We start from the raw sequence: 71,904 nt of genomic DNA, 5'->3' as shown, positions 1-71,904 counted from the left end.
ACCACCTAACCGTGGTTTTTTTTTCATTCTTTATACCGTCGTCATAGTGTCATACTAGTTGTTACGAGTATACTACTATCTCTTTATCAACCAGTGTACAGTGCGGTAGTTCACGGCTGTGGCTACCTCTGTGTCGGCAGTCGGCAGGCAGTCCGTCCATCCATAATTGTATTATTATTATAATATATACCACCTAACCGTGGTTTTTTTTTCATTCTTTATACCGTCGTCATAGTGTCATACTAGTTGTTACGAGTATACTACTATCTCTTTATCAACCAGTGTACAGTGCGGTAGTTCACGGCTGTGGCTACCTCTGTGTCGGCAGTCGGCAGGCAGTCCGTCCATCCATAATTGTATTATTATTATAATATATACCACCTAACCGTGGTTTTTTTTTCATTCTTTATACCGTCGTCATAGTGTCATACTAGTTGTTACGAGTATACTACTATCTCTTTATCAACCAGTGTACAGTGCGGTAGTTCACGGCTGTGGCTACCTCTGTGTCGGCAGTCGGCAGGCAGTCCGTCCATCCATAATTGTATTATTATTATTATAATATATACCACCTAACCGTGGTTTTTTTTTCATTCTTTATACCGTCGTCATAGTGTCATACTAGTTGTTACGAGTATACTACTATCTCTTTATCAACCAGTGTACAGTGCGGTAGTTCACGGCTGTGGCTACCTCTGTGTCGGCAGTCGGCAGGCAGTCCGTCCATCCATAATTGTATTATTATTATAATATATACCACCTAACCGTGGGTTTTTTTTCATTCTTTATACCGTCGTCATAGTGTCATACTAGTTGTTACGAGTATACTACTATCTCTTTATCAACCAGTGTACAGTGCGGTAGTTCACGGCTGTGGCTACCTCTGTGTCGGCAGTCGGCAGGCAGTCCGTCCATCCATAATTGTATTATTATTATAATATATACCACCTAACCGTGGTTTTTTTTTCATTCTTTATACCGTCGTCATAGTGTCATACTAGTTGTTACGAGTATACTACTATCTCTTTATCAACCAGTGTACAGTGCGGTAGTTCACGGCTGTGGCTACCTCTGTGTCGGCAGTCGGCAGGCAGTCCGTCCATCCATAATTGTATTATTATTATAATATATACCACCTAACCGTGGTTTTTTTTTCATTCTTTATACCGTCGTCATAGTGTCATACTAGTTGTTACGAGTATACTACTATCTCTTTATCAACCAGTGTACAGTGCGGTAGTTCACGGCTGTGGCTACCTCTGTGTCGGCAGTCGGCAGGCAGTCCGTCCATCCATAATTGTATTATTATTATAATATATACCACCTAACCGTGGTTTTTTTTTCATTCTTTATACCGTCGTCATAGTGTCATACTAGTTGTTACGAGTATACTACTATCTCTTTATCAACCAGTGTACAGTGCGGTAGTTCACGGCTGTGGCTACCTCTGTGTCGGCAGTCGGCAGGCAGTCCGTCCATCCATAATTGTATTATTATTATAATATATACCACCTAACCGTGGTTTTTTTTTCATTCTTTATACCGTCATAGTGTCATACTAGTTGTTACGAGTATACTACTATCTCTTTATCAACCAGTGTACAGTGCGGTAGTTCACGGCTGTGGCTACCTCTGTGTCGGCAGTCGGCAGGCAGTCCGTCCATCCATAATTGTATTATTATTATAATATATACCACCTAACCGTGGTTTTTTTTTCATTCTTTATACCGTCGTCATAGTGTCATACTAGTTGTTACGAGTATACTACTATCTCTTTATCAACCAGTGTACAGTGCGGTAGTTCACGGCTGTGGCTACCTCTGTGTCGGCAGTCGGCAGGTATCCAATACTAGTATCCAATCCATCCATCTCCATTGTTTACCTGAGGTGCCTTTTAGTTCTGCCTATAAAATATGGAGAACAAAAAAGTTGAGGTTCCAAAATTAGGGAAAGATCAAGATCCACTTCCACCTCGTGCTGAAGCTGCTGCCACTAGTCATGGCCGAGACGATGAAATGCCAGCAACGTCGTCTGCCAAGGCCGATGCCCAATGTCATAGTACAGAGCATGTCAAATCCAAAACACCAAATATCAGAAAAAAAAGGACTCCAAAACCTAAAATAAAATTGTCGGAGGAGAAGCGTAAACTTGCCAATATGCCATTTACCACACGGAGTGGCAAGGAACGGCTGAGGCCCTGGCCTATGTTCATGGCTAGTGGTTCAGCTTCACATGAGGATGGAAGCACTCAGCCTCTCGCTAGAAAACTGAAAAGACTCAAGCTGGCAAAAGCACCGCAAAGAACTGTGCGTTCTTTGAAATCCCAAATCCACAAGGAGAGTCCAATTGTGTCGTTTGCGATGCCTGACCTTCCCAACACTGGACGTGAAGAGCATGCGCCTTCCACCATTTGCACGCCCCCTGCAAGTGCTGGAAGGAGCACCCGCAGTCCAGTTCCTGATAGTCAGATTGAAGATGTCAGTGTTGAAGTACACCAGGATGAGGAGGATATGGGTGTTGCTGGCGCTGGGGAGGAAATTGACCAGGAGGATTCTGATGGTGAGGTGGTTTGTTTAAGTCAGGCACCCGGGGAGACACCTGTTGTCCGTGGGAGGAATATGGCCGTTGACATGCCAGGTGAAAATACCAAAAAAATCAGCTCTTCGGTGTGGAGGTATTTCACCAGAAATGCGGACAACAGGTGTCAAGCCGTGTGTTCCCTTTGTCAAGCTGTAATAAGTAGGGGTAAGGACGTTAACCACCTCGGAACATCCTCCCTTATACGTCACCTGCAGCGCATTCATAATAAGTCAGTGACAAGTTCAAAAACTTTGGGTGACAGCGGAAGCAGTCCACTGACCAGTAAATCCCTTCCTCTTGTAACCAAGCTCACGCAAACCACCCCACCAACTCCCTCAGTGTCAATTTCCTCCTTCCCCAGGAATGCCAATAGTCCTGCAGGCCATGTCACTGGCAAGTCTGACGAGTCCTCTCCTGCCTGGGATTCCTCCGATGCATCCTTGCGTGTAACGCCTACTGCTGCTGGCGCTGCTGTTGTTGCCGCTGGGAGTCGATGGTCATCCCAGAGGGGAAGTCGTAAGCCCACTTGTACTACTTCCAGTAAGCAATTGACTGTTCAACAGTCCTTTGCGAGGAAGATGAAATATCACAGCAGTCATCCTACTGCAAAGCGGATAACTGAGGCCTTGGCATCCTGGGTGGTGAGAAACGTGGTTCCGGTATCCATCATTACTGCAGAGCCAACTAGAGACTTGTTGGAGGTACTGTGTCCCCGGTACCAAATACCATCTAGGTTCCATTTCTCTAGGCAGGCGATACCGAAAATGTACACAGACCTCAGAAAAAGAGTCACCAGTGTCCTAAAAAATGCAGCTGTACCCAATGTCCACTTAACCACGGACATGTGGACAAGTGGAGCAGGGCAGGGTCAGGACTATATGACTGTGACAGCCCACTGGGTAGATGTATGGACTCCCGCCGCAAGAACAGCAGCGGCGGCACCAGTAGCAGCATCTCGCAAACGCCAACTCTTTCCTAGGCAGGCTACGCTTTGTATCACCGCTTTCCAGAATACGCACACAGCTGAAAACCTCTTACGGCAACTGAGGAAGATCATCGCGGAATGGCTTACCCCAATTGGACTCTCCTGTGGATTTGTGGCATCGGACAACGCCAGCAATATTGTGTGTGCATTAAATCTGGGCCAATTCCAGCACGTCCCATGTTTTGCACATACCTTGAATTTGGTGGTGCAGAATTTTTTAAAAAACGACAGGGGCGTGCAAGAGATGCTGTCGGTGGCCAGAAGAATTGCGGGACACTTTCGGCGTACAGGCACCACGTACAGAAAACTGGAGCACCACCAAAAACTACTGAACCTGCCCTGCCATCATCTGAAGCAAGAAGTGGTAACGAGGTGGAATTCAACCCTCTATATGCTTCAGAGGTTGGAGGAGCAGCAAAAGGCCATTCAAGCCTATACAATTGAGCACGATATAGTAGGTGGAATGCACCTGTCTCAAGTGCAGTGGAGAATGATTTCAACGTTGTGCAAGGTTCTGATGCCCTTTGAACTTGCCACACGTGAAGTCAGTTCAGACACTGCCAGCCTGAGTCAGGTCATTCCCCTCATCAGGCTTTTGCAGAAGAAGCTGGAGGCATTGAAGAAGGAGCTAACACGGAGCGATTCCGCTAGGCATGTGGGACTTGTGGATGCAGCCCTTAATTCGCTTAACAAGGATTCACGGGTGGTCAATCTGTTGAAATCAGAGCACTACATTTTGGCCACCGTGCTCGATCCTAGATTTAAAGCCTACCTTGGATCTCTCTTTCCGGCAGACACAGGTCTGCTGGGGTTGAAAGACCTGCTGGTGACAAAATTGTCAAGTCAAGCGGAACGCGACCTGTCAACATCTCCTCCTTCACATTCTCCCGCAACTGGGGGTGCGAGGAAAAGGCTCAGAATTCCGAGCCCACCCGCTGGCGGTGATGCAGGGCAGTCTGGAGCGACTGCTGATGCTGACATCTGGTCCGGACTGAAGGACCTGACAACGATTACGGACATGTCGTCTACTGTCACTGCATATGATTCTCTCAACATTGATAGAATGGTGGAGGATTATATGAGTGACCGCATCCAAGTAGGCACGTCACACAGTCCGTACTTATACTGGCAGGAAAAAGAGGCAATTTGGAGGCCCTTGCACAAACTGGCTTTATTCTACCTAAGTTGCCCTCCCACAAGTGTGTACTCCGAAAGAGTGTTTAGTGCCGCCGCTCACCTTGTCAGCAATCGGCGTACGAGGTTACATCCAGAAAATGTGGAGAAGATGATGTTCATTAAAATGAATTATAATCAATTCCTCCGCGGAGACATTGACCAGCAGCAATTGCCTCCACAAAGTACACAGGGAGCTGAGATGGTGGATTCCAGTGGGGACGAATTGATAATCTGTGAGGAGGGGGATGTACACGGTGATATATCGGAGGGTGAAGATGAGGTGGACATCTTGCCTCTGTAGAGCCAGTTTGTGCAAGGAGAGATTAATTGCTTCTTTTTTGGGGGGGGTCCAAACCAACCCGTCATATCAGTCACAGTCGTGTGGCAGACCCTGTCACTGAAATGATGGGTTGGTTAAAGTGTGCATGTCCTGTTTTGTTTATACAACATAAGGGTGGGTGGGAGGGCCCAAGGATAATTCCATCTTGCACCTCTTTTTTCTTTTCTTTTTCTTTGCATCATGTGCTGATTGGGGAGGGTTTTTTGGAAGGGACATCCTGCGTGACACTGCAGTGCCACTCCTAGATGGGCCCGGTGTTTGTGTCGGCCACTAGGGTCGCTAATCTTACTCACACAGCTACCTCATTGCGCCTCTTTTTTTCTTTGCGTCATGTGCTGTTTGGGGAGGGTTTTTTGGAAGGGACATCCTGCGTGACACTGCAGTGCCACTCCTAGATGTGCCCGGTGTTTGTGTCGGCCACTAGGGTCGCTAATCTTACTCACACAGTCAGCTACCTCATTGCGCCTCTTTTTTTCTTTGCGTCATGTGCTGTTTGGGGAGGGTTTTTTGGAAGGGCCATCCTGCGTGACACTGCAGTGCCACTCCTAGATGGGCCCGGTGTTTGTGTCGGCCACTAGGGTCGCTTATCTTTCTCACACAGTCAGCTACCTCATTGCGCCTCTTTTTTTCTTTGCGTCATGTGCTGTTTGGGGAGGGTTTTTTGGAAGGGACATCCTGCGTGACACTGCAGTGCCACTCCTAGATGGGCCCGGTGTTTGTGTCGGCCACTAGGGTCGCTAATCTTACTCACACAGCTACCTCATTGCGCCTCTTTTTTTCTTTGCGTCATGTGCTGTTTGGGGAGGGTTTTTTGGAAGGGACATCCTGCGTGACACTGCAGTGCCACTCCTAGATGGGCCCGGTGTTTATGTCGGCCACTAGGGTCGCTTATCTTACTCACACAGCGACCTCGGTGCAAATTTTAGGACTAAAAATAATATTGTGAGGTGTGATGTGTTCAGAATAGGCTGAAAATGAGTGTAAATTATGTTTTTTGAGGTTAATAATACTTTGGGATCAAAATGACCCCCAAATTCTATGATTTAAGCTGTTTTTTAGGGTTTTTTGAAAAAAACACCCGAATCCAAAACACACCCGAATCCGACAAAAAAAATTCGGTGAGGTTTTGCCAAAACGCGGTCGAACCCAAAACACGGCCGCGGAACCGAACCCAAAACCAAAACACAAAACCCGAAAAATTTCAGGCGCTCATCTCTAATTTTCTCCCTAAGGTGGTGTCAGCATTTCATCTGAACCAGCCTATTGTAGTGCCTGCGGCTACAAGTGACTTGGAGGACTCCAAGTTACTGGACGTTGTCAGAGCATTAAAAATATATATTGCAAGGACAGCTGGAGTCAGAAAATCTGACTCGTTGTTTATATTGTATGCACCCAACAAGATGGGTGCTCCTGCGTCTAAGCAGACGATTGCTCGTTGGATCTGTAGCACAATCCAACTTGCACATTCTGTGGCAGGCCTGCCACAGCCTAAATCTGTAAAGGCCCACTCCACAAGGAAGGTGGGCTCATCTTGGGCGGCTGCCCGAGGGGTCTCGGCATTACAACTTTGCCGAGCAGCTACGTGGTCAGGGGAGAACACGTTTGTAAAATTTTACAAATTTGATACTCTGGCTAAGGAGGACCTGGAGTTCTCTCATTCGGTGCTGCAGAGTCATCCGCACTCTCCCGCCCGTTTGGGAGCTTTGGTATAATCCCCATGGTCCTTTCAGGAACCCCAGCATCCACTAGGACGATAGAGAAAATAAGATTTTACTTACCGATAAATCTATTTCTCGGAGTCCGTAGTGGATGCTGGGCGCCCATCCCAAGTGCGGATTATCTGCAATAATTGTACATAGTTATTGTTAACAAATTCGGGTTATTGTTGAAGGAAGCCATCTTTCAGAGGCTCCGCTGTTATCATACTGTTAACTGGGTTTAGATCACAAGTTGTACGGTGTGATTGGTGTGGCTGGTATGAGTCTTACCCGGGATTCAAAATCCTCCCTTATTGTGTACGCTCGTCCGGGCACAGTACCTAACTGGAGTCTGGAGGAGGGTCATAGGGGGAGGAGCCAGTGCACACCACCTGATCTGGAAAAGCTTTACTTTTTGTGCCCTGTCTCCTGCGGAGCCGCTATTCCCCATGGTCCTTTCAGGAACCCCAGCATCCACTACGGACTCCGAGAAATAGATTTATCGGTAAGTAAAATCTTATTTTTACACAGTAGGCAGGCAAGAGTCCCCAATCACACAGTGCAGCAGGCAAGTGTCCCCAATTACACAGTGCAGCAGGCAAGTGTCCCCAATTACACAGTGCAGCAGGCAAGTGTCCCCAATTACACAGTGCAGCAGGCAAGTGTCCCCAATTACACAGTGCAGCAGGCAAGTGTCCCCAATTACACAGTGCAGCAGGCAAGTGTCCCCAATTACACAGTGCAGCAGGCAAGTGTCCCCAATTACACAGTGCAGCAGGCAAGTGTCCCCAATTACACAGTGCAGCAGGCAAGTGTCCCCAATTACACAGTGCAGCAGACAAGTGTCCCCAATTACACAGTGCAGCAGACAAGTGTCCCCAATTACAAAGTTCAGCAGGCAAGAGTCCAAATTTTACACAGTGTGGCAGCTGGCAGGCAAGTGTCAAGTGGGGGGGGGGGGAAGGGAGAGAGACAACTTACATATGAAGGATCTTCCCGCTCTTCGGGTTGGCCGTCTCTCCTTCCTCGCGTCTACTCCTTCCAGCTTCATCGCGCCTCCTCCGTCTTCTCGAGTACTCCTGCTCGGGGGGCGGAGTTTCGCGGAATGACGCGATTGCGTCGTGACGTCACGACGCAACCGCGTCATTCCACGAAACTCCGCCCCCCGAGCAAGAGTACTCGGAAAGACGGAGAACAGGGAAACCGGGACCTGCAAAGTGCCACGGCGGGCGCCCCGTGCGGTTGCACGGCTCGCCCGCCGCAAGAAACGGCACTGCATGGACCCATCTGTATGCATGATTATACTTTTCAGAGGGCCAACATTTCTGTATGTAAAATCCTTTTTTTATTGATTTTATGTAATATTCTAATTTTCTGAGATTTGGGATTTGGGGTTTTCTTAAACTGTAATCCATAATCATAAAAATTATAACAAAGGCTTGAAATGTCTCACTTTGCTTGTAATGAGTCTGTATAATATATTAGTTTCACCTTTTAAGTTGAAATACTGAAATAAATGAACTTTTGCCAATATTCTAATTTTCTGAGTTCCACCTGTAAATGAACAAAACATTTTACACCAGAAACCAGAGATTTCATAACCAAAAGTCCTTCTTCTTATCTTAAACTGTTATCTCATGCATCCTGACCATTATGAAATGTTTTTTTATCTTAAACCTGACAGGGGTGGTTAGAGAAGCAACTTGTGCAATCCATAAGCTCTTAGAAGGCATGCATTCTGCACAAACTATGCGGTTGTTTCAGACCTGATCGCTGGGCTGCAAATTTTGCCGTCCTGCGTTCAGATAGACGCCGCTTCCAGGGTGAGTGTAAATTCGCTGTGCAAGTGTGCAATCCCATGCGTACGTCGAGCTGCAAAAATCCACTGTGTGCAGTCTGCGCAGCCCAGGACTTACTCCTCCAGTGCAATGAGAAGAGGCTGATCGGGGCCGGAGCTGACGTCAGCCCTTTAAGCCAAAGAAAAGCACAGTATAGCTATACTACTGTACCTCTGCACAGTATAGATCTATAGCTATAACCAAATGAACAGTATAGCTGCACCACTGTAACTCTACACAGCATAGATCTATAACCAAAAGTACACTATATAGAGTCCTGTGCAAAAGTTTTAGGCAGGTGTGGAAAAATGCTGCACAGTGAGAATGCTTTAAAAAATAGATGTGTTAATAGTTTATTTTTATAAATTAACAAAATGCAAAGTGAATGAACAGAAGAGAAATCTAAATCATATCAATATTTGCTGTGACCACCCTTTGCCTTCAAAACATCATCAGTTCTTCTAGGTACACTTGCACACAGGTTTTGAAGGAACTCGGCAAGGAGGTTGTTCCAAGCCTTTTTTGAGGACTAACCACAGTTCTTCTGTGGATGTAGGCTTGCTACAATCCTTCTGTCTCTTTATGTAATCCCAGACAGGCTCGATGATGGTGAGATCAGGGCTCTATAGGGGCCGTATCATCACTTTCAGGACTCCTTGTTCTTCTTTATGATGAAGATAGTTCTTAATGACATTGGCTGTATGTTTGGGGTCGTTGTCCTGCTGCAGAATACATTTTGAGCCAATCAGACGCCTCCCTGATGGTACTGCATGATGGATAAGCAGCTGCCTGTATTTCTCACTGTGTAAACGTCGGCCATCCCAGTTTGCATGCTCACTGTGTAACTGTCGGCAATCTTACTTTGCATGCTCACTATGTAACCGTCGGCAATCGTAGTTTGCATGCTCACTGTGCAACTGTCGCCATCTTAGTTTGCATGCTCACTGTGTAACCGTCGTCCATCTTACTTTACATACTCATTGTGTAACCGTCGGCCATGGCCGTAATTAGGGGGGACTAGGGGGGCACACGCCCCGGGCACCAGATTTAAGGGGATGCAAGCTGTTCACCCTCCCCACTCCTAACACTGCCGCATCCTCTCCTCTCCCGTTCACCGGCATACATGTGTTCCTCACTCCCAGCATTGCTACTGCTGCCTGTGTGGATGTCGGTACTCAGTCTCTCCCGGGCTGGGGAAACCTTGGGAACGTTTTGCAGTGTCCCAGCCAGTCAGCGGGCTGGGACTTCTATGCCGTGCTGTGCATGGCCCCGCCCTCCACGTCTCTCCTCCAATCACATGCCAGGACAGGAGCTGTGAGTGTACACAGAGGCACAGACACCGGAGGCAGCAGCAGCTGAGTTCCAGCACTGACCACACACCCTGCTCCTCTGAGGATCATCCAAGCAGCCCCCTGCCCTCACACACCGGCCCCAGTGCGGCCACCTCTGTGCATGGGAGATCACAGCCACTACAGTGAGTGAGAGCATCTATAGTGAGGCCATCCATAGGGATTGCATTTATAGGAAATGTATATATATCAGGAGTAAATCTAGAAGAAATACACCTTTGCAGAGTACCTTTAAAGAGTGCATCTAGTGGGAGCATATATAGAGGGAAAGTATCTACAGGGGGTACAACTATAGGGAGCGCATCTATATAGAATATGTCCCAGAGTAAATAGATCTGTGTTTGCTGGGGGGGGGGGAGAGAAGAATCCCCGGGTGAGAAGAATCCTAGATTTCGGCCCTGCCGTCGGCCATTTTAGTTTGTAAGCTCACTGTGTAACCATCGGCCATCTTAGTTTGCATGCTCACTGTGTAACTGTCGGCCATCATAGTTTGCATGCTCACTGTGTAAACGTCGGCTATCTGAGTTTGCATGCTCACTGTGTAACTGTCGGCCATCTTAGTTTGCATGCTCACTGTGTAAACGTCGGCTATCTGAGTTTGCATGCTCACTGTGTAACTGTCGGCCATCTTAGTTTGCATGCTCACTGTGTAAACGTCGGCTATCTGAGTTTGCATGCTCACTGTGTAAACGTAGGCTATCTGAGTTTGCATGCTCACTGTGTAAACGTCACCCATCTTAGTTCGCATGCTCACTGTGTAACTGTCAGCCATCTTAGTTTGCATGCTCACTGTGTAACCGTCGCCATCTTAGTTTGCATGCTCACTGTGTAACCATCAGCTATCTTACTTTACATACTCACTGTGTAACCGTCGGCCATCGTAGTTTGCATGCTCACTGTGTAGCCGTCGGCCATCTTAGTTTGCTTGCTCACTGTGTAACCGTCGGCCATCTTAGTTTGCATGCTCACTGTGTAACCGCCGGCCATCTTACTTTGCACGCTCAATGTGTAACCGTCGGCCATCTTAGTTTGCACACTCACTGTGTAACCATCGGCCATCTTAGTTCGCATGCTCATTATGTAACTGTCGGCCATCTTAGTTTGCATGCTCACTGTGTAACCATCGTCCATCTTAGTTTGCATGCTCACTGTGAAACCGTCAGCCATCTTAGTTTGCATGCTCACTGTGTAACCATCGGCCATCTTTGTTTGCACACTCACTGTGTAACCATCGGTCATCTTAGTTTGCATGCTCACTGTGTAACCATCGGCCATCTTTGTTTGCACACTCACTGTGTAACCATCGGCCATCTTAGTTTGCACGCTCACTGTGTAACCATTGGCCATCTTAGTTCGCACGCTCACTGTGAAACCGTCATCCATCTTAGTGTGCATGATCACTGTGTAACCATCGTCCATCTTAGTTTGCATGCTCACTGTGAAACCGTCATCCATCTTAGTGTGCATTCTCACTGTGTAACCATCGCCCATCTTCGTTTGCACGCTCACTGAATAACCATCGGCCATCTTAGTTTGCACGCTCACTGTGAAACCGTCATCCATCTTAGTGTGCACGATCACTGTGTAATCTTCGGCCATCTTAGTTTGCATGCTCACTGTGTAACTGTCGGCCATCTTAGTTTGCATGCTCACTGTGTAAACGTTGGTAATCTTAGTTTGCATGCTCACTGTGTAACCGTCGGCCATCTTAGTTTGCATGTTCACTGTGTAACTGTCGTCCATCTTAGTTTGCCTGCTCACTGTGTAAATGTCAGCCATCTTAGTTCGCATGCTCACTGTGTAACTGTCGGCCATCTTAGTTTGCATGCTCACTGTGTAACCGTCAGCCATCTTAGTTTGCATGCTCACTGAGTAACCATCGGCCATCTTAGTTTGCATGCTCACTGTGTAACCGTCGTCCATCTTAGTTTGCATGCTCACTGTGTAATCATCGGTCATCTTAGTTTGCACGCTCACTGAGTAACCGTTGGCCATCTTAGTTTGCATGTTCACTGTGTAATCATCGGCCATCTTAGTGTGCATGCTCACTGAGTAACCATCGGCCATCTTAGTTTGCATGCTCACCGTGTAACCGTCACCATCTTAGTTTGCACGATCACTGTGTAACCGTCGGCCATCTTAGTTTGCATGCTCACTGTGTAATCGTCGGTCATCTTAGTTTGCACATTCACTGTGTAACCGTTGGCCATCTTAGTTTGCATGTTCACTGTGTAACCATCGGCCATCTTAGTTTGCATGCTCACTGAGTAACCATCGGCCATCTTAGTTTGCATGCTCACCGTGTAACCGTCATCATCTTAGTTAGCATGCTCACTGTGCAACCGTCCGCCATCTTAGTTTGCATGCTCACTGTGTAACCGTCCACCATCTTAATTTGCATGCTCGCTGAGTAAAGACACTTTTTTGGGCAGCACTCCGGTGTACTGTTGGATTTCACAAACACCCCAATTTACCTTGCTGGTGTCTTGATGCAGAGCTCACTACACATTTATGAACCCCTTAGTCTACCACAATTCCTTCCTGTGTATACATATGAGAGCTTCACCCGGCCTGCATTATTACTCTGCTTACAATGAGACTACATGTCTGCTCTCTCACTATTAGGTTGTATGGTTCTGTGTTTAGAAGACACTTATCAAAACGGCTTGTGTCTTACCACTCATGTCTTCAGTCCCATGTTTTGCACATAGCATCTTTGGCTTCTTAACAAATGCATTGCTTACATGAGAAAGATGACCCTCAAGGTTTGCCAATACTTTATCATTGCTGTGAAACAGGTAGTCTCCTGTGTATCTGATTATCAGAGGCCGTGAGAAAAGACTTTTCAATTCAGAGGTATTAGGACTCATCAGCCCACACACGTCAGCAAACATCAGGTCCTGGGATTGTTCAGTGCTGCTACTGCAGGTTTCTGGGGAAGATCCTCTAGACATCTTCCCTTCATTACATGAACTGACCGCACTGAAAAGTCTTTATTTTTTTCTTACTACCTTCCTTATTACTTTGGGCTTTCTACGTGCTAGATGTGGGTGCCACATATGGATGCAGTTGATATCAAAATTCTTCCCACTAAGCTGCACATTAAGATACGTGCGACTCTACGCCGGTAGTTGCTCCAAGCTGCGTATGCAGGCTCCGGCACACACTCACTTGCTAAAAAATGTGACATCTGTGCTCGCAATGAACGTACGTGCAACTAAGTTGGAGTGACACAACTGCAGCATACTCTGTCCCAGGGGTGTCAAACTCGTGGCCCTCCAGCTGTTTTGGAACTACACATTCCAGCATGCCCTGCCACAGTTGCAGCCGTCCCTAATACAAAATAGATGGCAAGGCATGCTGGGATGTGTAGTTTCACAACAGCTGGAGGGCCGCGAGTTTGACACCCCTGCTCTGTCCCATAATATTTGGGTCTCTCCCCCACTACGATTGGCTGAGCCATGTCAGGTGATGACCCCAGAAGCTGCCATTTTTTTTTTTTTGTCAAATTTCATTTAAACATTATAACAAATATGGATTACAGGTATCTCCCGAAATTTCCTGACCAGGGTAAAATTTCACAAAACCTGGGGAAAACAGAAAAACAGTAAGGGGAAAACTCTATTATATATATACAATGGACACATATAGTTAAACCATGCACTAAGGAGCTCTGGTACGGACACAGAATCTCCACCGTGGTGTGCGCAGCGGGACATCCGTCAGCAAACAACAAAAAACAGCCATAGGAAAGACGTATACGATGGTAATATCATCACTGTCACGATCCGGGTAACTGGACATCATTATTTACCTTCCAGGGCGAGATCCCATCTGCGTTGTCAGCATGTAGTACGCTGATGTCCTCACTTCACATCTCCTCCCTGTGATCCCGCAGCGCTGTCACGGCAGCCTCACAAGTTTAGTTCATTAGTTCCAAGAATGGCGTCTCCTGCCCTCTGCGGCCTCCGCCGCCATTACTACTGCTTCCCATATGAAATATTCAAGACTGACGTCTCCTGCCCTCCGCGGCCTCCGCCGTCATTGCTGCTGTTTCCCACATGGAATTACAAACAGACTTTCCCTCCAAATGCTAACATGGGCGCAGCCATGTTTTTCCAGTCACATGTCATTGTTTCAACCTATCCGCTGCACTCTGGACTCTGCTTAATCAGCCAGCCAATGCCTGCTTCCCAGCAGGTATAAGTATCCTGTTCCTGGGCTGGAAAGATGTCAGTGCTTTGGTTGTCAAACCCAGTGATACAAGGCACTCCTGTCTGTGGTTACTCAGATTTTGTTCCAGGTATGCAGTACAAATTGTTCCAGGTATTCCAGCTCCTGCGTCTAGCTCCACTAGAGACCTGCACCAGCTACCATCTGGCGGTGCAGCCTGACTCTGCGGTGTCCCAGCATTGCATCTTGCTATTGGCAGTGGCCCAGTACCGGCTTCCAGCTTCCAGCGGTGTTCCGCTCTGCCAGTTACCATCGGTGTTCCGTCATCGATCCCCAGTCACCATCGGTGTTCCGTCATCGATCCCCAGTCACCATCGGTGTTCCGTCATCGATCCCCAGTCACCATCAGTGTTCCGTCATCAATCCCCAGTTACCATCGGTGTTCCGTCATCAATCCCCAGTTACCATCGGTGTTCCGTCATCGATCCCCAGTCACCATCGGTGTTCCATCATCGATTTCCAGTCACCTTCGGTGTTCCGTCATCGATCTCCAGTCACCTTCGGTGTTCCGTCGTCGATCTCCAGCATCACCAGTGTTTCTCCATCTGACCTTCCGCTACATTGGTGTTCTAACATCATTCCACAGTTCACCATCGGTGCTCCTACCTGCAAACGCTCACTCCATCAGTGAGCTCCGTAGCACCCTCACCACCTGGGCCGGTTCCACTTGGCATCCTTGGCAGTTAACAGGTGCTCACCTCATTCAGCATTCCACCAGCATCTCCAGCTTACAGTGTGTCAGCTGCTGGTAAGTTCCTACGCATACCATCCTGAAGGGTTAAATCTCCTCTGTCATTGTGCATTGTGTAAATATTGTTTCTTTTTCTTTTGCCTTGGATTTAGCTTGCATTGCATAAAATGAATATAGCTCCACCCATAGTTTGTTGGGAACTGTGTGAAATCACCACCCCTAGATGAAGTACTAGGCTGTATCCTACATCCCCCCATGTAGCCTGTTTTATCCCTCCTATGCAGTAAAGTTAAACCAATAAAGTATTTACTTTTGCCTACCCCTCCCTGGACATTCCAATCCCTCCCTAGACAATGATGCCTTATATACCATTGTTATGAACAATAAAGGCAGAGTGATTCTTAATTACATGGTGTCGTGTATAATCTGTAATTTTAAGGATTGCTCTCACTGACGTCAGTGGCCATCAAATCGAGGGGTACAAGAAGAGGCTGATATCCTTTCAAGTGGGGGCTCAGTCCTGGATTCAGTTGATCGCCCCCGAATCGGTAAGATAGAGAATTCATTGTCTGTCTTTTCCGTAAGGGATTGCGTTCAAACACTGAATTTGAACTCGCTCCGTGTTCCGGGAACACGTGACAAGGTAATATTTAAGTCCGGGACTTAATATTACGTAGTTTTATGTAAAGCCATAAAACAGGTATCAGGGATACCATATAATCTTTAATGTCTGGGACTTAAAGATACGTCTGAGAAAAGCGCAATTCTCCAAAGACGTTAGTATCTGGGATACTTAAAAAAAATAGACCTGGGGTCTATACGTAACGTAGAAAATACCCCGATTTGATCGCCTATATATTCTTGTATGTTTGTAGTGTGATAAGTTCTTATATTTGGTCCAGACGGCTGGTAAGTTTTCGTCTGCCAGATATCTTACTCAAACACTTTTCTTGCTTCCTGTTTAAAACGCTGTATTTTTTCTGACATCTTGTACGAAGGTAAGCGTACCCGTCAAAAGATTTCATGTTCTCATTATACAGATAATATTGTGATATTGTCAATGACTAATTAACTGGTGTTAGCTAATGCATGCATAGAAAGTTTTTAAATTGCATTTTTTGTTGTGAAATTGCATAGAACGTATTTTTGTTGTGAAATTGCATAGAATGTTTTTTTTTGTAAACTGCATTTTTGTTGTGATATTGCATAGACAGTTGTTATAAGTTGTTGTAGAAATTGCGTAGAAAGCTGGTGTAGATTGTATTCTTTACTATGGCAGGGGGTCAGAGTAAGACAGTCATTTATCCTCCACCTTTACCAGGAGAAACATGTAAGGAATATGTTGCCCGTAACTCCACCACAGATTATTATTTAGTTAACCCTTGGGTAGATAACTTAGCGGGGTGGACAGAGAAAGTTGGCAGCCCCAGCCCATTCCCCCGTGATGGTATTAATTATCCATTTTATATGGACATGATCAAAGGGCTTTGTCTGGGAGACAAGGAAGCCTGGCCGTGGTATGATCATGACCCACAATGGGACATGACATATATGCGCGCTGGAGGAGAGCAATGGCTCACGATAGCACCTCATTGGTATGACAAAAATATCAAGCAGAAACAGCGTAGAATAAAATCTGTAACTTCCCGACTACACAAAGCTGAGGAATTTAGAAGCAACAAGTTTCTAAAAAACTCTTCTCCTCCGCCCTACAGTCCCCTATACCCCTCCTTAAAAGACACAGATCTGTTAGCTGCAGTTGCTTTGTCACGAATTCCGATGCAAAGGGGAGGGGGAGGAGGGGAAGGGGAAGGAGAAGGAGGCTCAGTTGCTTTGTCACGAATGCCGATGCAAAGGGGAGGGGGAGGAGGGGAAGGGGAAGGAGAAGGAGGCTCAGTTGCTTTGTCACGAATGCCGATGCAAAGGGGAGGGGGAGGAGGGGAAGGGGAAGGAGAAGGAGGCTCAGGAGGAATAGCCCCCCCTGACAGTACCCTCCACATAGACGTAACCACCCCCGCCCCTAGTGCCCCTACTCCTAACAAACAAATCACCTCCCGCCGTAACGCTGACTCAACTGTTATCATTCACCACCCTCTTACCCCCTCCATAACGCGATCCGGCACTGGTTTCCTTGAAAACAGTGCTGATGCCAGCAGTGTCGCCACCCAGCACCTGCCCTTTATGACAGTAGGGGATCAGTTGTTAAAGAAACCCATTGAAATAGAGGATTTGGACAGAATTGTTAAGAACTGTCCCAAACCCACTGTTGCACCTGACGGCTGCATAGCTTACTTGAAAAAGGCTTGCACAGGACGCAGCTATACTCAAGAAGATATGAAGCTGATCATAGATGGGGTTATAGACCATTACAACGGGTGGGATTGGAAAAAGATTCCCACCATAAACACTCCTACCACCTTTAACGATGCCGTTCGCTACCCTCTCAATACTGAGGACGGTGTAAAGGCGATGTGGACGGAAATTGAGACCCATATGAAAGGGATTTTTAAAACCCGAGCTTCTCTTCCTATTGCCGTAGCATGTAAACAAAAGCCCACTGAAACTGTCACTGAGTTTTGGAAGAGGTTTAAAAAGTGTTGGTCTGAAGATGCAGGTCTTACTCTTGTAGATACAGACCATTTACTAATTTCTACCTTTGTAAATAACTTGTTGCCATCTGTTATGGTCCCTGTTAAGCAAGGTGTTTCTTCCTGGACCTCTGATAATATTAAGGAATTTGAAAAGCACTTATATGAAAAGGAAGCTGCAGGATGCTTTGATGTTAAAAAAACCCTTGCAGAATGCCCCAACTCATAATTACCAAAATCACAGAAACCGGGGAGATAGACGCCAGCAGCACTTTACTGGCCCACCCCGCAATCCAGCCCGATATCAAAACCCACAAGCCAGGCCACCCCACCCCCCTGACTCTGCCAGCAGGAAACAAACCTCCTGCTTCAACTGTGGAAGGGACGATCACTGGGCAAGGGATTGCCCTTGTCCCCCACAAAACCACCGACAGCCCCAAGCTCCGGCTCCCTCCCGGGATCATCCCCGACAGTCACACAACAACCCCTTTCAGGATCATGTCCGATTCCGGGTTGACTGGCAGGATCCCTCCCACTGACGGGGCCCGGAGGAGGGTATCCCAGCCTTTGCCCAACTCACCAGACACTGGAAGGACCCACCGCTACTAACCTTGATTATAGGAAAGAGAGCAATCCCTTTCCTGGTGGATAGCGGGGCAACTACTAGTGTTTTGTGTGTCGACCTGTACGATGGTCATTTGGAAAAGACTGCTCCTTCAATGGGAATCAATGGGATACCCACAGATACTTACCTGACAGATGCCCTTAGTGTCAGAACCACGGGAGGCACGTATATGGGTAAACACAATTTCACTGTAATACCTGAATGTCCAATTAATCTTCTGGGAAGGGATCTTCTTAGCAAACTCGAAATCTCCATTCTCCCTTCACCCACTAGCAGTGGCCTGGAGGTCGAGTCCCCACACCTACCGGTGTGGGAGGCAACAGACATTACACCTGATTTTGACAAAGTGAACCCTGCTCTATGGTCGGAGGGTCCCTATGACACTGGCCTCATTCCTTGCACACCATATAGAGCAACCCTGAAACCTGACACACAACCTGTCTATCAAAAGCAATACCCCTTGTCACAAGAGAAGGTTGAAGGTCTTAGACCAATGATACAACAGTTTCTCCAACAAGGCATTCTCAGACACATAATCTCACCTTACTGCACACCAGTCAACCCTGTTGCTAAGTCAGATGGTAGTGTAAGGTTTGTACAAGACCTCAGGGCAATTAACCAACTCATTGTGCCCATAGCACCCATTGTACCTGACATTAACTCACTCATTTCAGCTATCCCTGCAGATGCTGCATTATTTTCTGTAATTGATTTAAAAAATGCATTTTTTAGCATTCCAGTGGATGCACAGACACAGTTACTTTTTGCATTTTCTTTTGAGGGCAAGCAACTCACCTGGTGTCGTTTACCCCAGGGCTATATTGACGCACCCGTTGTCTATAGCATTGTACTCCAGGCCACATTGGGGCCCTGGCAACCTCACCATGGTTCAGTCCTGCTACAGTATGCAGATGATCTGCTGCTCTGTAGTCAAACTGAGGAGGCCTGCCGGGAGGATGGTATATCACTGTTAAACTGGCTCTGTGAATGTGGACACAAGGTGTCCAAAACAAAAATGCAATGGTGTAAGAAGCATGTGGATTACTTAGGTTTTGTGCTCACTCAGGGGGAAAGGAAAGTCAGTCCACAGCGCATTCAGTCTGTATTGGGCCTGGTCACCCCAACTACCCAGAGGGAACTACTGTCTTTTCTGGGTATGGTAAATTACTGCAGACAGTGGATATCTGATTGTTCCTATTATGATAACATTTTGAGACAAGCCACACTGAAAGACAAACCTAATATTGTACAATGGTCACAAGAAATGTTAACTGCATATGAAAGCTTAAAGTGTATGTTAATGAAAAGTCCGGCACTTGGCCTCCCCAACTATGTACTACCTTTTCATTTGTTTGCAAGGGACAATTGTAAAACCATGGCGGGGGTGCTCACACAGTTTCATGGAGGAAAGTTGCGCCCAGTGGCATTTTTTTCCAAAGTAATGCCTGTCACTGTGCAAGGTATGCCTGCTTGCCTCAGGGCACTTGCAGCCTGTGCAATGGTAACTGAAATGGCCACCACACTCACCCTAGGCCACACAACAATACTTCACACCACTCATGATGTTCTAACCATTTTAAAAGGGTTACACACACAACACATGTCAGCTCAGCGCCTTAGTGGATATGAGGTTCTCCTTTTGAACAACCCCTCCCTCACCATTAAGTATGCCACCAACTCTTCAGGTCCTGCACCCATTCTCAACGCTCTCCTGGGGCTCAAAGGTCCTGAAGACCACCCTCCTGAACCCCATGACTGCTCAGCTTCCATTGAGTCAGAAACATCCCCCAGACTGGACATGTCCCCTGTCCCTGTCCCCGACGCGGATGTCATTTTTGTAGATGGTTCCTGTAGCAGACCCAATGACACCACGTACCAAGCGGGTTATGCTATTGTCACTCTCCCTGACATTATTCTGGAAGCACAGCCCATTCCTTACCAGTCAGCACAGGCTGCAGAGCTCATTGCTCTCACAAGGGCTTGTCACCTTTACCGGAATAAACCAGTCACCATCTACACTGACTCCAAATACGGGTACGGCGTCGTGCATGACCATGGGGTCATTTGGCAACGCCGTGGTTTCCTTGGAGCTGATGGAAAAGGCATATCACATGCCCAACTCATCTCTGACCTTCTGCATGCCATAACCTTACCCTCTGACATTGCAATCCTCCATTGCAGGGCACACACCGGGGGGAAGGATGCAGTCTCCCTTGGAAATGCCCTTGCTGACTCTGCTGCCAAACATGCAGCCTCACAGCCCATCACTCAGGCCCACATGACCATCATGACCCCCCCAGCTCTCGACAACCATTACCTGATCACCCAGTTACAGGCCTCAGCCTCCACTGCCGACCTAGCTGACTGGACTTACCCAGTTTTGCAGAAGAATCCTAAAACAGGATTAATCTGCAAAGAGGGGAAACCTTGTATACCCCAGTCCAGTGCACCCTTGTTTATTGCTCACTACCATGGCATAGGACACCACAGTAAGGCAACAACTACCTTACTTTTACGTAATGATTTCTATGTCACGGATGCCAAGTCATTAGTAGATCAGTATGTCAGTAGATGCATCACTTGCCTGCGAAACAACCCCAACAACCCTGACAAGGCAAAACATCAGCATCTTGAATATCCCACCACACCCTTTACACACCTGCAAATTGACTTCACCCATATCCCAGGTACTGGTAAACAGGAGTATGCCCTGGTCATTGTAGACATGTTCTCTCGATGGCCAGAGGTATTCCCCACTAAATCTGAGGATGCAAAGACAGTTGCTAGGATCCTAACTCAGGAAATCATCCCCAGATGGGGGTGCCCATTGCAAATCAATAGTGATAAAGGCTCCGCCTTTACAGCAAAAATTACACAGGCCTTGGTAAAGGCCCTGCAGGTGGAATGGAAGTTCCACATCCCGTATCACCCGCAGAGTTCAGGGGTCGTAGAACGCATGAATAGGACCCTCAAAGACAAGCTTAGGAAGGCCACAGGAGGCACCTTCCACAAATGGAAGCAAGTCCTTCCCATTATCTTGGCAGAAATTAGAATGACACCACAAAAGACTTTGGGTTACTCCCCCTTTGAAATATTAATGGGTAGGCCCTTCCCTACACCTTGGGCTAAGAAACCATTAGTAATACAGGAGGGAGATCTAGAACTTATCAGAAAAGAGTATGTCAGGTCCCTGATAATAAAACTGAATGAAATTGAACATGAGGTTGTTTGTAAAAACCCTTTGAATCCACAGGAACCTACACACCCCTTTAAAGTCGGAGACAGAGTCGTGGTGAAGGTGCTCCCCAGGAACAAGAGCCCAGGAGACTTTACCTACGGTCCAGAGACAGAGGTCGTAGCAGTAACCAGAACAGCAGTCCTGACAGAGGAAAGCCCCACCTGGATCCATGCATCCCGAGTGAAAAAGGTTCCTAGACCAGACCTAGAGAGGGAAGCAAGTGATTCCAGCGAGGTACAAACGGGGGCAGACAGCCCTGACCTCCCACCTAGCGAAGACAGAAGAACAGAGGAGGATGAGGAACCTGTCCCCTACCTCTATCCTGGGGACTATGTTGATAATCCTAATGGTCCTCACTTGCCAAGCTACAGCTGAAGTAGACATTACACAAAAATCCGGCACCTACACATTTTGGTATAACTCCTCCAATACTGAGGTTGCCGCCTATAAAATAGATTTCTGTACCATTGCTCCCTGTCTTAACAAACATTATGCCTGGCAGTGTGATCAGTATGGTACACGTAATACCCCCACTGAAGCCTATATTTGTGTTACTAGTAAATATTGGGGAAATAAATGTGCGTATTGGGGATCAGTGGGATGGAATTCTGGCCATAGTTATGGATACCAGCCCAAAGAGGCTCTCTCAAGAAAAGACAAATATGGTGAGTCCCTGCTTACCCGTCTTACCCTTCATAGACAAAACAGATGTGATAGTAAATTCATATTAAGAACAGATGTGATAGTAAATTCATATTAAGCATAAAACATCCCCAGTCTACTGATGCAGGCACCTATGTCCTAGGTGAATCTTTTTTTTTAAACCCATCCCTTACACCATTCTTGTTACAGGATATGTTTAACAATGAAAAGTATGCCCAGCTCAAGCCCCCTAAACCACGCCCCAACCTCTTGAAACCTCATATAACCACCTTCAAGGATATGATGGCCGTTAACAATCCCACCTTTAAAGACACCCTAGCTATTGAAACTGGTTTCTCTGACATCAATTTCTGGTTAGAATGGATGAAGTATAGTGCTAGCAAACATAATAAAAGTAACTGTTATGTCTGTGGCAAATCTAGGCCCCACCTAGGTACAGTGCCCCTTAATATACCCCTAGAACAGGAAAATTGTTTTTTCAGCCTTTTTAATGACACCAAAACAAATGACAGTCAGTGCGAAATGTGGAAAAGGGAATATCCCATATTGTCAAAAAATCCCAACCCAGGAAGCACCATAACCATATATCCTGGAAACTATACCTGTTATACATCTAACACCACCACAGGGAGAAATTTAAAAACCTTCCCACCAGGGTATTGTGCAAATAAAAGAACAACTGTTTTAGTCAACCAAACTAGATCATTAGGCGACATTTATTACATATGTGGGGATATGAAACTTAGAAGTAAATTAGACACACCATGGTATGGTGAGTGTGCCCTGGCCAAAGTCATAATGCCACTCCTAATGATCACCGATGACCCCACTCCTCCCTCTAATACTCCTGCTAATCGAAAGAAAAGAGCACTCCCAGGAGGTAGCTTTGACCCCCACGTATACATTGATGCTATAGGGGTCCCAAGAGGTGTTCCAAATGAGTTCAAAGCTAGAGATGAAGTGGCTGCGGGTTTTGAATCATTGTTCCCTATAGTAACTGTAAATAAAAACGTAGCCTGGATTAATTATATATATTATAACCAACAAAGATTTGTTAATGATACCAAAGATGCTCTTAAAGGTATAGCTGAACAGCTAGAAGCCACTTCCCAAATGACCTTCCAAAATAGAATGGCTCTTGACATGATTCTAGCAGAAAAAGGCGGTACATGTGTTTACATTAGTAAGGTGGAAGGCTGTTGTACATATATTCCTGACAACACTGGTCCTAATGGTAAGGTTACTTTAGCCATAAACAAATTAGAAACCTTATCCATAGAACTTAAGAAAAATTCAGGTGTTGATAACCCATGGAGCCAATATTTTGGGTGGATTGAAAATTGGAAACAGGCTCTTGTGCAAATAAGTATATTCATAATAATAACTTTAATCTTTATAGGTCTCATAGTTTATTGTGTGATTCCCTGTGGAAAGAAACTCACATCTAAAGGTATTGACACAGTCTTGATGTATTATGATGTTACCACTAGCCCCATCACCTCCTCTGATAGCAAAGGCCCCGATGATTATGTTCAATATCTAAAAAATTGGAGAAACAAAAAGGGGGCTCTACAGAAGAATCATGTCGTATAACAATCATGATTCTAAGAGGGGATTGAAGGGTTAAATCTCCTCTGTCATTGTGCATTGTGTAAATATTGTTTCTTTTTCTTTTGCCTTGGATTTAGCTTGCATTGCATAAAATGAATATAGCTCCACCCATAGTTTGTTGGGAACTGTGTGAAATCACCACCCCTAGATGAAGTACTAGGCTGTATCCTACATCCCCCCATGTAGCCTGTTTTATCCCTCCTATGCAGTAAAGTTAAACCAATAAAGTATTTACTTTTGCCTACCCCTCCCTGGACATTCCAATCCCTCCCTAGACAATGATGCCTTATATACCATTGTTATGAACAATAAAGGCAGAGTGATTCTTAATTACATGGTGTCGTGTATAATCTGTAATTTTAAGGATTGCTCTCACTGACGTCAGTGGCCATCAAATCGAGGGGTACAAGAAGAGGCTGATATCCTTTCACATCCATACAGCGGATAGCTGTTGGTCCTCTGGACTTTCCATCTCCAGGTCTTCTAAGACTATAGTGTGTTATACCACCTCTAACAGCATCCTACTACTCCTGTATTTACGGAACTGTGATTCTACTGTTATGCTACAACTCCATATTGCTGAGCATCCCCGTCTTCCTTGAACTGTCAATGTGCAAGTTGAACTGTGTTTAATAAACATCTTAAACTTTTACAAAGTTGTCTTGGTCACGCCTTCGGGCATTTGTGCTAAAGGTTCTCTGCATGTCCAAGAACCCTGTACTGCCTCCCAGGTTCACGTACACCTCAGCCCCTACAATTGAGATCTCCTCTGGTCAGCACCAGCCCTCAGTTGTGACAATCACTCTCTGATCAGAAACATTGCAGACCCTGCAGTACAACCCCTTACACCAGGTACGCAATGCCCTGCCCACTTCATTTATGATTACTATCACCTGTGATGAACTGATTAATTGGGGTGTTTGAACGCAATCCTAGTCCAGGAGCAGAGCATTTTGTCCCTGGTGGAAGGGGTCGAAGGTCTCCACAGAGAGGTCATACTCTGGTTTACATACTAGTTTTCCTTTCTGGGCAGTAACAGTAGGGTGTCTAACCAGACACGGGCGTTTCACGGTCAGCGTCTGAAGACGCCGTACCACACATACAGGCGACCATGTTCAGATATGGATTCTAGAACTCTATAGTGCTGGTACAAACTTCGAAGGTGCAACCGCTGGAGCGTCCTAATACAGCAAAGGATTAGCGTGGCAGCCGGTGGGCGTCTCAGTAGAAAGACGATTAGCAGCGGCATTAGCATAGAGACGCTGTAGAAGCTGCAGGAAAAAAGCGATCACAGCTGCAACTGCGTCTACTTCTGAATGTTTTCCCCTGGCAGTGTGAGGTAGAACTGGAGCATTGGCTAGTGTGAATAGCAATGCAGCCATTGTATTTTGCCTTTGGTCACTGTATATAGTAAATACATATTCTAAGTGAAATGCCCAAACTGGCAGGCTGCAGCTCCTGACATAAGAACCAGCTATGGGCAAATACCAACAGTAATATGGCGCTCTGGGACTCAACGGCGTCATGGAGGCGAAGAAAGATGACGTAAATACAACCGCCGGCTGTCTCTCACTACAGGAACCATCATGGGGAGGTTTATCTGATTGCCGGAATGTGAAGCTTGTTCTACGGGAAAATGGCCGCCGCTGTAGACGCACTCCCTCAATTGGAGACACTTTCTCAGTTCGCTGAGCGTGCCCGTGTTCCCCCTCGTGTAGCGGGTGCGATACACACACCGACACCGACACTGACATCCTATATGCGGTGTGACCGGGGAGCCCAGGCGGTGTCCGCAGCACAATGATCCCCTGACTGTTTCCTGCTGTCAGGCAGATGCTGGGCCGGCTCCTCACACACTGCAGACGCCTGTCCACCATGAGGCTGGAGACTCCCGAGTTCAAGGCGCTCTTCACTGAGGGCTTACAGACGCTGGCAGGTGAGTGAGGGGCGTTATACCGGGAACAGGCACTGGCAGGTGAGTGAAGGGCGTTATACCGGGAACAGGCACTGGCAGGTGAGTGAGGGGCGTTATACCGGGGAACAGGCGCTGGCAGGTGAGTGAGGGGCGTTATACCGGGGAACAGGCGCTGGCAGGTGAGTGAGGGGCGTTATACCTGGGAACAGGCGCTGGCAGGTGAGTGAGGGGAGTTATACCGGGGTACAGGTGCTGGCAGGTGAGTGAGGGACGTTATACCGGGGTACAGGTGCTGGCAGGTGAGTGAGGGGCGTTATACCGGGGTAGAGGTGCTGGCAGGTGAGTGAGGGGCGTTATACCGGGGAACAGGCGCTGGCAGGTGAGTGAGGGGCGTTATACCGGGGTACAGGTGCTGGCAGGTGAGCGAGGGGCGTTATACCGGGGTAGAGGTGCTGGCAGGTGAGTGAGGGGCGTTATACCGGGGTAGAGGTGCTGGCAGGTGAGTGAGGGGCGTTATACCGGGGTAGAGGTGCTGGCAGGTGAGTGAGGGGCGTTATACCGGGTACAGGCGCTGGCAGGTGAGTGAGGGGCGTTATACCGGGAACAGGCACTGGCAGGTGAGTGAAGGGCGTTATACCGGGGTAGAGGTGCTGGCAGGTGAGTGAGGGGCGTTATACCGGGAACAGGCACTGGCAGGTGAGTGAGGGGCGTTATACCGGGGTACAGGCGCTGGCAGGTGAGTGAGGGGCGTTATACCGGGGAACAGGCGCTGGCAGGGGAGTGAGGGGCGTTATACCAGGGTACAGGTGCTGGCAGGTGAGTGAAGGACGTTATACCGGGGTACAGGTGCTGGCAGGTGAGTGAGGGGCGTTATACCGGGGTACAGGTGCTGGCAGGTGAGTGAGGGGCGTTATACCGGGGTAGAGGTGCTGGCTGGTGAGTGAGGGGCGTTATACCGGGGAACAGGCGCTGGCAGGTGAGTGAGGGGCGTTATACCGGGGTACAGGTGCTGGCAGGTGAGTGAGGGGCGTTATACCGGGGTACAGGTGCTGGCAGGTGAGTGAGGGGCGTTATACCGGGGTAGAGGTGCTGGCTGGTGAGTGAGGGGCGTTATACCGGGGTAGAGGTGCTGGCAGGTGAGTGAGGCGTTATACCGGGGTAGAGGTGCTGGCAGGTGAGTGAGGGGCGTTATACCGGGGAACAGGCGCTGGCAGGTGAGTGAGGGGCGTTATACCGGGGTACAGGTGCTGGCAGGTGAGTGAGGGGCGTTATACCGGGGTAGAGGTGCTGGCAGGTGAGTGAGGGGCGTTATACCGGGGTACAGGTGCTGGCAGGTGAGTGAGGGGTGTTATACCGGGAACAGGCGCTGGCAGGTGAGTGAGGGGCGTTATACCGGGGAACAGGCGCTGGCAGGTGAGTGAGGGGCGTTATACCGGGGTACAGGTGCTGGCAGGTGAGTGAGGGGCGTTATACCGGGGTACAGGTGCTGGCAGGTGAGTGAGGGGCGTTATACCGGGGTACAGGTGCTGGCAGGTGAGTGAGGGGCGTTATACCGGGAACAGGCACTGGCAGGTGAGTGAGGGGCGTTATACCGGGGTACAGGCGCTGGCAGGTGAGTGAGGGGCGTTATACCGGGAACAGGTGCTGGCAGGTGAGTGAGGGGCGTTATACCGGGGTACAGGTGCTGGCAGGTGAGTGAGGGGCGTTATACCGGGGTACAGGTGCTGGCAGGTGAGTGAGGGGCGTTATACCGGGGTACAGGTGCTGGCAGGTGAGTGAGGGGCGTTATACCGGGGTACAGGCGCTGGCAGGTGAGTGAGGGGCGTTATACCGGGAACAGGTGCTGGCAGGTGAGTGAGGGGCGTTATACCGGGGTACAGGTGCTGGCAGGTGAGTGAGGGGCGTTATACCGGGGTACAGGCGCTGGCAGGTGAGTGATGGGCGTTATACCAGGGTACAGGCGCTGGCAGGTGAGTGAGGGGCGTTATACCGGGAACAGGCGCTGGCAGGTGAGTGAGGGGCGTTATACCGGGGTACAGGTGCTGGCAGGTGAGTGAGGGGCGTTATACCGGGGTACAGGTGCTGGCAGGTGAGTGAGGGGCGTTATACCGGGGTACAGGTGCTGGCAGGTGAGTGAGGGGCGTTATACCGGGGAATAGGCGCTGGCAGGTGAGTGAGGGGCGTTATACCGGGGAACAGGCGCTGGCAGGTGAGTGAGGGGCGTTATACCGGGGAACAGGCGCTGGCAGGTGAGTGAGGGGCTTTATGCCGGGGAACAGGCGCTGGCAGGTGAGTGAGACATATGGTGACAGACGTGTGTGTGTAAGTGTCAAACACATAGGGGCCGATGTACTTAGCCTTGGAGAGAGATAACGCACCAGCCAATCAGCTCCAAACTGCCACGTTACAGGCTGTATTTGAAAAATGATAGTGAGGAGCTGATTGGCTGGTGCTTTATTCCTCTCCACTTTATCTCTCTCCAAGGCTTACTACATAGGACGTATAGGGTTTCATCTTCCTGACAGCAATTATTTAGAAATGTCTCCATTTTATCTCTTAATGTCGCCCAAAGAGAAATAGTGCAGCAGGGCTGTCACTGAGTGCGTCCTTACGGCGCACTGCGTCACTCTCTACCATTTTGCTGCAGGCCTGTTTGCCAAGGAAAAGTATGAACTGCGAATCGCCGGGGGAGCCGTGCGGGATCTGCTGGTCGGAAAGCAGCCACATGACGTGGATTTCGCAACGACCGCCACTCCTGAGGAAATGAAAGATCTGTTCCTCCGCGCCGGAATCCGGCTCATTAATAATAAAGGCGAGAAACACGGGACAGTAACCGCAAGGGTGAGACTTGTCTTATTCTGTTACTTCTACGTATAAGAATAAATGCTGACCGAGAAACACAGCGCAGGTCATTTAGGTAGCGCAGAATGGGAAGACGCAGGGCAATATCAGCTTGGGTCCCACCATGCATATAGATTTGTACCAATGGTAGGTGGGGCAAGACGGCATAATTTTCACTGGATCCCGTGTCACTGCGGCGGATAAGCTAATACTTACAGGAGCTCCGCCTGTAATAAAGACAGTGTCCCCTCACTCATGATTACTTTGCGCCATAAATTGGGTAATCCGAGCTGAGTTGTAGAAGGAAAAACTGAAAAGTTTACATTAATAAAAGAAATGGTTCTACAGAGGTCGGAGGTTGAAGCAACGATTGCTCAGCTCGCCCTTCTCGGGTGTACGGTTACCTCCAGTGCTGGTGCTACAGGTGTACGGTTACCTCCGGTGCTGGTGCTACAGGTGTACGGTTACCTCCGGTGCTGATGCTTTCAGGTGTACAGTTACCTCCGGTGCTGATGCTTTCAGGTGTACAGTTACCTCCGGTGCTGGTGCTACAGGTGTACAGTTACCTCCAGTGCTGGTGCTACAGGTGTACAGTTACCTCTGGTGCTGGCGCTACAGGTGTACAGTTACCTCCGGTGCTGATGCTTTCAGGTGTACAGTTACCTCCGGTGCTGATGCTTTCAGGTGTACAGTTACCTCCAGTGCTGGTGCTACAGGTGTAGAGTTGCCTCCAGTGCTGGTGCTACAGGTGTACAGTTACCTCCAGTGCTGGTGCTACAGGTGTACAGTTACCTCCAGTGCTGGTGCTACAGGTGTACAGTTAACCTCCAGTGCTGGTGCTACAGGTGTACAGTTACCTCCGGTGCTGGTGCTACAGGTGTACAGTTACCTCCAGTGCTGGCGCTACAGGTGTACAGTTACCTCCGGTGCTGGCGCTACAGGTGTACAGTTACCTCCGGTGCTGGTGCTACAGGTGTACAGTTACATCCGGTGCTGGTGCTACAGGTGTACGGTTACCTCCAGTGCTACAGGTGTACAGTTACCTCCGGTGCTGGTGCTACAGGTGTACGGTTACCTCCAGTGCTGGTGCTACAGGTGTACGGTTATCTCTGGTGCTACAGGTGTACAGTTACCTCCGGTGCTGGCGCTACAGGTGTACAGTTACCTCCAGTGCTACAGGTGTACAGTTACCTCCGGTGCTGGTGCTACAGGTGTACGGTTACCTCCAGTGCTGGTGCTACAGGTGTACGGTTAGCTCCAGTGCTGGCGCTACAGGTGTACGGTTATCTCTGGTGCTACAGGTGTACAGTTACCTCCGGTGCTGGCGCTACAGGTGTACAGTTACCTCCAGTGCTACAGGTGTACAGTTACCTCCGGTGCTGGTGCTACAGGTGTACGGTTACCTCCAGTGCTGGTGCTACAGGTGTACGGTTAGCTCCGGTGCTGGCGCTACAGGTGTACAGTTACCTCCGGTGCTGGCGCTACAGGTGTACGGTTACCTCCGGTGCTAGCGCTACAGGTGTACAGTTACCTCCGGTGCTGGCGCTACAGGTGTACGGTTACCTCCGGTGCTAGCGCTACAGGTGTACAGTTACCTCCGGTGCTGGCGCTACAGGTGTACGGTTACCTCCGGTGCTACAGGTGTACGGTTACCTCCAGTGCTGGTGCTACAGGTGTACGGTTACCTCCGGTGCTGGCGCTACAGGTTTACGGTTACCTCCGGTGCTGGCGCTACAGGTTTACGGTTACCTCCGGTGCCGGCGCTACAGGTGTACGGTTACCTCCGGTGATGGCGCTACAGGTGTACGGTTACCTCCGGTGCTACAGGTGTACGGTTATCTCCGGTGCTGGCGCTACAGGTGTACGGTTACCTCCGCTGCCGGCGCTACAGGTGTACGGTTACCTCCGGTGATGGCGCTACAGGTGTACGGTTACCTCCGGTGCTACAGGTGTACGGTTATCTCCGGTGCTGGCGCTACAGGTGTACGGTTATCTCCGGTGCTGGCGCTACAGGTGTACGGTTACCTCCGCTGCCGGCGCTACAGGTGTACGGTTACCTCCGGTGCTACAGGTGTACGGTTACCTCCGGTGATGGCGCTACAGGTGTACGGTTACCTCCGGCGCTACAGGTGTACGGTTACCTCCGGTGATGGCGCTACAGGTGTACGGTTACCTCCGGTGCTACAGGTGTACGGTTATCTCCGGTGCTGGCGCTACAGGTGTACGGTTACCTCCGGTGCTGGTGCTACAGGTGTACGGTTACCTCCGGTGCTGGTGCTACAGGTGTACGGTTACCTCCGCTGCCGGCGCTACAGGTGTACGGTTACCTCCGGTGCTACAGGTGTACGGTTACCTCCGGTGATGGCGCTACAGGTGTACGGTTACCTCCGGTGCTACAGGTGTACGGTTATCTCCGGTGCTGGCGCGACAGGTGTGCGGTTATCTCCGGTGCTGGTGCTACAGGTGTACAGTTACCTCCGGTGCTGGTGCTACAGGTGTACAGTTATCTCCGGTGCTGGCGCTACAGGTGTACGGTTATCTCCGGTGCTGGCGCTACAGGTGTACGGTTACCTCCGGTGCTGGCGCTACAGGTGTACGGTTACCTCCGGTGCTGGCGCTACAGGTGTACGGTTACCTCCGGTGATGGCGCTACAGGTGTACGGTTACCTCCGGTGCTACAGGTGTACGGTTATCTCCGGTGCTGGCGCTACAGGTGTACGGTTACCTCCGGTGATGGCGCTACAGGTGTACGGTTATCTCCGGTGATGGCGCTACAGGTGTACGGTTACCTCCGGTGATGGCGCTACAGGTGTACGGTTACCTCCGGTGATGGCGCTACAGGTGTACGGTTACCTCCGGTGCTACAGGTGTACGGTTACCTCCGGTGATGGCGCTACAGGTGTACGGTTACCTCCGGTGCTACAGGTGTACGGTTATCTCCGGTGCTGGCGCTACAGGTGTACGGTTACCTCCGCTGCCGGCGCTACAGGTGTACGGTTACCTCCGGTGCTACAGGTGTACGGTTACCTCCGGTGATGGCGCTACAGGTGTACGGTTACCTCCGGCGCTACAGGTGTACGGTTACCTCCGGTGCTGGTGCTACAGGTGTACGGTTACCTCCGGTGCTACAGGTGTACGGTTATCTCCGGTGCTGGCGCGACAGGTGTGCGGTTATCTCCGGTGCTGGTGCTACAGGTGTACGGTTACCTCCGGTGCTGGTGCTACAGGTGTACGGTTATCTCCGGTGATGGCGCTACAGGTGTACGGTTATCTCCGGTGCTGGCGCTACAGGTGTACGGTTATCTCCGGTGCTGGCGCTACAGGTGTACGGTTATCTCCGGTGCTGGCGCTACAGGTGTACGGTTACCTCCGGTGTTGGCGCTACAGGTGTACGGTTACCTCCGGTGCTACAGGTGTACGGTTACCTCCGGTGCTGGCGCTACAGGTGTACGGTTACCTCCGGTGATGGCGCTACAGGTGTACGGTTATCTCCGGTGATGGCGCTACAGGTGTACGGTTACCTCCGGTGCTACAGGTGTACGGTTATCTCCGGTGCTACAGGTGTACGGTTACCTCCGGTGCTGGCGGTTACTTGGCAGGATAGGAAAATATTAGTTGGGTGCAGAGTATCCGTTTAGTAGGAACCTTACGTCACCGGCTGGAGAAAGGATCATCTCGCACGTTGGCTGCCTCTTCTGCTTGTAGGTGACAGACACTCTTTAAACAGCCCTGACCTAAAAGGGGGAGCAGCAATCAGTCCCTGTATTTGGGAATGCCAAGCCCCACATTCCCATATCTACACTGCTGTCTCTGGGGCAGACACAGGTGTGGATTATTAAATCTACAGTCCACTAATGGTAGACATGCATTAGGTCGAAAGGGTCAATAGGTCGACATAGAATAGATAAGACAGTAGAAAAGGTCGACAAGGTCAACATGGGATGGTCGACACAAAAAAGGTAGACACCATTTTTTAATGTTTTTTTCTGCAACAAACAAGCCCCATTAGTGTACCACGTCCGCTTGCCATGTTACTATTCCCAGTCGTAGTCCACGTGGATGGTAAAGTATGAAAAAATTTTAAAAAATTTGTGTCGACCACTGTCATGTCAACCTTTTGAACTGAACATTTTACATGGCGACCTAATGAATGTCTATTATTAGTGGTAGACCTATTGACTGTAGACCTTTTTAGTGTAGCTCTATAGACCAATTACCGGCAGACACTGAGCTGAATGCATGTTGCTGCAATTGCTCTCTCATTGCACACAGAGAAATAAAGGTACCAGCACTCACTCTTGTGCAGCATTGTACATAACTGCGACTGCACCATCTTGTGCGTTTGGGTACATAGCCGTTGTCATTATCAGAGCGCACTTGTATCAGCCCTGTCCTTGGTGCCAGAGATCCTGCATAGTGCCCTCCATAAACTTAGCCTACGTGGGTATACCTGCTACCACCCAGCTGTACCCCATTCAGCTGCAAGTGAAGATGCGACCTCGTTGCATACAACTTGGCATCGCGCGGGTGTTCATCTACAGACCATGCTGAGTGCGGAAAGAGGCAAGATCTGTAGCAAAACCGACTTGCGTTGAACTCTGCTTTGGCTCCCTTGTGTCTGCCCCAGTCGCTGTCTTACTCCGTACCTTTGTTTTTTCTTTTTCAGATTAACGATCAGAACTTTGAAATCACTACGCTGAGGGTGGACTTGCAGACAGACGGGCGACACGCAGAGGTCGAATTCACCACCAACTGGGAGCAGGACGCAGAGAGGAGAGACCTCACCATTAACTCCATGTTTCTGGGTAATGAAGGGACGGGGTCACCGAAGGTTGGCTTACATTAGACGCCACAGATTATGGTGGCCGGGGACTACAGGCACTGAGAGCTACACGCGGTGTGACTGATGACCAGGCAATAACCGGTTGCGTGTGGTAGTCCTTGCGTTAAGCCTCCATGCTTATAGCACTTTCTCATGTTTTCCCAGGATTTGATGGGACACTCTACGATTATTTCAATGGCTATGGGGACTTGAATAACCGCTGTATTCGATTTGTGGGCGACCCAGCGAAACGCATCCAGGAGGATTATCTGCGAATCCTGCGCTACCTCAGGTAAACTGCACCCGGCACCTATTACATATCTCTAGTTGCCTTTTATTAATGTGATGATGAAACGTTCTAATTCAGCAGGAGGCATCTGTAGGAAAAAGACGCCTCCTTCTTGTATCACCGATCTACTGATGCGTCTTCATACGCAGCACTCTGATCAAGCCTCAGCTTACTTAGGGCGCCCGCCGAAACTTTGCTACTAATCACAGAGAGCCGGGCTCCTCTGCGGGATCCGTTCTCTAGGTCGACAATGTTTAGGTCGACCACTATTGGTCGACAGTAAATATGTCAACAGGGTTTCAAGGTCGACAGGGTGTAGGTCAAAAGGTCGACGTAAGTTTTTCACATTATTTTTATTTATTTTTTGACTTTTTCATATTTAACGATCCACGCAGACTACGATTGGGAACGGTAACCTGTGCAGAGCGCAGCGGTAGCGAGGCGAGGCACTTTGCCCGAAGCATGGCGAGCGAACATGGTGCACTAATTGGGGTTCCCGGTCACTGTACGGAAAAATCGACACCAAAAGAACATTAAAAACTCATGTCGACCTTTTGACCTAGCATCCCTGTCGACCAATAGTGGTCAACCCAAACATGGTCGACCATACGAACCACACCCCTCCTCCGCCCCCCCCCATGTCAATCAGCAGTGGGTCCCGCACATGTCGTCGGGTTTACGTACATCTCTGAACCTGGCCTAGAGACACAAGGGCTGACACTCTACACTAGCCTGTTTGGGTTAGCTTTATCTTTTACCGACTTGTGGGACATATTATATTTATGAACAATACTGGGGAAGATTGAACAGCTCCCATTGTCCTAGAGAGAATCACATTCTGTACTGAGACATTGGTCACAGTGATGAGATATAAGCGGCCAGCGAGGACATCTTATACCTTCTACGTTGTCTGCTGGACACATTTTACTAGGCTAGAACTGCAGTTAAATTAATGGGATGCGCTCAGCATGTGAAATGTCAGTGTCAATATGTTTGAAATGTCGACGGCTAACATGGACATCTGCAATATGCCGATATTAGAGTTCGGTTTTGGGGTTGGGACATACTTAACGCCGCAACCACAGTTTTGCGACAGTCACAACCTGCTACTAAAGCTGCAACCACCGGAACAGTGGCCGCAGCTGCCGGTTAGGGTACTTACTGGTGGAATTGCCACACAGCTGGTTGTCGACACTCTGAACATGTTGATATATATATATTAATGTGATGTGTTTGAGTATCTGCGCGTTACAGTCATGGCTTACTTCTTAATGATCAATAGAATTTGTTGCTGCTGCAGAAACCAGGTCACTATCCCCGGTTCCTCTTGTGGTAAGGGCAGAGATGTCGGACCCCGTCGCATATTATGGTCTTCTTACCCTCCGTGTGTTCATCGCAGGTTTTATGGAAAGGTTACGGAGAAGCCTGGAGATCACAGCGCTTCCACGCTGGACGCGATACGAGAGAATGCGCCTGGACTGAGAGGGATCTCGGGGGAAAGAATCTGGGTGGAGCTGAAGAAGATTCTGGAGGGAAACCACGTCAATCATCTTATCCAGCTGATGTACGAGCTGGGAGTCGCTCCTCATACCGGTGGGTGCTCATTGCTGAACTAATAGTAAAGCACGGACCGGCTGATGCCGGCTGCCTGGTATAGGAACACTTCTCGCTTTATCGTGGCACCCGCAAACCAGTGGTAGGTGGGAACAGGATCGGTATGAAATACCTCCAATCAAAATCCCGACAGCAATTGACCGACGGTCAAAATCCTGACATGGACAAAATACCGACATTTAAAATACAGACAAGGTCAAAATACCGACATGTAAAATGCCGACAGGTCAAAATACCGACATGCTTTTTCCATTGTTTTTGTGTGTGTCGACATGGACACCATATAAGTGTACCGCGTCCCCTCGCTGCGCTCGGCACACTATTGTATTCCCCCTCCAGGTCCACTGGGATGGTAAAGTATGAACAAGTCGGTTCCAATGAAAAAATCATGAAAAACTCATGTCTGCATTTTTGACCTGTCTGCATTTTTGACCTGTCTGCATTTTTGACCTGTCTGCATTTTTGACCTGTCTGCATTTTTGACCTGTCTGCATTTTTGACCTGTCTGCATTTTTGACCTGTCGGCATTTTAAAGGTCGGTATTTTGTCCATGTCAGGATTTTGACCTTGTCGGGTTTTTGACCGTCTGTCAGTTGCTGTCAGGATTTCGACCGTCAGGATTTTGATTGGATGTAAATTGACTGCATCCCATGGGAACGGGCAACTGCGTTCCGGAACACCCCCGCTTTCTGTGTAAGGTCCTTACTGTCCTGCCTTAGATCCTTACTGGGAATACCCAACAGAAACCACTTCATGCCAGTATGATCCACAGAGCCGCCTACGGCAGGAATGGCCAGACCCGTCCTCAAAGACCCCCTAATAGTTCCGTGTTTTCTAGACCACCTGTGGGCCTTTAGAATGTGTCGGCTAGTGCTGAATGTGTCGGCTAGTGCACCAGTTTGCATAGTCTGGAAAAAGTGAAGTTGGAGGGGTCCTTTAGGGACGATTTGGCCACCCCATGTATTGGGTTTGTTGGTCACGCTCCTACATGGCAATTGCTGCCGGTCACCATTATTATAAGAAAAATAAAACGTTTAGGTAAAATAGAGATATTTACAGAAAGTTAAATATAGAGAGCGTTAGATAGATATACATAAACAGAACCAGCCTGAGGGTGACAATTATCCTCTTTATTCTTCATTCCTGGGTCTCCTGGTTACAGTAATGCAGATCCCCAAATGTTAAATTATATTTAAAAAAAAATGGAGCCACCACCTGTGCGACTGCATTGCACCCCTCTGATTTGCAAAACACTATGCATGGGTCTCTATGGGGGGTTAGGTTCAGCTCGCTGGGAGAGTTAAGTTACCAAAACAGAATTCTTTCAGACAGGCCGGAGTGCTGATGTAAGCCGTAAGTGTTATGTCAGTCCAATCATTTTATCTTTTGTATGATAGTATGTTATTATATTGGGTTGGCTGATACTGATCTGAGTCCCATCCGCCCCTTAGGATTACCAGGGGATGGAAACCTAACGGAGTTTGCCCGCGTTTGCTCTCATGCTGAGCACTTGTCGCCCAAACCTATGACCCTTCTGACTGCGCTATTCTCACATCCGGACGCCGTTCACAAGCTGGACTTAAGGCTGAAGATCTCTAGAGAAGAGAAGGGCCTGGGCTTGTTTTTGCTGAAAGAACGGAAGGAGCTGACTGTAGACCATACAGACAGGACGCCTCTGAAGCCGTACCAGGACTACGTGAGCGATGTGAGTTTGGCAGGCCATCCGGCTCTTATGTTATTACAGATGACCAATCTAATGGCTTCTATACACCATGGCACAACCTATACTAAATGCATTGAATTATGTTTCTAGCAGGGTGGTCAATCCTCGCCATACTGAGAGGGCGGGCGGGAAACTTCCTTCGGGCTCGGCGGCGGGGGACGGCTGTCTGACTGCGCAGCGTGACCTCTGACTTCACGTTACACTGCGCATGGGGAGCCGGGCAGTGTTGAGCGTCCTGAGGACGCGCAATGCTGCCCAGAAGAAAAAAACACAAAGGTCCGCCTGATCCCTTAATCCCCGGGATTGGCGCTTCCAAACCTGGACGATTCTTGGCCTAAATCCCGGGATTGGCCACCCTAGTTTCTAGCACACTTCTGTCCCTTTCAGCCCTTACAGTGCAGTCACACATAAGATAGGACTTCCGGAATAAACAGAACGAGCAAAAAACCTTTTGTGCAGAGAGATACAGTCACCCAGAGGCTGCTTCAGATAGCTGCAGGTTGGCGCGCAATCTCCTCTCATGGGTAGAGTGCCCGGTTAATATTAGAGTATAGCCAGCGGAATGCCATACTTTGCACGTTGATCTATCCTCCGTCCTTTCCTGATGTCACTGATTTTTCAGATCTATTACATGATTGCTTCCATTGCTGGCTCCCTTCTAGATGATTTCCCCGATGCTACCAGACACTAAGCCTAATTCGGACCTGATCGCAGCAGCAAATTTGTTAGCTAATGGGCAAAACCATGTGCACTGCAGGTGGGGGCAGATGTAACATGTGCAGAGAGAGTTAGATTTGGGTGGGTTATATTGTTTCTGTGCAGGTAAAATACTGGCTGCTTTATTTTTACACTGCAATTTAGATTTCAGTTTGAACACACCCCACCCAAATATAACTCTCTGCACGTTACATCTGCCCCACCTGCACTGCACATGGTTTTGCCCATTAGCTAACAAATTTGCTGCTGCGATCAGGTCTGAATTAGGCCCCCTGTCTCTGTGACCGTGCTGGTGCTCCTCTGCATATTAGGTTTATTATCTGTGCGTGTGCACCACCGTCTATACAGTGATGGTTAAACACCATCCTTTGCAATGAAGCAATGGCGGAAAACATGACACTATTCGATGTCACCCGTCCAATGGTTATCCCTAGTTTACAGATCTGAAAGCAGCAGTTCGCTAAGATTTCTACTAGCACCTCTGGATCGTACAAGCAGTAATCAGCGGTTACTGCGGTCTCAGGACTGCATCCAGATCTGTAACTAAATGCAACGGGCACTTTAGCCGGGATACAAGGCCACACAACCCACTGCTAATTGAATCTGTCCCCTAAGTAGCCACTGACCTTGGAAACCACATAAACCTGTATTTCTACTTCAGACTAATCTTTTCTCCTCCCCCCTTTATGTCAGTCCCGGGAGCCAGACGCTCACAGAAGGGTATGCGAACTGCTGAAATACCAGGGTGAAGAGCGACTCCTGAGAGAGATGGAAAGCTGGAGCCTGCCACGGTTTCCAGTCAGTGGGCATGACCTGCGGCGTATGGGCATCTGCTCGGGCAAGGAGATCGGGAGAGTCCTTCAGGAGCTCCGGGATCGCTGGAAGGAAAGCGGGTACAAGACTGACAAAGAGGAACTTCTGAATAGTGTACAGGGGAAAGATCCCTAAATGCAGAGACATTCTGATTCCAAGCTGGACACTTGTCTGAGGCTTCCCCAAAATGGCTGCACAGCAGAGGACAACATCAGAGAGCAGAAGTGATGGCAGCAAATGCACCTATTCCAACGCATTCACACTCTGTACCTCCTGTTCTACCAAGTAAAATTATTTTTTTATGTTACATTATCTGCTTTTATTCATATTTCTACAGTCAGCATGGAAGGATGTAGTGGTGGAGAAATGACGGGAACAAGACAATAGCGATACACCTTTTAGGTTTAAGATTCATTATATTCTATGTTCTATACAGTAATATTCTTGCAGTGCAATATTCACTTCTCGGTGAACAGAGATACAAGAGTTACAAGACTATTGCCCCCCAACCCCCCCCCCTTCCCCCCCACAGGTGCTGGAACGAGTGTTGCGGGGAGAGTGCGCTGTAAGGGGTAGAGGGGTCCAGCTGTTATTACCACTTCTCTCCTCTGGGGCAGGGTCTGCGCTCGTCGCTAGTGGTAATGACACCGAAGCGTGGATTTTCATTGCACATGTAGTCAATATACTCCTTGAGTATCTTTCAGCTGTAGTTCTGTTGCATCCAGCCCAGTCTTGAGAGAAACGGATTGGTGTTTGCTGCTTTTTAAAGGATGTAGAAAACCCACAAGTGTACAGGAAGGTTTCTTATGAGTGGAGGGTTCCAGATCAAAGATAGAAGCCTGTGATGCAGACAGATGGGGGTTGGAGGGGCTGGATCGCTGATAGAAGCCTGTGATGCGGACAGGATGGGTTCCTTCCGACTCGTTCTTGGTTCATGTCTCTGAGAGCAGCAATTGCTGACCCTCTGCTCTATCCTGACAGAGGAGAGGACACGGCTTCCTCTAACCAACAGATATGGAGGAACATGCAGGGGCTGCGGTGGCAAGAGTCCTCCTACAAGATATCCGGGGGGGCAAAGCCCACAGGAGACAAAGCCAGACAGTGACATAGATTGCTCCCCGACCTGACGTCACAGGCAGAGAATTGGGGATTGTTCCTGTCTTTCATCCTCATCTTCTGGCACTGGGATTCGAGGCATCAGAGCTGAACGGGTCAGGCCCCAAAATCTCTGCGGGGAGAGATCCTTCCGCACAGCAGAAAACTTCCACCCCATGTGACTCCCACATACCCGGCACTGTGCAATTGTCCAAGCATACCTGCAGGGGAGGGAGAGGAATAGAGGTGTGGCGAAAGGTTAACAGGAGACGGCGTGAACACATTACAGGTACTGTATAAATATAATACAACTGCAGGCAGGAAACACTTTACCAAATCCTCACATTCCACACCTGTCAGGACTATCCTGCGTGTTCACCCTTCTGACCACCTACATTCGTTACAGTGGATGCATTTTGGGGGTCATTCCGAGTTGTTTGCTAGCTGCATTCATTCGCAGCGTTTACTCAAAAAAGTGTCACTTCTGCGCATGCGTAAGTGCCGCAATGCGCACGCGCGACGTACTCACACAACAGCCGATGTAGTTTCACACCAGGTCTAGCGAAGCTTTTCAGTCGCTCTGCTGGCCGCAGAGTGATTGACAGGAAGTGGGTGTTTCTGGGTGTCAACTGACCGTTTTCAGGGAGTGTTTGAAAAAACGCAGGCGTGCCAGATAAAAACGCAGGCGTGGTTGGGGAAACGTAGGTGTGGCTGGCCGAACGCAGGGTGTGTTCGTGATGTCAAAACAGGAACTTAATAGTCTGCAGTGATCGCAAGCTAGGAGTGGGTCTGGAGCTACTCTGAAGCTGCACAAATATTTTGTAGCCGCTCTGCGATCCTTTCGGTCACACTTCTGCTAAGCTAAAATACACTCCCAGAGGGCGGCGGCTTATCGTTTGCACGGCTGCTAATAGCAGCTAGCGAGCGAACAACTCGGAATGAGGGCCTTTGTGTGCACATACCGGCTATCAAATTAGCGGGGAGCAGTGACATCACCAAGGCACAGTATAGACCAGTAATGGCTAACCTTGACACTCCAGCTGTTGTTAAACTACACATCCCAGCATGCCCTGCATCAGTTTTAGCATGGCCAAATAGCAAAACTGTAGCAGGGCATTCTGGGACGTGTAGTTCAACAACAGCTGGAGTGTCAAGGTTAGCAATCACTGGTATAGACAGTCTATGGGCAATACACATTATATAGCTACACTCTGATAGTGGAGAACTATCGATGGCAGTGAAGCTGCAGTGGTTTGTTGTTTTCTCTGTACAGGAGGTCCGAAGCTTTACCCCACCCCCCTTGCCTGATTGGGCCGGTAAGAAAGTTAAACCTCTCACGACTGCCGATTCATTCGGAAGATGGCAAAACAAACGCCTCAAATGGGACAGAGATTCCTTCCTGACCCAAACAAATCTCTAACACATTCCCTGGATCAATCGCCTCCATAAGGTCTAGCCCAGTCCTTGTAAGACCTCAATCCATTTTCTCTTACAGAAATGAAATCTGCCCACCCTCGGTTTTACCCATAGTGTACATGGTACCAGCTGCGTGGCAGTAGTGTTGCCATATCCAGTAGGTATACAAGACAAAGACTTGTTATCGGCGCTCACGATAGTTCATATTTTGATCAAATGATTTAAGCTTGCAGCCCATCATCAAGGGGGAAGGGATGCGGTCTGGATCCTGCCAGTCGCAATGCCGACGCCAGAATCCCAACAGGGTCAGGAGACTGATGCCGGAATCCACACACCTGGAATCCCAGCAATAAGTATAGCAGGGGGATTAAGGGGGAGATTAGGGTTAGGCTGTGGAAAGGGTTAGGGAAAAGGGGGTGGGGGGGGGGGGGGGGGGTTTGGGGGACAGTCTTGCCTCCTCCCTGTCTGGATTTTTATAGTATCAGGATGCCGGCGTCTGCATTCTGACTGCCGGCATCCAGTCCGTCGGCATTTCATACTGAATCCATCAGGGGACTGCATTTATTCTTTCATATAACTGGTGCCCTGAGCTGCAGCGACTACACTTTTATCACTTCTGAATTTCCGGCCACAGCTTGTTGGCATCTACCACTGTCCCCAGCCTTGCTGGATATTTGTATTTTGCATCGGGTATGGCATCTTCCTCTACGGAAGGATCCAATGCCACCATGATCCTTAAACTGGGGCACTGAAGAGCCCGTTTCTGCAGAGAATTTTCAGAAAGTTGTGTAAAAAGATAAAGTATCCAACCACTTCCTTTTGTGTACCCCGATTACTTCTGTTGTTGCAGGAGAAGTTGGATAATAGACCCTCTCCGTCCTCTGTATACACTTTTACGAAGAGCTACAGGTTAAGGGTGGATATTTATTAATAATCATATTTAGGACTGATAATCTTCACGGATCGCCGCAATAAAAAACTAAAGATTGCGGGACGTTCCATCCAGGGACCGGAACCCATCCTGGTAATGTATAAAGTGATTACCTTACTTTCTCGTTCAGGGGCTGGACGCGCTACTGCCCATACGCAGTCCTCAGACCATACACGCATGAGGGGCCATTGTTGTGGAAACAGATCCCTCTCCTGGAAAATTTTGCGGTAAGCAGTCCATAGGCTAACTGGGCCAAGCTCCAGAATAATGGACCATAAATAGCTGCGGATGTCGCACCCCTTCCCCAGACACATTCATGAGATACTTTAAATTTGCAGATATCACCCCAAAAATAAGAATTTACTTACAGATAATTCTATTTCTCGTAGTCCGTAGTGGATGCTGGGGACTCCGTAAGGACCATGGGGAATAGCGGCTCCGCAGGAGACTGGGCACAAAAGTAAAGCTTTAGGACTACCTGGTGTGCACTGGCTCCTCCCCCTATGACCCTCCTCCAAGCCTCAGTTAGGATACTGTGCCCGGACGAGCGTACACAATAAGGAAGGATTTTGAATCCCGGGTAAGACTCATACCAGCCACACCAATCACACCGTATAACTTGTGATCTAAACCCAGTTAACAGCATGATAACAGAGGAGCCTCTAGAAAAGATGGCTCACTACAGCAATAACCCGATTTTTGGTAACAATAACTATGTACCAGTATTGCAGACAATCCGCACTTGGGATGGGCGCCCAGCATCCACTACGGACTACGAGAAATAGAATTATCGGTAAGTAAATTCTTATTTTCTCTATCGTCCTAGTGGATGCTGGGGACTCCGTAAGGACCATGGGGATTATATCAAAGCTCCCAAACGGGCGGGAGAGTGCGGATGACTCTGCAGCACCAAATGAGAGAACTCCAGGTCCTCCTCAGCCAGGGTATCAAATTTGTAGAATTTTACAAACGTATTTGCTCCTGACCAAGTAGCTGCTCGGCAAAGTTGTAAAGCCGAGACCCCTCGGGCAGCCGCCCAAGATGAGCCCACCTTCCTTGTGGAGTGGGCATTTACAGATTTTTGGCTGTGGCAGGCCTGCCACAGAATGTGCAAGCTGAATTGTACTACAAATCCAACGAGCAATAGTCTGCTTAGAAGCAGGAGCACCCAGCTTGTTGGGTGCATACAGGATAAACAGCGAGTCAGATTTTCTGACTCCAGCCGTCCTGGAAACATATTTCTCTATCGTCCTAGTGGATGCTGGGGTTCCTGAAAGGACCATGGGGAATAGCGGCTCCGCAGGAGACAGGGCACAAAAAGTAAAGCTTTTCCAGATCAGGTGGTGTGCACTGGCTCCTCCCCCTATGACCCTCCTCCAGACTCCAGTTAGATTTTTGTGCCCGGCCGAGAAGGGTGCAATCTAGGTGGCTCTCCTAAAGAGCTGCTTAGAAAAAGTTTAGCTTAGGTTTTTTATTTTACAGTGAGTCCTGCTGGCAACAGGATCACTGCAACGAGGGACTGAGGGGAGAAGAAGTGAACTCACCTGCGTGCAGGATGGATTGGCTTCTTGGCTACTGGACATCAGCTCCAGAGGGACGATCACAGGTACAGCCTGGATGGTCACCGGAGCCGCGCCGCCGGCCCCCTTGCAGATGCTGAAGTCAGAAGAGGTCCAGAATCGGCGGCTGAAGACTCCTGCAGTCTTCTAAAGGTAGCGCACAGCACTGCAGCTGTGCGCCATTTTCCTCTCAGCACACTTCACACGCAGTCACTGAGGGTGCAGGGCGCTGGGGGGGGGCGCCCTGGGAGGCAAATGTAACCTATATAAAGGCTAAAAATACCTCACATATAGCCCCCAGAGGCTATATGGAGATATTTAACCCCTGCCTGGATTCACTAAATAGCGGGAGACGAGCCCGCCAAAAAAGGGGCGGGGCCTATCTCCTCAGCACACGGCGCCATTTCCTCTCACAGCTCCGCTGGTCAGGACGGCTCCCAGGTCTCTCCCCTGCACTGCACTACAGAAACAGGGTAAAACAGAGAGGGGGGGCAAATTTATGGCGATATTTTGATATATATAAAGCAGCTATAAGGGAGCACTTATTATAAGGCTATCCCTGTTATATATAGCGCTTTTGGTGTGTGCTGGCAAACTCTCCCTCTGTCTCCCCAAAGGGCTAGTGGGTCCTGTCTTCGTTAGGAGCATTCCCTGTGTGTCTGCTGTGTGTCGGTACGTGTGTGTCGACATGTATGAGGACGATATTGGTGTGGAGGCGGAGCAATTGCCAAATATGAGGATGTCACCCCCTAGGGAGTCGACACCAGAATGGATGCCTTTATTTATGGAACTACGGGATAGTGTCAACACGCTAAAGCAGTCGTTTGACGACATGAGACGGCCGGACAATCAATTAGTGCCTGTCCAGGCGACTCAAACACCGTCAGGGGCTGTGAAACGCCCTTTGCCTCAGTCGGTCGACACAGACCCAGACACAGGCACGGACTCCAGTGGTGACGGTGACGAATCAACCATATTTTCCAGTAGGGCCACACGTTATATGATTTTGGCAATGAAGGAGGCGTTACATTTAGCTGATACTACAGGTACCACTAAACAGGGTATTATGTGGGGTGTGAAAAAACTACCTATAGTTTTTCCTGAATCAGAAGAATTAAATGACGTGTGTAATGAAGCGTGGGTTGCCCCTGATAAAAAGCTGATAATTTCAAAGAAATTATTGGCATTATACCCTTTCCCGCCAGAGGTTAGGGAGCGCTGGGAAACACCTCCTAGGGTGGACAAGGCGCTAACACGCTTATCTAAACAAGTGGCGTTACCCTCTCCTGAGACGGCCGCACTTAAAGATCCATCAGATAGGAGGATGGAAAATATCCAAAAAAGTATATACACACATGCAGGTGTTATACTACGACCAGCTATAGCGACTGCCTGGATGTGCAGTGCTGGGGTAGTTTGGTCAGAGTCCCTGATTGAAAATATTGATACCCTGGACAGGGACAATATTTTACTGTCGTTAGAACAAATAAAGGATGCATTTCTTTATATGCGTGATGCACAGAGGGATATCTGCACACTGGCATCACGGGTAAGTGCTATGTCCATTTCGGCCAGAAGAGCTTTATGGACGCGACAGTGGACAGGCGATGCGGATTCAAAACGGCATATGGAAGTTTTGCCGTATAAAGGGGAGGAGTTATTTGGAGTCGGTCTATCAGATTTGGTGGCCACGGCTACAGCCGGGAAATCCACCTTTCTACCTCAAGTCACTCCCCAACAGAAAAAGGCACCGACTTTTCAACCGCAGCCCTTTCGTTCCTTTAAAAATAAGAGAGCAAAGGGCTATTCATATCTGCCACGAGGCAGAGGTCGAGGGAAGAGACAGCAACAGGCAGCTCCTTCCCAGGAACAGAAGCCCTCCCCGGCTTCTACAAAAGCCTCAGCATGACGCTGGGGCTTCTCAAGCGGACTCGGGGACGGTGGGCGGTCGTCTCAAAAATTACAGCGCGCAGTGGGCTCACTCGCAGGTGGATCCCTGGATCCTGCAGATAATATCTCAGGGGTACAGGTTGGAATTAGAGACAGATCCACCTCGCCGTTTCCTGAAGTCTGCTTTACCAACGTCCCCCTCCGAAAGGGAGACGGTTTTGGAAGCCATTCACAAGCTGTACTCTCAGCAGGTGATAGTCAAGGTACCTCTTCTACAACAAGGGAAGGGGTATTATTCCACTCTATTTGTGGTACCGAAGCCGGATGGCTCGGTAAGGCCTATTCTAAATCTGAAGTCCTTGAACCTGTACATAAAGAAGTTCAAGTTCAAGATGGAGTCACTCAGAGCAGTGATAGCGAACCTGGAAGAAGGGGACTTTATGGTATCCTTGGACATCAAGGATGCGTATCTCCACGTTCCAATTTACCCCTCACACCAGGGGTACCTCAGGTTCGTTGTACAAAACTGTCACTATCAGTTTCAGACGCTGCCGTTTGGTTTGTCCACGGCACCTCGGGTCTTTACAAAGGTAATGGCCGAGATGATGATTCTTCTTCGAAGAAAAGGCGTATTAATTATCCCATACTTGGACGATCTCCTAATAAGGGCAAGGTCCAGAGAACAGCTAGAGATGGGATTAGCACTATCTCAAGAGGTGCTAAAGCAGCACGGATGGATTCTGAATATTCCAAAATCCCAATTAATGCCGACAACTCGTCTGCTGTTCCTAGGGATGATTCTGGACACGGTTCAGAAAAAGGTTTTTCTTCCCGAGGAAAAAGCCATGCATATAGATTTGTACCAATGGTAGGTGGGGCAAGACGGCATAATTTTCACTGGATCCCGTGTCACTGCGGCGGATAAGCTAATACTTACAGGAGCTCCGCCTGTAATAAAGACAGTGTCCCCTCACTCATGATTACTTTGCGCCATAAATTGGGTAATCCGAGCTGAGTTGTAGAAGGAAAAACTGAAAAGTTTACATTAATAAAAGAAATGGTTCTACAGAGGTCGGAGGTTGAAGCAACGATTGCTCAGCTCGCCCTTCTCGGGTGTACGGTTACCTCCAGTGCTGGTGCTACAGGTGTACGGTTACCTCCGGTGCTGGTGCTACAGGTGTACGGTTACCTCCGGTGCTGATGCTTTCAGGTGTACAGTTACCTGTAGCGCCAGCACCGGAGGTAACTGTACACCTGTAGCGCCAGCACCGGAGGTAACTGTACACCTGTAGCACCAGCACCGGAGGTAACTGTACACCTGTAGCGCCAGCACCGGAGGTAACTGTACACCTGTAGCGCCAGCACCGGAGGTAACTGTACACCTGTAGCGCCAGCACCGGAGGTAACTGTACACCTGTAGCGCCAGCACCGGAGGTAACTGTACACCTGTAGCACCAGCACTGGAGGTAACCGTACACCTGTAGCACCAGCACTGGAGGTAACCGTACACCTGTAGCACCAGAGGTAACTGTACACCTGTAGCACTGGAGGTAACTGTACACCTGTAGCGCCAGCACCGGAGGTAACTGTACACCTGTAGCACCAGCACCGGAGATAACCGTACACCTGTAGCACCAGCACTGGAGGTAACCGTACACCTGTAGCACCAGCACCGGAGGTAACTGTACACCTGTAGCACTGGAGGTAACCGTACACCTGTAGCACCAGCACCGGATGTAACTGTACACCTGTAGCACCAGCACCGGAGGTAACTGTACACCTGTAGCGCCAGCACCGGAGATAACCGTACACCTGTAGCACCGGAGGTAACCGTACACCTGTAGCGCCATCACCGGAGGTAACCGTACACCTGTAGCGCCGGCACCGGAGGTAACCGTACACCTGTAGCGCCAGCACTGGAGGTAACCGTACACCTGTAGCACCAGCACCGGAGGTAACTGTACACCTGTAGCACCAGCACCGGAGGTAACTGTACACCTGTAGCGCCAGCACCGGAGGTAACTGTACACCTGTAGCGCCATCACCGGAGGTAACCGTACACCTGTAGCGCCGGCAGCGGAGGTAACCGTACACCTGTAGCGCCAGCACCGGAGATAACCGTACACCTGTAGCGCCAGCACCGGAGATAACCGTACACCTGTAGCACCGGAGGTAACCGTACACCTGTAGCGCCATCACCGGAGGTAACCGTAAACCTGTAGCGCCAGCACCGGAGGTAACCGTACACCTGTAGCACCAGCACTGGAGGTAACCGTACACCTGTAGCGCCAGCACCGGAGGTAACTGTACACCTGTAGCGCCAGCACCGGAGGTAACTGTACACCTGTAGCGCCAGCACCGGAGGTAACTGTACACCTGTAGCGCCAGCACCGGAGGTAACTGTACACCTGTAGCGCCAGCACCGGAGGTAACTTTCCCTCCTTAGAGGTAAAGGCCACGGATCTTCCGTGATCATCTCTTGAAGTTCCGGGTACCAAGTCCTTCTTGGCCAATCCGGAACCACTAGTATCGTTCTTACGCCTCTTTGCCGTATAATTCTCAATACTTTTGGTATGAGAGGCAGAGGAGGAAACACATACACCGACTGGTACACCCAAGGCGTTACCAGCGCGTCCACAGCTATTGCCTGCGGATCTCTTGACCTGGCGCAATACCTGTCCAGTTTTTTGTTGAGGCGAGACGCCATCATGTCCACCATTGGTCTTTCCCAACGGGTTACCAGCATGTGGAAGACTTCTGGATGAAGTCCCCACTCTCCCGGGTGAAGATCGTGTCTGCTGAGGAAGTCTGCTTCCCAGTTGTCCACTCCCGGAATGAATACTGCTGACAGTGCTATCACATGATTTTCCGCCCAGCGAAGAATCCTTGCAGCTTCTGCCATTGCCCTCCTGCTTCTTGTGCCACCCTGTCTGTTTACGTGGGTGACTGCCGTGATGTTGTCCGACTGGATCAACACCGGTCTTCCTTGAAGCAGAGGTCTTGCTAAGCTTAGAGCATTGTAAATGGCCCTTAGCTTCAGGATATTTATGTGAAGTGATGTCTCCAGGCTTGACCATAAGCCCTGGAAATTCCTTCCCTGTGTGACTGCTCCCCAGCCTCGCAGGCTGGCATCCGTGGTCACCAGGACCCAGTCCTGAATGCCGAATCTGCGGCCCTCTAGAAGATGAGCACTCTGCAACCACAGGAGGGACACCCTTGTCCTTGGTGACAGGGTTATCCGCTGATGCATCTGAAGATGCGACCCGGACCATTTGTCCAGCAGGTCCCACTGGAAAGTTCTTGCGTGGAATCCGCCGAATGGGATTGCTTCGCAGGAAGCCACCATTTTTCCCAGAACCCTTGTGCATTGATGCACTGAGACTTGGCTCGGTTTTAGGAGGTTCCTGACTAGCTCGGATAACTCCCTGGCTTTCTCCTCCGGGAGAAACACCTTTTTCTGGACTGTGTCCAGGATCATCCCTAGGAACAGAAGACGAGTCGTCGGAACCAGCTGTGATTTTGGAATATTGAGAATCCATCCGTGCTGCCGCAACACTACCTGAGATAGTGCTACACCGACCTCCAACTGTTCTCTGGATCTTACCCTTATCAGGAGATCGTCCAAGTAAGGGATAACTAAAACTCCCTTCCTTCGAAGGAGTATCATCATTTCGGCCATTACTTTGGTAAAGACCCGGGGTGCCGTGGACCATCCAAACGGCAGCGTCTGAAACTGATAGTGACAGTTCTGTACCACAAACCTGAGGTACCCTTGGTGAGAAGGGTAAATTGGGACATGAAGGTAAGCATCCTTTATGTCCAGAGACACCATGTAGTCCCCTTCTTCCAGGTTCGCAATCACTGCTCTGAGTGACTCCATCTTGAATTTGAACTTCTGTATGTAAGTGTTCAAAGATTTTAGATTTAAAATCGGTCTCACCGAGCCGTCCGGCTTCGGTACCACAACAGTGTGGAATAATACCCCTTTCCCTGTTGCAGGAGGGGTACCTTGATTATCACCTGCTGGGAATACAGCTTGTGAATGGCTTCCAAAACTGCCTCCCTGTCGGAGGGAGACGTCGGTAAAGCCGACTTTAGGAAACGGCGAGGGGGAGACGTCTCAAATTCCAATTTGTACCCCTGAGATACCCCCTGAAGGATCCAGGGGTCTACTTGCGAGTGAGCCCACTGCGCGCTGAAATTCTTGAGACGGGCCCCCACCCTGCCCGAGTCCGCTTGTAAAGCCCCAGCGTCATGCTGAGGGCTTGGCAGAGGCGGGAGAGGGCTTCTGTTCCTGGGAACTGGCTGATTTCTGCAGCCTTTTTCCTCTCCCTCTGTCACGGGGCAGAAATAAGGAACCTTTTGCCCGCTTGCCCTTATGGGAACGAAAGGACTGCGCCTGATAATACGGCGTCTTCTTATGTTGAGAGGCGACCTGGGGTAAAAACGTGGATTTCCCAGCTGTTGCCGTGGCCACCAGGTCTGAAAGACCGACCCCAAATAACTCCTCCCCTTTATAAGGCAATACTTCCATATGCCATTTGGAATCCGCATCACCTGCCCACTGTCGTGTCCATAACCCTCTTCTGGCAGAAATGGACAACGCACTTACTCTTGATGCCAGTCGGCAAATATTCCGCTGTGCATCACGCATATATAGAAATGCATCTTTTAAATGCTCTATAGGCAATAATATACTGTCCCTATCTAGGGTATCAATATTTTCAGTCAGGGAATCCGACCACGCCAACCCAGCACTGCACATCCAGGCTGAGGCGATTGCTGGTCGCAGTATAACACCAGTATGTGTGTAAATACATTTTAGGATACCCTCCTGCTTTCTATCAGCAGGATCCTTAAGGGCGGCCATCTCAGGAGAGGGTAGAGCCCTTGTTTTTACAAGCGTGTGAGCGCTTTATCCACCCTAGGGGGTGTTTCCCAACGCACCCTAACCTCTGGCGGGAAAGGATATAATGCCAATAACTGTTTAGAAATTATCAGTTTTTATCGGGGGAAACCCACGCTTCATCACACACCTCATTTAATTTCTCAGATTCAGGAAAACTACAGGTAGTTTTTCCTCACCGAACATAATACCCCTTTTGGTGGTACTCGTATTATCAGAAATGTGTAAAACATTTTTCATTGCCTCAATCATGTAACGTGTGGCCCTACTGGAAGTCACATTTGTCTCTTCACCGTCGACACTGGAGTCAGTATCCGTGTCGGCGTCTGTATCTGCCATCTGAGGTAACGGGCGCTTTAGAGCCCCTGACGGCCTATGAGACGTCTGGACAGGCACAAGCTGAGTAGCCGGCTGTCTCATGTCAACCACTATCTTTTGTAAAGAGCTGACACTGTTAATTCCTTCCAACAGTTCACCCACTCAGGTGTCGACCCCCTAGGGGGTGACATCCCTATTACAGGCAATTTGCTCCGCCTCCACATCATTTTCCTCCTCATACATGTCGACACAAACGTACAGACACACAGCACACACACAGGGAATGCTCTGATAGAGGACAGGACCCCACTAGCCCTTTGGGGAGACAGAGGGAGAGTTTGCCAGCACACACCAGAGCGCTATATATATACAGGGATAACCTTATATAAGTGTTTTTCCCCTTATAGCTGCTGTATTGTTAATACTGCGCCTAATATTGTGCCCCCCTCTCTTTTTTAACCCTTTCTGTAGTGTAGTGACTGCAGGGGAGAGCCAGGGAGCTTCCCTCCAACGGAGCTGTGAGGGAAAATGGCGCCAGTGTGCTGAGGAGATAGGCTCCGCCCCTTTTTCGCAGACTTTTCTCCTGCTTTTTTATGGATTCTGGCAGGGGTTAAAATTCATCCATATAGCCCTGGGGGCTATATGTGATGTATTTTCGCCAGCCAAGGTGTTTTAATTGCTGCTCAGGGCGCCCCCCCCCTAGCGCCCTGCACCCTCAGTGACCGAAGTGTGAAGTGTGCTGAGGAGCAATGGCGCACAGCTGCAGTGCTGTGCGCTACCTTGGTGAAGACAGGATGTCTTCTGCCGCCGATTTTCCGGACCTCTTCTTGCTTCTGGCTCTGTAAGGGGGCCGGCGGCGCGGCTCTGGGACCGGACTCCATGGCTGGGCCTGTGTTCGATCCCTCTGGAGCTAATGGTGTCCAGTAGCCTAAGAAGCCCAATCCACTCTGCACGCAGGTGAGTTCGCTTCTTCTCCCCTTAGTCCCTCGATGCAGTGAGCCTGTTGCCAGCAGGTCTCACTGAAAATAAAAAACCTAAACTAAACTTTTCACTAAGCAGCTCAGGAGAGCCACCTAGTGTGCACCCTTCTCGTTCGGGCACAAAAATCTAACTGAGGCTTGGAGGAGGGTCATAGGGGGAGGAGCCAGTGCACACCAGGTAGTCCTAAAGCTTTACTTTTGTGCCCAGTCTCCTGCGGAGCCGCTATTCCCCATGGTCCTTACGGAGTCCCCAGCATCCACTAGGACGTCAGAGAAACAGGTGTTTTTCCAGCAGGGTCCACAGGATAACATTGGGATATGATGACGCAACAGCGGATTTGCACCAATCGATCAAAGCTTTTAGCCTCCCAGCATTCAACGGTCCCGTCCATATATCGCCGCCTCAGGCAAATCAGTTTTTGGTTTGGTGCGGCAGGAGCCGGACCAAGGTCAGAGGGCTGCTGCTATTTAGCAGCCCTAAGCTTTCTTATTTTTATAGTCTTACTATTTTTCTCAGTGATCTTTCTAAACAGCGTCTTATACGTACCTTTAGAAAGAGTCGCTCCAACAACACTCTGCCGGGTCGCGACACCGCTTACCCACAAGTACAGTGCTGTTTCGGCGGGCGTCTGTGTCGGATGTTACTAGCAGGTCCAGCAGACGTAACCAGGCTGTGCCCGGAGCACGGGGAGAGGGTAAGGCATCAGTTCCGCTTAGAGAGGGAATGCGGACATAGCCGCACTGTATTGGGAGGAGACTACAAAAAAAGTCGCTGACGCGGCTGCCACCCCGGGTTTCACCAGCGCTAGGCCTTAGGGATCATAGGCTACAGGGGTAGCATGAGGCCGCGATCCCTATGGTTGATGTCAGCACCGGGGAGTCGGACGATCCCTTGGTCGTCCCTTTACCCCGGTTCATGACCAGTTTCCCACCATGAACTGAGTCCCCGCTTTCGTCTGAGACGCTGTGTATCGAAAAGGACCCAGTCGTAGCATAGGCAGGTATACCATAAATTTCCTTTAGTAAATAGGCCCCTTAATGTTTTTGCAGCTAACCCCGACTATAGTACTCTTGTGTCGCTGCTAGTTTTAAGCCTGTGCCGCTTGGTTAGGAAGCCAAGGGTGTGGGATGTAGAGAAACTGATTTACTGCAAGTAGAACCATGCAGGTTTTATACTGTTAGTACCGCATACGGTAATAGATTCTAGTGTAACTGGCCTTACAGGGGTTACCGTCCTTGTATTATTCAGGGTAAGAAAAAGGTTAATGAGACAAATGTTTGTAATGATCTGAAAATTGAATTAGATGCCTGATTTAGAGGGTGGACGCACTGAGAATGTTGGGCGAAGTGGAGCGTTTTTGTGCTACTGCGTATGCGTCCCGATTAGGTCAGTCGCAGGTTGTAATTTCAGACACATGCAGGGAGAAGTGTGACTGTGTCAGGGACGGGTTTAAACTGATGCACTGAGTACATAACAAACCAGTTCAGCGGCATCTGTATAAAACCTGCGCCTACCAGTGAATCAGACTAAAGGTGCATACACACTGGGCGGCGTTTTTGCCCAGCAATGATCGTGTACATCGCTGGCAGGAAAATAGCTCAGTGCATACACACCGAGCTATTTTCCCTGTGCTAATGATGTTAACGAGGGGGGGGGGGGGGGGGGGGTGAAGCACTTTCCACAGTAGGAGACTGTGGAAAGTGCTTCATTCAGCTGTATAAATAGCCTTTCGGACGGCGGCGCCTAGCGATGATGCGGGAGCATGCACCAGCGATCACCGCTAGCCCATACACACTGGAAGTGACCTACTTTAAGCTAAAAACCGCCCGGTGTGTACAGGCCTTTAGGTGCTGCCATCGCATCTTGCCATCTACAAATTATAAATCCATCTCTCGGGTAACGTTTAAGCTGCAGCATAACTATCAGACTAACCTGTAACCCTGCAGTGTGCCTTACATGACCCGGTGTTATTACTTTATTTACAAAGTGAAAAAAGTCTTCTGCTCTATGTAACCTGCAAGGGTTAGTAGGGGATATACACGATCAAGCCTCCTATACATACTGTAAATGTATGCAGCCAGCACAGCTATCACCATATATAGCGATATCATATTCTCTCTACACCCAGTAACTATATATAGGGCGAGTATACACTTACATCACTCACATGCCTTCCTCCATACTCACCCTGGAAACCAGCTGTTCTCAGTAGACGCGCGTCCTACCAGGCTCAGGTTTAAGGCTTTGTAGACTGTCAGGGTCTCGTGTACGTAGCCGTGAGGGTTCACATAGGCAGCCATTGGCCCACATAAAGAGAGACTGCAGAGATGACGAGAGATAGAAACAATACATAAGAAGTGTAGAACTATTGTGCGTATCAGCCAATCAGATTCTCCCACTCTTCTATTACATATGTAACTGGTTACGGTTACCTCTGTCCCAGCTTCCATACATTTTTTCCATTGTAGAATACATTGAGCTGTAACCTCCGACCATTCCAAATGTCCCCACCCCAGTATCGCTACCTCTCCCGCCCCCTTACTAAAAGTTGTTTTTCCTTCAATGCATTTTTAATTCATTAAGCCATTAAATCTATTCTGTAAAAAGTAAATCTCACTGTCCGGTTAGTAAGCACTAAATAGAGGGAGCAGAAATTCATAGAATATTCACGTTTTATTCACTATGCTTTGACCTAAATTGTTCCTTCCAGCCATCCTTACTACCCGCTGTGGCACAGATGGGCCCTCATTCGAGCTGATCGCGCGTAGCAACTTTTTGCTGCCTATGCTGCAACCTGACGCCGCCTATGGGGGAGTGTATTTCTGCATAGCAGGGCTGCGATCGCTTGTGCAGCCCTGCTATGCTAAAAAAGTTTCCTGCAAAACAAGACCAGGGTCAGACTTAACCTGTGCGACGGATCCAGCAATGAAGGTCCTAGGATTGACGTCAGACATCCGCCCTCCAAACGCCTGGATCCGCCTGCGTTCGCCTCACCACGTTTTGTTGACGCCCTGGTACGCCTCCCGTCTGTCAGTCTTCATGTGATCGCCGCTGTGATCACTTTCTGCGCTGGCGGCGTCGCCAGGCAACGACACGCGTGCACATTGCAGGCGCCGCGCAGCCCCGTCCCGTTCGCACCGCAGCAAAGAACCGCTGCATGCGAACGGGTCGGAATGACCCCCCATGAAGCAAATAAGCATTTGTGCCAACCTGAAACCCCCTACCCACCTGAAAATGTCATTCTTGGTAGTGATCTCGGTGTCGTGGCAGTGCTTGCAGCAGAGAGACGTGCACTACAAGAAGAGAGAGCGTCACACGTGGCAGCTCCCCAGAAGGGACACCAGCTGGGGACGTACTATCAGAGGGGACTTACTTTGCTCATGATGTCCAACTCACAGCGCAGCCGCTGGATGGCGTTTCCAATCTGTAGGAGCTGGATGCGCAGTGCGTCATCGATGGGCAGACACGCAGCCACTCTGTACGAGAAATCTGTCCACAGAAAGATAATGAGGGGTAGAACGTGAGACATAAAGACAAGGAGTCACCTGCTATTCTGTCACTGCGACCTCTCAATGCACTATGGGGGTCATTCCGAGTTGTTCGCTCTTTATTTTTTTCTCGCAACGGAGCGATTAGTCGCGCATGCGCAATGTCCGCAGTGCGACTGCGCCAAGTAAATTTGCTATGCAGTTAGGAATTTTACTCACGGCATTACGAGGTTTTTTCTTCGTTCTGGTGATCGTTATGTGATTGACAGGAAGTGGGTGTTTCTGGGCGGAAACAGGCCGTTTTATGGGTGTGTGCGAAAAAACGCTACCGTTTCTGGGAAAAACGCGGGAGTGGCCGGAGAAACGGAGGAGTGTCTGGGCGAACGCTGGGTGTGTTTGTGACATCAAACCAGGAACGACAAGCACTAAACTGATCGCAGATGCCGAGTAAGTCTCGACCTACTCAGAAACTGCTAAGAAGTGTCTATTCGCAATTCTGCTAATCTTTCGTTCGCAATTTTGATAAGCTAAGATTCACTCCCAGTAGGCGGCGGCTTAGCGTGTGCAAAGCTGCTAAAAGCAGCCTGCGAGCGAACAACTCGGAATGACCCCCTATGTAAGCACTGAGGCGCGAGGCACTCAGTGATGCAGCTGGGTCCTGCTGAATTAAAGAGGCTGCATAATCAGCAATATTAGCTCAGCCTGCACTGTGCATAGAGCAGGGATGGGGAACCTTCAGACCTCCAGCTGTTGCTGAACTACACATCCCAGCATGCCCTGCAACAGTTTTAGCATGGCCAAATAGCAAAACTGTAGCCAGGCATGCTGGTATGTGTAGTTCAACAACAGCTGGAGGTCTGAAGGTTCCCCATCCCTGGCATAGAGGATAGATGCTATTTAAATGGGGCAGAAGGATAAACGGGGCGTTACATGGAGATTGTAAAAAAAAAATTTTTTATATATATATATATATATATATATATATATATATATATATATATATATATATATCCTCAAGAGGGAGATAGCGATGTTCCAGTATATATGGGGAGATGATGCGGCTGCTCTCACCTATAGGATTGGCCGGCAGAGAGTCATCCCGGAGATTCTCGTCCCACTCATGTAACTGGAGCTTCACTCTCTCCATGAGCGAATCCTAGTTAGAGAGAGAGAGACGCAATACTGGTGTAACCCCACTGACAACTTCCACCCACTCGCAGTGCTGCAGTTTCACATACCTTAGCGGAAGGCAACATGTGGCACTACACATCCCAGCATGCCTTGCCACCAATTTTTACATTGCCGGACAGCATAGGGCATGCTGGGAGATGTAGTTCCAAAGCAGCGGGAGCACCACAGGTTACCTAACCCTGCTATAGATCACATCCAGTTTGATTAAAAAACTTCATAAGCACCAGATTTTCCCAGTAACCCTCCCTACTCCCTCCGCAGGGGTCATATGGCCGGGGCTCACCCTACTGATGTAACAAATCTTCCCCGAGCTCTCAGGGCACAAGATACGCTTGTTACAGTGAGAGTATGTTCTATTATTGCCATGACATGCGCGTTCCACTTGTTGCCAAATCCACTCGCTGAGCTCACACTCAGGTCTACCGAGCACCAGCAAAGTGCTTCCACGTACACAGCTAGTGCCAATTCGCATAGCAATCACTCCAGAGTTACTCACAGCATCGTACAGAGCGTAGAGCCAAGAGGGCCAGGACGTCAGATTGGCACCATAGAACTTTCTCTGTGGGAAGATTAAATATCAAACAAGATTATAACATTGGTAGCGGTGAAATAAGATGACTCACTTGCTACAAGCGGCCAATCACATTTGTACAACACTCAACCAGAAAGGGCCAGTAACAAACCACACTGCCTCCTTGTGGAGATGTCATTTATCATACATACATACACATATATATATACATACACATATATGGTGCGGTACAGTATATAGATCCCCCAGTGCCCCCCATTTAGTAGCTTATACAAGCACGGAGAAAGTAGACGGCATTCCAGGGTCTTATTATGCGACAGGCAGTTTAATGTAGCATGGCACGGTGGGTTCAGGACCAAATGTTAATTTGTCAAGGAATCTAATCTGGACCTCCTTTGCACATATATAAAAACATCCCCAGATTTTGTAACATTCTTGAAGCCTGGAGAAATCATACACCAAAACCTTTGAACCTTTGCAAAAGAAGGTGTGTAGTGAAGCAGCAGCAGTTGAAGTTACACATGTCATCCAATCAGATACTAAATACAGGGAGTTCAAAAAGTCCCTCCGCAGTGAGCGCTGTCTCTGGCCGCAGATCTCCTCTGAAGCCGTGGGAGGCCAGAGAGGGACAATACCTTGAATACTTTAATGTAGATAAGTACGTAACAAATTCTCTTTTATTTCATGTAAATAAAGTTCTAATACAATTCTGTTGTCATATTACTTAGCACACATTCCCTGCAGGGAGGCTTGCTTAGCGCATAGTCACTGCGGAGGGACTCTTTGAACTCCCTGTACACGACACTGGACCCCAGCATGGTAAAACCTCCTGACCAGTGACTTCAGGCTGCAGACATTGAAATCTTGAGCTCTCCAGCAAACTTCAGTCACCTCTTTAAGACCAGGAAAATTTCCCTCTATCAATGACGAGCTATCTCCCAATACATCGATATATCGTACACATTCTTCCCTTACCCTGTGATATTTGTACAGCCACTGGCAGGGACTCTGCGGGCTCCGGCCACTGACTGAGTTACGCGGTAGGAAAACATGATGTCCTCTATGAGAATCCAGCTGAACAAAGGTCAGAGGACACGGCAGGACCCTCTCTGGTAGGATCTGTACCCGAGCCAGTTGTATCCTGTGAAGTATAAAATGGCACATCCAGCAGCTGAGCAGCAAATATAGTTACTTCACTCTGGTTATACTACTTACATTTCCTTGTAACATGAGATCTGCAAAGTGGGAATACTAGGGAGCTCGTCACTATAGGAGGTATACGCGTCTACCATGGGAGAGTCCTCGTACATGAACTACAGCTGGGATAGCTAAATGTAACCTTATATGTTGTAAGTGTTCCCTAAAGAAATCTTATAGTGAGGTGTGTCAGGAGTCCACTGCAATAATCTAAGGGGGGTATTCAATTAGTGTCAGAATTTCCGACAAGTCTGAAAAACTGCACTTTTTGACATTTTTGGGGCGAATTTGGATTCACCCTATTCAATTCCAGTGCCGCTTTTTCGACTTGTTGAAAAATCCAACACTGTTGAAAAACACGTGGATCGGCAAATTCTGCGCCAATCCACCTGTTTGGTCGAATTTGCATGCGTTTGACAGTTTTTGGTCCTTGTTCGCCCATGCCAATTTGACCCAAAAAAAAGTTGAATCAGCATGGCCGAAAATGGACCAAAAATAAGATTTTACTCACCGGTAAATCTATTTCTCGTAGTCCGTAGTGGATGCTGGGAACTCCGTAAGGACCATGGGGGATAGACGGGCTCCGCAGGAGACTGGGCACTCTATAAGAAAGATTTGGTACTATCTGGTGTGCACTGGCTCCTCCCTCTATGCCCCTCCTCCAGACCTCAGTTAGGATACTGTGCCCGGAAGAGCTGACACAATAAGGAAGGATTTTGAATCCCGGGTAAGACTCATACCAGCCACACCGTATAACTCGTGATACTATACCAAGTTAACAGTATGAAATATAACAGAGCCTCTCAACAGATGGCTCAACAATAACCCTTTAGTTAGGCAATAACTATATACAAGTATTGCAGACAATCCGCACTTGGGATGGGCGCCCAGCATCCACTACGGACTACGAGAAATAGATTTACCGGTGAGTAAAATCTTATTTTCTCTGACGTCCTAGTGGATGCTGGGAACTCCGTAAGGACCATGGGGATTATACCAAAGCTCCCAAACGGGTGGGAGAGTGCGGATGACTCTGCAGCACCGAATGAGAGAACTCAAGGTCCTCCTCAGCCAGGGTATCAAATTTGTAGAATTTAGCAAACGTGTTTGCCCCTGACCAAGTAGCAGCTCGGCAAAGTTGTAAAGCCGAGACCCCTCGGGCAGCTGCCCAAGATGAGCCCACCTTCCTCGTGGAATGGGCTTTCACTGATTTAGGATGCGGCAATCCAGCCGCAGAATGCTCCAGCTGAATTGTGCTACAAATTCAGCGAGCAATAGTCTGCTTAGAAGCAGGAGCACCTATTTTGTTGGGTGCCTACAGTATAAGAAGCGAGTCAGTTTTCCTGACTCCAGCCGTCCTGGAAATATAATTTTTTAAGGCCCTGACTACGTCCAGTAACTTGGAATCTTCCAAGTCCCTTGTAGCCGCAGGCACTACAATAGGTTGGTTCAAGTGAAAAGCTGATACCACCTTAGGGAGAAACTGGGGACGAGTCCTCAATTCTGCCCTATCCATATGGAAAATCAGATAAGGACTTTTACATGACAAAGCCGCCAATTCTGACACACGCCTGGCCGAAGCCAAGGCCAATAACATGACCACTTTCCACGTGAGATATTTCAGATCCACAGTTTTAAGTGGCTCAAACCAATGTGATTTCAGGAAACTCAACACCACGTTGAGATCCCACGGTGCCACAGGAGGCACAAAAGGGGGCTGAATATGTAGCACTCCCTTTACAAAAGTCTGAACTTCAGGCAGTGAAGCCAGTTCTTTCTGGAAGAAAATCGACAGAGCCGAAATCTGGACCTTAATGGAACCCAATTTTAGGCCCATAGTCACTCCCGACTGTAGGAAGTGCAGAAAACGACCCAGCTGAAATTCCTCTGTTGGGGCCTTCCTGGCCTCACACCACGCAACATATTTTCGCCAAATACGGTGATAATGGTTTGCGGTTACTTCTTTCCTGGCTTTTATCAGCGTAGGAATGACTTCCTCCGGAATGCCCTTTTGCTTTAGGATCCGGAATTCAACCGCCATGCCGTCCAACGCAGCCGCGGTAAGTCTTGGAACAGACAGGGCCCCTGCTGTAGCAGATCCTGTCTGAGCGGTAGAGGCCATGGGTCCTCTGATATTATTTCTGTAAGTTCTGGGTACCAAGCTCTTCTTGGCCCATCCGGAACCACGAGTATCGTTCTTCCTCCTCGTTTTCTTATTATTCTCAGTACCCTTGGTATGAGAGGCAGAGGAGGGAATACATAAACCGACTGGTACACCCACGGTGTCACTAGAGCGTCCACAGCTATTGCCTGAGGGTCCCTTGACCTGGCGCAATATCTAGTTTTTTGTTTAGGCGGGACGCCATCATGTCCACCTGTGGCCTTTCCCAACGGTTTACCAACAGTTGGAAGACTTCTGGATGAAGTCCCCACTCTCCCGGGTGTCGGTCGTGTCTGCTGAGGAAGTCTGCTTCCCAGTTGTCCACTCCGGAATGAACACTGCTGACAGTGCTAAGACGTGATTTTCCGCCCATCGGAGAATCCTTGTGGCTTCTGCCATCGCCATCCTGCTTCTTGTGCCGCCCTGTCTGTTTACATGGGCGACTGCCGTGATGTTGTCTGATTGGATCAGTACCGGCTGGTTTTTAAGCAGAGGCCTTGCCAGACTTAGGGCATTGTAAATGGCCCTCAGTTCCAGAATATTTATGTGTAGGGACGACTCCTGACTTGACCAAAGTCCTTGGAAATTTCTTCCCTGTGTGACTGCCCCCCAGCCTCGAAGGCTGGCATCCGTGGTTACCAGGACCCAGTCCTGTATGCCGAATCTGCGGCCCTCTTGAAGATGAGCACTCTGCAGCCACCACAGTAGAGATAACCCTGTCTCCAAGGACCAGGGTATCAGCCGATGCATCTGAAGATGCGATCCCGACCACTTGTCCAAGAGGTCCCACTGAAAGGTTCTTGCATGGAACCTGCCGAATGGAATTTTGCTTCGTAAGAAGCTACCATTTTTCCCAGGACTCGTGTGCAGTGATGCACCGATACCTGTTTTGGTTTCAGGAGGTCTCTGACTAGAGATGACAGCTCCTTGGCCTTCTCCTCCGGGAGAAACACCTTCTTCTGTTCTGTGTCCAGAACCATCCCCAGGAACAGTAGGCGTGTGGTAGGAACCAGCTGTGACTTTGGAATGTATAGAATCCATCTGTGCTGTTGTAGCACTTCCCGAGATAGTGCTACTCCGACCAACAACTGCTCCTTGGACCTCGCCTTTATAAGGAGATCGTCCAAGTACGGGATAATTAAAACTCCCTTTTTTTGAAGGAGTATCATCATTTCTGCCATTATCTTGGTAAAGACCCTCGGTGCCGTGGACAGTCCAAACGGCAGTGTTTGGAATTGGTAATGGCAATCCTGTACCACAAATCTGAGGTACTCCTGGTGAGGATGGTAAATGGGGACATGCAAGTAAGCATCCTTGATGTCCAGGGCAGGGATACCATGTAATCCCCCTCCTCCAGGCTTGCAATAACCGCCCTGAGCGATTCCATCTTGAACTTGAATTTTTTAATGTATGTGTTCAAGGATTTCAAATTTAAAATGGGTCTCACCGAACCGTCCGGTTTCGGTACCACAACCAGTGTGGAATAGTAACCCCGTCCTTGTTGAAGTAGGGGCACCTTGACTATCACCTGCTGGGAATACAGCTTGTGAATTGCCTCTAGCACAGCCTCCCTGCCTGAGGGAGTTGTCGGCAAGGCAGATTTGAGGAAACGGCGGGGGGGAGACGCCTCGAATTCCAGCTTGTACCCCTGAGATACTACTTGAAGGATCCAGGGATCCACCTGTGAGCGAGCCCACTGATCGCTGAAATTTTTGAGGCGGCCCCCCACCGTACCTGGCTACGCCTGTGGAGCCCCCGCATCATGCGGTGGACTCAGAGGAAGCGGGGGAAGCATTTTGATTCTGGGAACTGGCTGACTGGTGCAGCTTTTTCCCTCTTCCCTCGTCTCTGTGCAGAAAGGAAGCGCCTTTGACCCGCTTGCTTTACTGAAGCCGAAAGGACTGTACCTGATAATACAGTGCTTTTCTTAGGCTGTGAGGAAACCTGAGGTAAAAAATTTTCATCCCAGCTGTTGCTGTGGATACGAGGTCCCAGAGACCATCCCCAAACAATTCCTCACGCTTATAAGGCTCTATGTGCCTTTTAAAGTCAGCATCACCTGTCCAGTGTCGGGTCTCTAATACCCTCCTGACAGAATGGACATTGCAATAATACTGGATGCCAGCCGGCAAAATATCCCTCTGTGCATCCCTCATATATAAGACGACGTCTTATGTTCGCAAAATAGTATCCCTGTTTGAAAGGGTTACAGACCACGCTGCAGCAGCACTATCTGCAGGTCTCAGTCTAGTACCTGAGTGTGTAAATACAGACTTCAGGATAGCCTCCTGCTATTTATCAGCAGGTACCTTCAAAGTGGCCGTATCCTAAGACGGCAGTGCCACCTTTTTTGACAAACGTGTGAGCGCCTTATCCACCCTTGGGGATATCTCCCAGCGTAACTTATCCTCTGGCGGGAAAGGGTACGCCATCAGTAACTTTTTAGAAATTACCAGTTTCTTATCGGGGGAACCCACGCTTTTTCACACTTCATTCACTCATTTGATGGGGGAACAAAACACTGCCTGCTTTTTCTCCCCACACATAAAACCCTTTTTTGTTTTTAGTGGTACTTGGGTTAATGTCAGAAATGTGTAACACATTTTTTATTGCCGGGATCATGTAACGGATGTTTCTAGTGGATTGTGTATATGTCTCAACCTCGTCGACACTGGAGTCAGACTCTGTGTCGACATCTGTGTCTGCCATCTGAGGGAGCTGTTTTTAAGCCCCTGCTGGCCTTTGAGACGCCTGGGCAGGCACGGGCTGAGAAGCCGGCTGTCCCATAGCTGTTACGTCATCCAGCCTTTTATGTAAGGAGTTGACACTGTCGGTTAATACCTTCCACCTATCCATCCACTCTGGTGTCGGCCCACAGGGGGCGACATCTCATTTATCGGCATCTGCTCCGCCTCCACATAAGCCTCCTCATCAAACATGTCGACACAGCCGTACCGACACACCGCACACACACAGGGAATGCTCTGACTGAGGACAGGACCCCACAAAGCCCTTTGGGGAGACAGAGAGAGAGTATGCCAGCACACACCGGAGCGCTATATAATGTAGGGATAAACACTATCACTGAGTGAATTTTCCCCAATAGCTGCTTGTATAAACAATATTGCGCCTAAATTTAGTGCCCCCCCCTCTCTTTTTAACCCTTTGAGCCTGAAAACTACAGGGGAGAGCCTGGGGAGCTGTCTTCCAGCTACACTGTGAAGAGAAAATGGCGCCGGTGTGCTGAGGGAGATGGCTCCCTATTTTGCCAGCCAAGGTGTTTTTATTGCTGCTCAGGGCGCCCCCCCCCAGCGCCCTGCACCATCAGTGACCGGAGTGTGAAGTGTGTATGAGGAGCAATGGCGCACAGCTGCAGTGCTGTGCGCTACCTTGGTGAAGACTGAAGGCTTCTGCCGCCGATTTTCCGGACCATCTTCATGCTTCTGGCTCTGTAAGGGGCGCGGCTCCGGGAACGAACACCAAGGACGGATCCTGCGGTCGATCCCTCTGGAGCTAATGGTGTCCAGTAGCCTAAGAAGCCCAAGCTAGCTGCAAGCAGGTAGGTTCGCTTCTTCTCCCCTTAGTCCCTCGATGCAGTGAGCCTGTTGCCAGCAGGTCTCACTGTAAAATAAAAAACCTAATTTAAACTTTCTTTCTAGAAGCTCAGGAGAGCCCCTAGTGTGCAACCAGCTCGGGCCGGGCACAGAAATCTAACTGAGGTCTGGAGGAGGGGCATAGAGGGAGGAGCCAGTGCACACCAGATAGTACCAAATCTTTCTTATAGAGTGCCCAGTCTCCTGCAGAGCCCGTCTATCCCCCATGGTCCTTACGGAGTTCCCAGCATCCACTAGGACGTCAGAGAAAATACTGTTGAAAAGGCACGCAACTGAATAGGGGGGTGTCGAATTAATGCAGTTTTTTCACAATAAACTGAATAGCCCCCTAAGAGCCTTCTGTTAATAGGAGTGAGGAGTCGTCGCTCATCCTAAATGCTGCTTACAGTCAGTAAATGGATACACGCCTAGATATAAGGGGTGTCTCATACAGTCTGATACATATAGCAAACAGGAGCCAGTGCTGGGAAGGAAAGCAGTACATGAGCAGTCACTGGTAATTACTCCGCCACCGGTTCCCCCTCTCACCCATCTGTCTGAGTTCTTGTCTCCAGCACTTGGAATCTCTGCCTCCCGACAGCTTTCACTTTTACCGTCTCAATCCCATATTCCTGCTCCTCTCGGTAAGCGTAGATTTCAGCCGTTGTCCCGAAGCGAGCTTCTCTCCGAACAGAATCGCTGCACAACGTATATAAAGGTGTATTGGGGTTATAGACCTCTCACCTGAGCCGGGACTCTGACTGTCACCTCTGACCTCCTCACCCACCTGTAGGCCAGCACAGCAAATGTTCTGTCCCTCTGGATGAGGCCACGCACCATGCTGACTTCCTGTGGTCGGGACAGGTGTAGCGGCAGCGTCTGGCCAGGTATAAGCATCATCTGCACGTGCGGTAACACAGGGATCATCTGGCAGCTGTCATCGTCATGCAGGGTCCGACCGTGGAACTCCTCCATATCGACCCCCAAGTACTGCAAACACATGGCATCATGTCACACAAGGCACGTGACCCAGTGCAGCGGGTGTTACTATGCACATTTACTTATACAGGGCCTAATTCACACCTGATCGCAAAAGCAAAATCTTTCTCTAATGGGGAAAACCATGTGCAGTGCAGGTGGGGCAGGTGTAACATGTGCAGAGAGAGTTAGATTTGGGTGGGTTATATCGTTTCTGTGCAGGGTAAATACTGGCTGCTTTATTTTTACACTGCAATTTAGATTTCAGTTTGAACACACCCCACCCAAATCTAACTCTCTCTGCACATGTTACATCTGCCCCACCTGCAGGGCAGCATGGTTTTGCCCAGCTGTTTGCTTTTTTTGCTTTACTTACAAACATGAATCAGGACCTATGTACCTTAATAACTACCTTCCTGCCAGACATTGCTAGCAAAAAGATGATGATGCCAACTGTATAAAACTCCGGTAGTTACACAGAAATGCCAGTCACCACTGGCTGCCTACGATCGGTTGCTGGTAACGCTGCTGTCTCACGGTAGCCGCAGGAACTTTCCCCAGCTATAATAGCGATCGGACAACGCTATGTATCAGATGTTACCCGCGCACTAAGAGAGCTTACTGGCCTTCTGTTTCAGGTCACTATGTTATCAATTATATCACCGTGATCCCCTCTAAGTACAGCATCACATAATTGGTTGGAGTTTTATAAATAAAGGGTAATAATAAACCACACTGGGCAAGTCAGCCTGAAGTCACTAGTCCGGCTCAGTATACACAGTACCCAGCCAGCAGCTTCTATGGCACAGGAGCCGTTTAGAGGGCCGAATTCAGACCTGATCGCTTTTTTTGCACTGTTGCAATCGGATAGGGGAGTGTATTTTCGCTTTGCAAGTGTGCGATCGCATGTGTAGCCGAGCGGTACAAACACATCTTGTGCAGTCTCTGCGCAGCCCAGGACTTACTCAGCCGCTGCGATCGCTTCAGCCTGTCCGGGACCGGAACTGACGTCAGACACCCGCCCTGCAAACGCTTGGACACGCCTGCGTTTTTTCAACCACTCCCAGAAAGCGGTCAGTTGCCACCCACTAACGCCTTCTTCCTGTCAACCTCCTTGCGTTCGCCCGTGCGAAAGGATTCTTCACACAAACCCATCGCTGAGCAGCGATCCGCTTTGTACCCGTGTGACAAACCTGCGCATTGCGGTGCATACGCATGCGCAGTTTAGACCTGATTGCCCGCTGTATGAAAACGCTGTCGAGCGATCAGGTCTGAAGTACCCCCCCCCCCATGTGCACTGCAGGGGGGGCAGATGTAACATGTGCAGAGAGAGTTAGATTTGGGTGGGTTATTTTGTTTCTGTGCAGGGTAAATACTGGCTGCTTTATTTTTACAATGCAACCTAGATTTCAGTTTGAACACACCTCACCCAAATCTAACTCTCTCTGCACATGTTACATCTGCCCCACCTGCACTGCAGCATGGTTTTGCCCATCTGCTACGATCAGATCTGAATTAGGCCCTTAGTTAGTGTTGTTCTCAGCACAGACAGGAAGCCCGGCAGCTTTAATCCAGTACGTATAACTAGCACTTTACAGGCATAAAGCGATATACAGGAGTTTAAAGGTGGGTACACACTAATAGATACATCTGCCGATCAATTGATCGGCAGATATATCTATGGACGGATCGGGCAGTGTGTTGAGCATACACACTGGCCGATCCGTCGGGGACTGACGTCATGAACTGGGCGGGCGTGTACACACGCCCCGTCCAGTTCAGCTGTCAATCACCACCGGCCGCCGCAGCATGTGTTCACACACAGCGACGCGCCAATATATCGCAAGATATATTGGCCGTCGACTGTGCTGCGGGACCAACGCGATACGTCTGTGAACGACGGAGTTCACAAACGTATCGGCCGTACACACTGGCCGACGGTCCCGCGATTTATCGGCTGTTCAAGAGAACGGCCGATATATCGGCCAGTGTGTACAGGCCTTTAGAGAGGAAAACTCCCCCTACAGCTAAGAGTGTCCTTATGGGAGGAGTTTAATGAATGAAATAAAAACAGTTTAGCTAACTTTCCCGATCCATGTCTCAGGGTCCCATATGGGGCATACGCTGCCCTCCAGGCTTCCCATTCCGCTCGCCCCCTGTTTAAACAAAACTGAGCAGCCACGACATGGGACCCCGATGGAGCGCTGAAGATAAGTAAGCATCGAATGCTATAACTTTGTTTTAGTCACTGGGTGGAGTTATTCCTTAAGATCAGAGTTATAACGATGCTTTAAGGTTCATCCTCTCTCTTACGCACTGCATGAGATGTCGGCAAACTGGTGTCAAAATTGATGATATTTGGTGATTCGGTTTCTCCTCCATCAGGGTCTTCCATCTCCATATCATCATCCTCCTCGCTCTCTGTCAGGAAAAGACATGCGTTACACAGGCTGTCATTATTCCTCTCATACAGGTATATAGCGTCCTCATTTCCAGCCAAGTCCTAGTCACAATACTGAGGGAGGGGAGCCATCCTCACTTCCAGTGCCCCCGCACACTACATTATCCGGGCATCAGAGACGAGGCTATTGTGAAAGTGAGAACTAATGGGGAGACTTGCCAAACTTTCTACAGAGGCAAAGTGGGGTAGTTGTCCAAAGCAACCAATAGATTGTGCTTGATAAATAACTTCTCCTCTTTGCAAAGTTTGATCGATCTCCCCCAACTTTGGACGCTTAAGGCAGCTGATTGGTTAGTTGTCACTGGTCATCCAATCAGCTGGCTTCTCGCACAGGCTCAGAGCTGATCACTGCCAGGATTCCCCAGACCTCACGAAACACAGTGATGGGAGAACATAACGGAAGCGGTAACTGGACAACATGGGGAGACCCCAAACCTTCCATCAGCAAAGAGATGTTTCTGCATCAACGTTTTTAAAGTCACAGGGAATTTTCATTATACAGTATGCAGAGTTATATCAGCTACAGCCCTGGGGTACTATTGGAAGGGACACAATATAAAGGTGGGGATATCATCACATGACTGCAACCTGCACTCCAGCTGCGGTGCCGTATATGGGGATCCTTGCTGTACAGGGGAGTGGGAATGTGTGCAGTACAGCCCAGCACCCCTGATTGTCCCACATGTGTGGTGATTTAGGAAAGGGGCATAACATCATGACCACAACGTCTGGTACGCAGGAGGCGGATCCCTTCCAAACACCCCTGAGGCGCTTCTGTGGCTCTAATAGATGACATTTCTAGTCTATTATTATAATAATGTAAAAGTGATACATTAGGGAGTATATTTTATGATCGGTCAGGTGTTTTGCATTTTTGTGTGTGTGGGGGAGGGGGGAGGGTATTATGGGATGGGAGCTGACACCTGTGCCCTAGCAGGAGTGCCGTGTGTATGTGTGTGTGTGTGTGTGTGTGTGTGTGTGTGTGTGTGGTGGGGGAGGGGGGGGGGGAGGTATTATGGGATGGGGACACGCCTGTGCTCTGGCAGGAATGCCGTGTGGGGAAAGGGGGGGGGGGGGGGTTATGGGATGGGGCTGTCACCTTACTGACACCTGTGCTCTAGCAGGAGTGCCGTGTGTGTGTGGGGGGGGGTGATATTATGGGATGGGGGCACACCTGTGCTCTAGAAGGAGTGCCCTGTGGGGAAAGAGGGGGTATTATGGGATGGGGGCTCTCACCTGACTGACACCTGTGCTCTAGCAGGAGTGTCCTTGGTGGGGGGGTATTATGGGACGGGGGCACACCTGTGCTCTAGAAGGAGTGCCCTGTGGGGAAAGGGGGGGTATTATGGGATGGGGGCTCTCACCTGACTGACACCTGTGCTCTAGCAAGAGTGTCCTGTGTTGGGGGGTATTATGTGATGGGGGCACACCTGTGCTCTAGCAGGAATGCCCTGTGGGGAAAGGGGGGGGGGCATTATGGGATGGGGGCTGTCACCTGACTGACACCAGTGCTCTAGCTGGAGTGTCCTGTGTGGGGGGGTATTATGGGATGGGGACACACCTGTTCTCTAGCAGGAATGCCCTGTGGGGAAAGGGGGCTGTCACCTGACACCTGTGCTCTAGCAGGAGTGCGCTGTGAGGGGCATGAGGGCAGGACACGCCTCCAGCAGTGAGGTCATTACCCGGGATAAGCTGCAGATGGTTCCCCATGTTATTGATACCAGGATCGTCCTCTCCTTCCTCCTCCGCCATTCCTGTTTACCCGCAGTGCACGCCGGGAGCAGGCGGCGGCACCCACGTGACCATCCCGACCACGCCCCCTGTCATTCCGTGTCCTGTCAGCGGCGTCACCCTGGGACACGCCCCTGGGCGGAGCCGGGCGGAGGTGCGGGGAGTCCGGGTTCCATGGTAACTGCGGGCAGCCTTAGAGCCGGCTAATAATTAGTGCTGGGGTGTGTGACAGGCAGAGCCGGGCCAGTGGTGGTACTATAAGTCCCAGCATTCCTTGCCAGCGTATGAGACACAGAGACTGCTGGGGTGTGCGTGTGAGAGGCGGAGCCGAAGCAGTGGTGGTACTACAAGTCCCAGCATGTGAGACACACAGCCTGACCGGGCGTGCATGTGACAGGCGGAGCTGGGCCACTGGTGGTACTATAAATCCCAGCATTTCCTGTCAGCGTGTGATATTATCGTTATACAGATGAGCCTTGCTCTCTAGCCTTCTCTGCTGCACCTAGGTGCACCAAGGCTTATTAGCATAAACCTTTAATATATTGTTCTCAGATGCAATACAATACAGAGAGAACAATACAGCAGGGGATTAAATCATTACAGCAGGGGATTAAGTCAGACTGCCATGGCTCAATTAATCCTATTACAGGGATAGATAAGCAGGGCTCCATCTGTATGTAAGGCATCAGTTTGCTCCGCGCGGTACAGGGAAAATACAAAACAAATACAAAGCAGAAGAACTGACGTAAAAGTGACCATCCCTCCCAACATGGCCCGTTCCCAGGGGGACAAGTGCTCTGCTCCTGGGCCTCCCTCTTACTATATGACACCTGTGCTGAGCTAGCTAATGGATGAGACAGGTGTTTCCGCACAAGTGAGGGCAATCCTACATTTAGAGGCATGCCCAGGAACAGAACATTGTGTCTCTTCTAGAATTGGTCATATTGGAAGGTATGTATTCACTATAATATGATACATGTGCTTAGCCATAGATATGTATTTCAGTGGGGTATCTCTGTGATGGGTGTGACAGGCGGCGGGGGTATCTCTGTGATGGGTGTGACAGGCGGCGGGGGTATCTCTGTGATGGGTGTGACAGGCGGCGGAGGTATCTCTGTGATGGGTGTGACAGGGGCGGGGTATCTCTGTGATGGGTGTGACTGACGGCGGGGGTATCTCTGTGATGGGTGTGACTGGTGGCGGGGGTATCTCTGTGATGGGTGTGACTGGTGGCGTGGGTATCTCTGTGATGGGTGTGACTGGCGGCGGGGGTATCTCTGTGATGGGTGTGACTGGTGGCGGGGGTATCTCTGTGATAGGTGTGACCGGCGGCGGGGGTATCTCTGTGATGGGTGTGACTGGTGGCGGGGGTATCTCTGTGATGGGTGTGACAGGCGGCGGGGGTATCTCTGTGATGGGTGTGACTGGAGGCGGGGGTATCTATGATAGGTGTGACTGGCGGCGGGGGTATCTCTGTGATGGGTGTGACTGGTGGCGGGGGTATCTCTGTGATGGGTGTGACTGACGGCGGGGGTATCTCTGTGATGTGTGTGACTGTTGGCGGGGGTATCTCTGTGATGGGTGTGACTGGCGGCGGGGGTATCTCTGTGATGGGTGTGACTGGTGGCGGGGGTATCTCTGTGATGGGTGTGACTGACGGCGGGGGTGTCTCTGTGATGGGTGAGACAGGCGGCGGGGGTATCTCTGTGATTGGTGTGACAGGTGGCGGGGGTATCTCTGTGATGGGTGTGACAGGTGGCGGGGTTATCTCTGTGATGGGTGTGACAGGTGGCGGGGGTATCTCTGTGATGGGTGTGACAGGCGGCGGGGGTATCTCTGTGATGGGTGTGACAGGCGGCGGGGGTATCTCTGTGATGGGTGTGACAGGCGGCGGGGGTATCTCTGTGATTGGTGTGACAGGCGGCGGGGGTATCTCTGTGATGGGTGTGACAGGCGGCGGGTGTATCTGTGATTGGTGTGACAGGCGGCGGGGGTATCTCTGTGATGGGTGTGACAGACGGCGGGGGTATCTCTGTGATGGGTGTGACAGGTGGCGGGGGGTATCTCTGTGATTGGTGTGACAGGCGGCGGGGGTATCTCTGTGATGGGTGTGACAGGCGGCGGGGGTATCTCTGTGATGGGTGTGACAGGCGGCGGATGTATCTGTGATTGGTGTGACAGGCGGCGGGGGTATCTCTGTGATTGGTGTGACAGGCGGCGGGGGTATCTCTGTGATGGGTGTGACAGGCGGCGGGGGTATCTCTGTGATGGGTGTGACAGGCGGCGGGTGTATCTGTGATTGGTGTGACAGGTGGCGGGGGTATCTCTGTGATGGGTGTGACAGACGGCGGGGGTATCTCTGTGATGGGTGTGACAGGTGGCGGGGGGTATCTCTGTGATTGGTGTGACAGGCGGCGGGGGTATCTCTGTGATGGGTGTGACAGGCGGCCGGGGTATCTCTGTGATGGGTGTGACAGGCGGCGGGGGTATCATGGGTGTGACTGGTGGCGGGGGTATCTCTGTGATGGGTGTGTCAGGCGGCGGGGGTATCTCTGTGATAGGTGTGACAGGCGGCGGGGGTATCTCTGTGATGGGTGTGACAGGCGGCCGGGGTATCTCTGTGATGGGTGTGACAGGTGGCGGGGGTATCTCTGATTGGTGTGACAGGCGGCGGGGGTATCTCTGTAATGGGTGTGACAGGCGGCGGGGGTATCTCTGTGATGGGTGTGACAGGCGGCGGGGATATCTCTGTGATGGGTGTGACAGGCGGCGGGGATATCTCTGTGATGGGTGTGACAGGCGGCGGGGGTATCATGGGTGTGACTGGCGGCGGGGGTATCTCTGTGACGGGTGTGACAGGCGGCGGGGGTATCCCTGTGATAGGTGTGACAGGCGGCGGGGGTATCTCTGTGATGGGTGTGATGCTGCAGTAAAAGTAAACATATTGAGCCCTGTTATACCCCTTTCAGAGTTTCAGAGCCTGGTCGCACCCGGGAAGTTGTACACGGGAGCTTCCTGGGTGTAAACCGGCTCCAGACCCCTTTCAGACTTGCGGCCCGACCCGGCATATTGCCAGGTTGGTGACGCCACTGCTGACGCTAGAGGAGGCGGTGCTTGGATATGATCAT

At 49.6% G+C, this 71,904-nt stretch overlaps 2 protein-coding genes across 2 annotated transcripts; one reads left to right on the top strand and one right to left on the bottom strand.

Moving 5' to 3' along the window:
• The first annotated feature begins 25,196 nt into the window (after nt 1–25,196).
• TRNT1 (tRNA nucleotidyl transferase 1) lies at nt 25,197–38,655 on the top strand. The gene is made up of 7 exons (XM_063941301.1): nt 25,197–25,550; nt 28,177–28,370; nt 33,037–33,175; nt 33,358–33,484; nt 34,881–35,074; nt 36,547–36,800; nt 38,229–38,655. Exons 1-7 carry the CDS (start codon nt 25,448–25,450, stop codon nt 38,481–38,483), a joined length of 1,266 nt encoding a protein of 421 aa, XP_063797371.1. The 5' UTR covers nt 25,197–25,447; the 3' UTR covers nt 38,484–38,655.
• A 77-nt stretch (nt 38,656–38,732) lies between these two features.
• Nucleotides 38,733–68,855, bottom strand: CRBN (cereblon). The gene is made up of 11 exons (XM_063941300.1): nt 68,728–68,855; nt 66,902–67,005; nt 64,394–64,596; nt 64,156–64,305; nt 57,631–57,796; nt 56,620–56,682; nt 56,004–56,088; nt 54,818–54,933; nt 54,673–54,737; nt 53,632–53,763; nt 38,733–39,664 (listed from the first exon to the last, which is right to left on the bottom strand). Exons 1-11 carry the CDS (start codon nt 68,795–68,797, stop codon nt 39,478–39,480), a joined length of 1,341 nt encoding a protein of 446 aa, XP_063797370.1. The 5' UTR covers nt 68,798–68,855; the 3' UTR covers nt 38,733–39,477.
• Between the last annotated feature and the right edge of the window lie 3,049 nt (nt 68,856–71,904).

This window comes from Pseudophryne corroboree, chromosome 9 (assembly GCF_028390025.1).
Source record: "Pseudophryne corroboree isolate aPseCor3 chromosome 9, aPseCor3.hap2, whole genome shotgun sequence".
NCBI lineage: Eukaryota > Metazoa > Chordata > Amphibia > Anura > Myobatrachidae > Pseudophryne > Pseudophryne corroboree.
Note: the sequence above shows the minus strand (reverse complement) of the source record. Positions and strands in the feature narration are given on the sequence as shown.

Bases quoted from the DNA above. Each gene is read 5' to 3' on its own strand.
- TRNT1 (XM_063941301.1), top strand. From the start codon at position 25,448: ATGCTGGGCCGGCTCCTCACACACTGCAGACGCCTGTCCACCATGAGG. The intron at 25,551-28,176 runs GTGAGTGAGGGG...ATTTTGCTGCAG, and splicing joins GGGCTTACAGACGCTGGCAG to GCCTGTTTGCCAAGGAAAAG. The intron at 33,485-34,880 runs GTAAACTGCACC...TGTTCATCGCAG, and splicing joins CGAATCCTGCGCTACCTCAG to GTTTTATGGAAAGGTTACGG.
- CRBN (XM_063941300.1), bottom strand. From the start codon at position 68,797: ATGGCGGAGGAGGAAGGAGAGGACGATCCTGGTATCAATAACATGGGG. The intron at 64,597-66,901 runs GTGCGTAAGAGA...ATGTGTTTGCAG, and splicing joins GTTTGCCGACATCTCATGCA to TACTTGGGGGTCGATATGGA. The intron at 56,089-56,619 runs GTGAGTAACTCT...CTCTCTAACTAG, and splicing joins TCTACGCTCTGTACGATGCT to GATTCGCTCATGGAGAGAGT.